Source organism: Chrysemys picta, chromosome 5 (genome assembly GCF_011386835.1).
Source record: "Chrysemys picta bellii isolate R12L10 chromosome 5, ASM1138683v2, whole genome shotgun sequence".
Classification (NCBI taxonomy): Eukaryota; Metazoa; Chordata; order Testudines; family Emydidae; genus Chrysemys; species Chrysemys picta.
Window position 1 is genome coordinate 123,655,221 of NC_088795.1, and position 50,773 is coordinate 123,705,993.

The 50,773-nt window shown below is 44.4% G+C and overlaps 1 long non-coding RNA gene across 1 annotated transcript; it reads left to right on the top strand.

Moving 5' to 3' along the window:
• The first annotated feature begins 10,847 nt into the window (after window positions 1-10,847).
• On the top strand, window positions 10,848-43,955 carry LOC103307014 (uncharacterized). Its single transcript, XR_509775.3, has 3 exons — window positions 10,848-11,025; window positions 37,285-37,495; window positions 39,464-43,955. It is a non-coding gene; the product is annotated as an uncharacterized LOC103307014 (long non-coding RNA).
• The last annotated feature ends 6,818 nt before the right edge of the window (window positions 43,956-50,773 follow it).

Here is a 50,773-nt window from a genome sequence, read left to right on the forward strand (position 1 = left end):
TTAAATGTGGAATGCACTGCTTAACTTGTGTGGCAACACCATTGTTTTTCCCTAGCATGACAGAAGCACCATCTGAAGTGAACATCACCATTTTCATCATGTCCAGCTTATTCACAGTGTAGAAATCTTTTATAGCAGCTGTAATAGCTTGAGCATTACAAGCATATAATTTAATAATTTCACCAAACACTGTCTTACGCACTGCAGATGCTGCAGCTCTGAATTTAAAGTAAATTATAAGCATCTTGTTAACGGAAATATCTGTTTTTTCATCAATTATAAGTGGATGATAGGAAGACAGGTGAATCTCCAACATGATTTCTGCATGGACAACACTGTTGATTGACTCCAAAAGCTCAAAAGCATAGTTTTTGCTACACCAGCTCGCTGGTACATGCAGATACTTTGCCATGTAATCATTTATATTTTGCACAGAGTTCATGGAGCTGTTCATTTGTACTGCAAGCAGAACATTGTCTATGAGAATTTTTATTTCTTCTGGCTTTGAACACATCAGTTCCAGTCTCTTCTGTCTAGCATTAGTGGTTTCTAATAGAATACTTTGCAAGTCAAATCCCAGTGGGCGAGAATTTATGCTTCTAAGAATATGTACAGCAGATTCATGACCTTTGCTTGATAAATGCCTCTTAATGTAGTCCAACTTCCATCCATCTTCCCGTTTCTTTCTTGTACAGAAGTCATTGGATATTCTAGCTTCAGCATAAATTTTGCAGATCGAGCCCACATCAGCAGTGTCCTGGAATATTTCCCTCAGTTGTACATGAATCTTGCCTCTAGATTGTTGAGATTCTGTTTCGACTATTTCAACCAGCCACTCTCCTTTGAATGTGAGGCAGCATTTCTTCTTAGGATTTGCCCCTTAGCTGGTCGAGGCTGTTTGCCTTCGTTTACACGTGGCTGTTAAAAGGAGCAGAAGGAGGTGATATATCCTGCTTTTTAGGAAAAAATCATGGAGCATGTATATAACTGATATTAAAAAGGCAACTGCTCCTGTTGCTTTGCCAAGGCTGAATCAGGAAAGTAGAGCTGAAGGTGAAGCCTGAACTGGCAGGGATTGGGATAGATGTTTTAAATTGTTTTCAGCTAATGGTTAAATGTTATTTAATGGGGTTTGAACACTTTTTGTTTGCAAAATTTAGGCAAATGAAACTAATGTGACCTGTGATTCTTAGCACTGTCTACTATTAAAATCGTTACTTTTTCTGCTCCAATTTGCCATGACAAACCAAGAAGCCTCATTATTATTTTGTATATATTTCTAAGGCAATCAGCACCACAACACAATTTTGTTTATAAACATGGCCAGTCCCTTGAGGAACCAAGTTCACAGTCTATCACACTCAATAATAAGGCTGCATATATTTAAACAGAAAAATAATCCAGTTGTGGCTTGCTTCCCAGGGCATGCAGCCATGGCTATTCCACAAATGATTTATGAGTCAGAAGAACACCATTAAAGAAATGAGTTTCAAATCATGCTCTAGATGAAGGCAGACTGGCTCAGCCCGATTTGCCTCTATTCAGCACACATACACACCCCTACTATTTTCTCTCTGTTTGCTGCTCTAAAATTGACAGCAAAGAAACAATGAACCCTATAACAGGGGGTTTGCTGCCGGGGGCTGGGGTGGGGGGAAAGAAACTCAGTTGTGTAGCTGGAATGTCTAGCCAGGCATTGTTGTTATCCTCCAGTTGTGGGTGAAAAGGGTGAGGTGGCCACCAAAGTTTTTAGGGGTGGTAGAGAATGGCATCAATATGGGTACCTGGTTCTCAAGTGTCCCATGAAAGTAACCCCTGGTTGGTGGATGGGGTTGAACATCTCTAATTGTGGTGGAGGAAGCTGTATATCTATGCTTTTGTATTCTCTGATGTTTGCATGGTGATTCATAAGGGCACCGGTGGTAGAACAGCTGAGGGAGAGGTTTTGGCTTGTACACCTGTTTGTGGTGTTTTTTTCTTCAGGCCAGGGTATAAATGCCCACGGCGTATAAAGACTCATCAGTCCTTTCACTGAATAGATTAGACTCATCAAAGGGCAAGTCCTTGATGGTATTCTGGACCTCCCTAGGGAACCCCAAGGAGTGAAGCCAAGATTCACGCCTCATCACTATAGCCAGAGCTATACCTCTAGCTGTGGTATCAGCCGTGTCCACTGCAGCTTGAAGAGAGGTGTTAGCTACCACTTTCCCTTCATTGATGAGGGCTTGGAATTTGGTCCTATCCTTCTGAGGGAGTTTGTCTTTGAACTCCAAGACTTTAGAGTACTTTGTGAAATCATATTTTGCTATCTGGGCCTGATAGTTAGCTATTCTGGAGGCTGGTGGAATAAAGTAGCTTCCTCCCTAGAACCTCCAGGCATTTAGGACCCTTGTCTGCAGGCACAGGCACTAACTCCCTGGGTGCACCGGGGCTGGGTGCTGAGCACCCATGGAAAAAAATAGTGGGTGCTCAGCACCCGCCAGCTGCAGCTGTTCGGCGGCACCACTGATCAGCTGTTTTGCAGCTGGGGGAGAGGTTTGGGAGAGGGTGGAGAGCAGCGAGCAGTGGGTGGGCAGGGGCCTTGGGGAGGGAGCGGAGTGGGGGTGGGAAGAGGCGGAGTGATGGCAAGGTCTTGGGGGAAAGGGTGGAGTGGGGGCGGGGCCTCAGGGCGCAGTGGGGGTGAAGCACCCCCCGGATAAAATAAAAAGCGCCTATGGAATTGCCTTAGGGGCTGTAGCCTGGATCCCTCAGTGGCTGCTTGCACTACTAGGGAGTCGGGGGCAGGGAATGCAAACAGTAACTCTGCTCCTTCAGCTGGTACAAAATAACATGCTCAGCCCTTTTCGGGGTGAAGATGCAGGAAGCAAGAATATGCCAAACTGCCCTGGCTGGTTGTACAATGGCCTCTTTTATTGGGAGGGCCACCTGGCTGGAACCAGAGGGCTGCAAGATGTCCAGGAGCCTCTGCTGTCTATCATAGACCTCCTCAAATGGAATCTGGAGCCCAGTCGCCATCGCCATCCTCTGCAGCTGCTTTTGATATTACCTGTAGTCAACAGGTAAGGATGGTAAGGATGGGGCAATTGCCTCATGGGGAAAGGAGAATGAAACACCCATCAGAACCAATGTTACTGGTGGATCTTGTTCAATTTATTCCCTCTCATACTCCAACAGAGCCATCTGGTGTTGGCTAGGAGGAGAGAGCACGTGGGATTCATGTACAAATCTGGGGTTCCTGGTGTAGGGATCCCATGGCCCCAATAGGACCACTATGAAGGGATGACCAGCTTGTGGGGGGGACCCCAAGGCATTGGATACTATCAGTCCCATAGAAGATACTCATATCTGGGTGGTGGAGGGAACCAAGGCCTCCTAGAGTTTCTGTGTGGACTAGCCTCCCTATGTGGAACTGATGGCTCATCTGGAACATCTGACTTGGCCAATGAGATGGTAGGTTCTGATTCCACCATCGGTGCTGGTGGATGAACTCTCCAGCTTGTGGACAGGATAGGAGAGTATCACCTTTTCCTTGAGGTGGTTTCTCTCTCTGGTGTTGAGATGTCCCTCCAGAGGATTGGACCCAAAAAGAGAGGAGATGAGGGTAAGGAAGGGTGAAAATATCGTCTGGAGAGGTATAGGTTTCAGACTGTCCTGGAGTGTGAGGAGTCCTGGTGGTCAGGACTAATTGATCCGACACATCCACAGTCATGGTGGTTGGTGGGCCCTTCCAGGGGCAAGACGATACCGTAGAAGAGGAGTCCAACCTGGAGCTCCCAGTCACTGCTGACTGGTGTCGATTCCAGGGCTGCCCAGAGGATTCAGGGGGCCCGGGGCAAAGCAATTTCGGGGCCCCTTCCATTAAAAAAAGTTGCAATACTATAGAATACTATATTCTCATGGGGGCCCCTGTGGGGCCTGGGGCAAATTGCCCCACTTGCCCCCCCCCCAGGCGGCCCTGGTCGATTCTTCAATTTATGAGCTGGAGCCATAGTTGGTACCAATGGATCCTTTCTCCTTCATGCCTTACCCGCATGACTGGGAGGTTTAGGTGGACCTAAGTCTTTAGGACCTGCATGCAAGGACTCACCCAACTTGGATGGAGTCGGGGAGGGATCCTTTCTTTTAGGAGCAGACCTGGAAGGAGATCTGTCCTTGTGTTTAGGAATGTGCCTCTTACTCTTGTGAGAGAGCCGAAGTAGAGATTCCTTGGGATTAGCAGCTCTGGCCTCTGCTGTTGAGCTTATGTGCTGGAGGGTGTTGCTTGTAGCTGCTGTACCAGGGGTCTCCCCTCTCTGGATCTGACTGGGTTCCCATGGCCATCTCCATGAGGTACTGCCTCAGTCAGAACTCATCCCTCACAGGTTCGGGGAGGGAAGGGGCAGCAGATGCTGCACTTAGTGGAAGCATGAGCCTCCTGAAAGCAGTAAAGGCAGCACTGGTGTTCGTCACTGACTGAGCAGGAGTAGGGGCAGGAGACACAGTTCTTAAACCCTAGGACTTTGGATAAAGTCCTACTTCACATGGAGAGGATCCAGAGGTGGGGAGAAATTAAACTATGCTAACTAAACTATAAAAACACTAAGAAAGACGATGTGAGGATAGCTTCAGGCATAGAGGATTCCAACTGAGACCATGTGGTGGTAAGGAGGTACTGGAGAGGCATCAGTCCACGCCAACAGTGTAAGGGGCAGTGCGGGCTGCAAGAGGAGCAATTACACAGGCATTGACCAAGGGACGCTACTTGCTACAAATCTCCAGTCTCAGGCACATGGAGCACACGCACACCAGGTCTGGAATACACACAGGGACCATCTCCTAAAGTAGAACATGGGCTTTCCTCATACATTAATTTCATATTACTGTAGTTGCTAATGTTTTAGCCATGGTGCCAGCTGCAGAGAAATATTATAAGAGTTACACAAGATAATGGACATCTTCAGAGGGAGATATGAAGACCCAAAGCAATAAGTTGGTCTGAAAGGGAACACCAACTTGTCTCTGCAAATGATCTTCATCAGCTTCAATTCAAACTGTATTTACTCAAAACAGAGGGAGTCAAAGGCATGGACATAAGGAAACTTAACATTAATTGTTTTTTTAGCTACTTTTTGTCCTCATTCTGCTGCTTGCCTGACACGTTGTACCAGGTACTACTAGATGCTGCCTCTACATTAATCCCTCCAGTTGCACTGATCTGACTGGTAGATACTACAGTATCCATTCCCCCCCCCCCCCCCCCACACCCCCGATTATGGGATCCAGCTGCAGGGTTTGGCGTCTGCACAGACGATAAACAGCCAGCAAGTGGCAGCACTAACTTATGTAGTGATGGTTTAACTCAGTGATGTGGAGTGTAGATTTACATGGCTTGCAAGAGGTTATGGAACATTTATTTGGAAGTAAAGAATATTGGCAGCTTTTTATCAGTCCCAACATTGTAGCAGCACCAGTTATCAGTGAAAGATGCAGTGAACATAATTAACCAAACTGAAAAATACCCACAACTGAAGTGTATTTTGATTATAGCCCATGTGTAAACCAATTGCATCATATAAGACTGCATATAACAAAACAAATGCACAAACCTCATCTTCTTAATGCCATGGCTATCCTGGATAGCGCAAGGAAGTAGCAGTGGCTAGGAGTTCAACATACTGGATTGGAGGGGAGGCTGGTAATCAGTGATAGGGCAGCAATTAAATATTTAATTGCTTATCATCAGTTCTGAACTGGAACTCAGAATCCAAACACCTCTGGGCTTTGGGTGCTTCTGGACCCAGGACACTGGATTCTAGATCCTGCTGCCAGGGTTCGGAAGTGGAGATTTAGGGAATGTCTACACTGCAATGTAAGCGTGAGCTCAGACTAGGGCTCAAGCCCTAAGCCCTCTTTTGTCTACATACAAATCTCTCAGCCTTGGGCTTGGACTCAAGGTTGTGAAGAGCACAACAGGCCACAGTAATATGGACAGCACTGATGACACTGGCATCCAAATGGGTTTGTAGACCCCCTCAATTTGTCAATCTGCCAAATGCACATTCAATCACCATTCTATACTTGCTGCGAGTCCATTTAAACCTTTTTTTGCCAGGCCCTCTACTATCAGGATATGGCTTCATAAGCTAAGGCAAAAGAGGGTACACGGGGTCCCCAAGAATAGCAGTGGGAACAGTAACTCCATTATGACAATGCCATTTGGTGGTGTCCCGGCCTGTCCTTGAATGTAGACTTCCAATCAGCAGAAAATCCTGGCATCATGAACTTTTTCAGTGCAACCCATGTTGATGTTCCTAAATTAGCCTCTGTAGTCCACGAGGTCCTGCATAATGATAGAATAGTTTTTGGTTTATGTACTCATATGTTCCATCAGGAGGGCACACTAATGGCACATGAGTCCTATCAATGGCCCCGGCACAGTTTCGAACCCTATTCTCTCAAAGCCATCAGTTACTGCCACTTTTGGATAAACTGCACACCTGATTGCCTCAGAAACCTCCACCACCACTTTACCCACTGTCGACTTTCCAACACCAACTGGTTGTCAGCGGACCTGCTACAGCCTGGAGTAGCCAGCTTCCATACAGTTATAGCAACCCGATTTGGGACCAGCACGGCCGCCCTCATGTGCATGTCTTAATGCTGGAGGGACAAGGCAAGCTGCTCACACAACTCCAGAAATGTAGCTTTCTTCATATGAAAGTTCTGGACCCACTGCTGGTCACCCCAGTTCTGTATGACTATGTGGTCCCACCACTCTGTGCCTGTGGCCCTGCTTAATTTGTGATGAAAGAGGCACCAGGGTTCGAACAAATTTTTTCCATTCATAACCGATGCAGCAAGCCCAGAGGTACCGGGGCTATGAACTGCCAAGCCTAGAGGTGTTGGGGCTCAGCCCTGGCAATCCCTGGTGCAAATTAAGCACTGCCTGTGGCCCTGCTCCAGAAGTGGCTATCGTGAGTGTCTGGTTCCTTAAGAGTGAAAGCACAAGCAAGAGTTCTTCAAATGGCGACGCCTCCATGTTTCTGGCTCCGGTCACTGGGAGCACACGGACCAAAATGATGGCTCAGCAGGATGTATTGGCAGGCAGCTCAAACGTTGTGTGTGGGTGGACAGTCAAATGTTCCCACACTGCACCGCAAACAAGGGGCTAGAGCAGTCACATTTTGGAAGGGCACTAGGAAGTCTGGGGTATGTTTGGTTGGACTTAGGCCTGTGTACTGCCGTGCATATGTTGGAGCCCCAGGTTGGGGCGTGGATTCAAAAATTCTCAACCTAGGGTCAGCAATCAGCGTAGATGCTCCAGCACTGGGTTCTCTACTGACTCGAGTTCCATTAACCCTGGGCTTACATTCCATTGCAGACACTCTAAGCTCTGCCTTGAGCTTACCCAGATCCTAGGCACTAAAATTCTTTCTGCTTCCAGGGCCTTGCCCTCATTTTTGAGAGTATGTTTACACTGCAATCAGAAGGTTTATTGCAGCATGTGCAGCCATGCCCAAGCTAGCTTTGAGCTAGCATTGAAGGCTCAGGTATGTACCCCATGTCCTAGGAGGCCAGGGCTAGCCCATAAAGCTGCCTGTACTGCCATGGCTTCACTGTTATTGTTACTAGATCAAAGCTAGCTCAGGTATCTTTACAAGTGCTGCAGTCACACCTCCTGACTGCAGTGTAGCCATACCCCTATTGCTCCCTTCTAGGGGCACAGTTGTTAAAAAGGCTAAGGAGACATAGATACATAAAGCTTTCCTGGGTCGGGTCTTTGTGGGTACATCTCCACTGTGCTAAAAAACCTGCAGTGCCGAGTCTCAGAGCCTATGTCAGCTGACTCGGGTTTGCGGGGCTTGAGCTGCAGGTCTAAAAATTGTAGTGTAGACGTTCGGGCTCAGGCTGGAGCCTGGGCTCTGCGACCCTCCCCCCTCGCGGGGCTGCTGATCCCAGTTTCCTGCCCGAGTCCAAACAACTGCAATGCAATTTTATAGTCCCACAGCCCATGCCCCAGGCCAGCTGCGGCTATGATGGGATCTTTTATTGCAGTGTAGATGTACCCAGTGCGTTTGTGTGTGTGTGTGTGTGTGTGTGCATGCATGTCCATGCAAGTTTCTCCATCTCTAAAAAAGCTGAGATATTTTCCAAATAGTGTTTGCTAGTGTGACAGTGAATAAACCCCACACTAGACAGTTAAGGGTGCAGGAACACCTCTGGGCCTGGAAAACCCTGCCCTGAAAAGCCTGCTGGGCATGCTCTACTTGGAGGAGGGACTTAAAAAGAGGTCTCTTCAGCACAGTAGGGTGGTGGGCAGAGAAAGGCAGACCTGCCCTTGCTGCTGCAAAGGGATTATGTAAGGAAGGCATCCCTAGGAGGAGATCTGCTGCACTGAGCTGGGACTCCCTACACTGCTGAGTCATATGCACCAGGTCCGGACATTTATAAATTCCCCCCAGATGCTATTTTTAACTCAAAAAAGCCAGACATGTCCAGGAGAATCCGGACGAATGGTAACCCTACTCACAACAGTCATATTGCTTGCTGGTGGTTCACGAAGAGCAGGCTGGTTGCATGACTTCCTTCTTTGTTTCCAGTTGCATAGGCACCTGGGCTCTTGCTTTCAATGAAGAGCCTGTAAAAGCCACTGGAAACAAGGAGGAGGAGTCAGGCTAGCTGCATCTATCCTTCACTGCTATGAAAGAAGAGGAGGAGAGGAATCAGAAGCCCATCAGGGTCTGGAGCCTTGAGTGGGGAGGCCACTGCTAGCTACCAGTGGGAAAGGAATGTCTATGGAAGCAGTAACTGTAGAACCCAGAGGGATGTTGCACAATTGTGAATGGCAAGGGAGATGGACCCCATACCAAAGGGCAAGAGAGGCGGGCTGTGTGACAATCCATTGGTCTGCAGTATGGATATGCTTGAGAACACCCATAACAATAGTTTGTGGTAACAACTCAAGTCGTTGTGACGATTCTTAACATTAATATAGCGCTCTCCGTTTTCAAAATGCTATACAAATACGAACTCATTAGTAAATGCTCAACACCCCTGTGAAGCAGGTAACTATTATTCTCTGCACCTTGTTGATGGTGGAACTGAAACACAGGGAGGTAAAGTGACTTGCTCAAAGCTAGACAACAAATCCGTGTCATAGCCAACAATAAAAATCAGAAGATCCTAGGCCCTATCTTCATATTCAGTCCACTGGATTACTCCATATCTTATTAATTATATATTTTAAGTACATTGAACCAATGGACTGCACTGGTTCTGCCACTGGCTTGTTTCATTGAATCTGTCTGCAGAATAGGAACACACAACAAATATTTAGCTGCCTCAGAGGGGTTGAGCATCTTAATCAGTTAATGTGTGTGAAGTTTTTTTGAGAGCCTGGGATGAAAGGTGTTGAAGCAGCAAAATAATATGATTACTACTAACATTAAGATATTCAATATGGCCAAAGGAACAAGCATGAAGAATAGAGAACTTAACACTGAGCAGATTAAAAGCGGAAGGAAATGGCCATAGGACTTTACAGAGTTGCTCACTTTAATGAACTACGCTGATAGGGCTGGAAACACCCCACATCCCCCTCTTCTCAATATATTTCTCTGGAAGATTTTAAACAACAAAAAATTCTTATCTGCTGTTCTGTCAGATTCTGATGTCAGATACATCAGTGCAATGGGCTATATTCTTCTCTCAGTTACCACTGATCTGACTCTGGGTTTGCACTGATGTATCTGGCATCAGAATCTGGCCAAATGCCTTGGACATCTTGTCAGGTGACACCATGAGTCAAACCAGATCAAGAAATATAACCCAGATGTCATGATTTTACTCCCCTTCAGCTGCAGTGGATGTCCTGCTGATGTCGCTGGGAAGGATGCACAAAAATCAAGAGTAGTTCTGTCTTTATGTAAAAAGAACAGGAGTACTTGTGGCACCTTAGAGACTAACAAAGCATAAGCTTTCGTGGGCTACAGCCCACTTCTTTGGATGCATATAGAATGGAACATATATTGAGGAGACAACTCCCACCTGTTCATGCTCTCTGTATGTGTGTATATATATCTCCTCAATATATGTTCCATTCTATATGCATCCGAAGAAGTGGACTGTAGCCCACGAAAGCTTATGCTCTAATAAATTTGTTAGTCTCTAAGGAGCCACAAGTACTCCTGTTCTTTTTGCGGATACAGACTAACACGGCTGCTACTCTGAAACCTGTCTTTATGTAGTAACTAAACTTATTATCATTATTATTTATTCTTGCTTTGGCACATTCTGCAGCACACAGCAAGTGCATGGGGGAGGGGAGCATGTTGGTAACACACGTGTAACCCCCTTTTCTTTTTTTCTGTTCTGCTGTTCTGAGTTGATAGGAAAACATTCCCAAACAAGGTGGCAGTATAGAGGCTTGAATGAATGCAAACAAGTAGTTGCTATTTCAACACACTCGGACTGCAGGAAGTTGACAATGCTCAGTAGCTTTGTTTTGAAGCTAGTTTGGAAAGCTTCATTAAGGGAAGACATTTCTGCATGTATACACATGCACACTAAGGGCACATTCCACGGCAGCGCTTTAACGTGGCTTGTGCAGTCGCGGCACAACGAGGGGAACAGCTACCAGCTGCACTGCCTACACTGGCACTTTACAGCGCTGAAACTCGCAGCGCTCAAGGAGGTATTTTTGCACGCCTCTGAGTGAGAAAGTTGCAGCACTGTAAAGTGACAGCGTAGACAAGCCCTTAGTTAGAGGCTGGAAGCTCCTAACCAACCAGTAGTGAGTTCTATAAGGCGTACAAAACTGGGAGCCATTGTTGAGCACCAGTCAGATCCAGCTCAGCCCTGCAGGGAGGACCTAAAGCTGCCAGTGTAGCCCAGACTGAATCTGTGGGTTGGATCTCAGGGCAGTTTCCTGTAAGCTTACAAAAATCAGCTGGATTTAGGCTGGGAAAACACCATAAAGGAAGAATTGTAGATTGGAAGCCAAATGTCTTCATGAGTTGTATTACATCATGGAACCAAAGACACCGTGTGAGCCTTACAACTATGCAATTGTCAGTTTGTCTTATTGTGTATGTGCTCCATATTGTGGATGCTGAAACAATTGGTTAGGTGGGACAACTAAAGGTGTTATCTAGTTGTCAATATAATACCCAGGGCCTATGTGAAAGCAGAAGATCTCCAATTGTCAGAAGTCCCAATCTATTTATTTTGTAAGATATAAATATATATAAGTTAAGGTTTAGGCCTTGAACTATCTTCTTCTTTTTAAAGTAAAATAACAAATCTCTAGTTAGTGATGTTAGTCTAGCAAGGAAGCATTGTAACTGAGTTGTAACGGTTTATTTTTGGAGTGTTATTCGCTAAAAAGAAATTTAAAACTGTTAATTATGCATGTGTGTGTGTGTGTGCGTAACTGTCTTACGGCAAAGACTGCCACTGAATGCTGAAGGAGAGAAAGAAAGTGAATCCTATTATAATTCCCACTTGTAGTATGTAGAGGGTGCCCATAGAAAATCTAGTCTCTCACAAGGATATGAACTCATGGTCTGTGCAATTGCTGTATATCAGATAGAGGAGTTCTGTAGCACAGAATTAATTGGTAAGTAAATTAAGTAAGTAAATTGACTTACCTCCCCTTTATGTAGGTTGCACAAGCGCTTTACCAGGGAGCTGCAGCGAGTGGGTGTTGGGGCTAGACATGGTGCAGAGGCACACAGCCTTTGCTTGGATGGCCCCGGTCTCCTACAGATCTCTGGAGTTTCTTGCACTCCTTGGGCATACATCAGATTTGAGAGGTGGTCCCTAAAACATTTTCTATAGACCCAACCTCAACTGGGGAGAGCTTTACAAGGGAATCCCTGCTGTGTCACGGTATGTGGGTTTGTCCTTGGGAAGACACAATCTGGGCCTGTATTATTTACCTCAGTTTGAGATGCAATTCGTATGAAAGACTGTGCAAAATATATTTGCATTAAATAGCAGGGACCATTAAATGCTGGTATTTTATGAATGGCATCTGAACATCAAATACTGTCATGGAGTTAAGACTTTCCCCCATAGACAGACTACCTTTTTGTGCTGGAGTAAATCAGGAGTAAGGCCTTTCAAGTCAATGGCAGTACACTGGTGGAAATCCAGTATCAGGGCTATTTTCCTTAGCTCTCCCTGGCCTTGTCCATTTTCAAACCCTCAGCTAGCCAAGATGACCTTTTTGTTTATATAGAATTGTAGGATTGGAAGGGACCTTAAGAGGTCATCTAGTCCAGTCCCTTGCACTCATGGCAGGGCTAAGTATTATCTAGACCATTATGTCAATTATATTCCCCTCTTGAGTAAGCCTGTCACCCAGGCTGGAAAAAGATTTGGGTTTTCCATTCCAATTAACCTTGGATTTAAAAAAAAAAAACATATCAGTATCCCCTGTGTTAGGGGGCTGGAGAGCCCCCATACAGGCTGCACCATTAGATACTCCTGTGTCCCCTGGATGAGGCACCTCTACCCTTCTTGTTTTTAATGTTTATCTTTTTAGTATGTGTTTCATGTTTTCCAGCAATAGGGGGAGGCATGGTTGGGCATGTCTGGACATGCTGTGTATGTGTATGTCACAGGGCACATATGTAGCCTAGGGTTGCCAACTTACTACTTGCACAAAACCGAACACCCCTGCTCCGCCCCTCCTATGAGGCCCCGCCCCTACCCCACCCCTTCTCTGAGGCCCTGCCCCCTCTCCCTACATCCCCCTCTCCCTCTGTTGCTCGCTCTCCCGACCCTCACTCACTCGCTCATTTTCACCGGGCTGGCGCAGGGGGTTGGGGTGCGGAAGGGGGTGAGGGTTTTGGCTGGGGGTGCAGGCTCTGGAGTGGGGCTGGGGATGAGGGGTTTGGGGTGGAGGAGGGTGCTCCGGGCTGGGACTGAAGGGTTTGGAGGGCAGGAGGGGGATCAGGGCTGGGGTAGGGGGTTGGAGCACAGGAGGGGGGTCAGGGTGCAGGCTCTGGGTGGGGCTTACATCAGGCAGCTCCCGGAAGCAGCAGCATATCCCCCCTCCGGCTCCTATGCAGAGCTGTGGCCAGGCGGCTCTGTGCGCTGTCCTGTCCGCAGGTGCCGTCCCCGCAGCTCCCATTGGCTGTGGTTCCTGGCCCATGGGAGCTGCAGAGCCGGTGCTTGGGGTGGAGGCAGCATGTGGAGACCCCTGGCTGCTTCCTTAGCCCTGCTGCGCTGTCGAGCGAACTTTTAATGGCCAGAGACGCCAGGGTCCCTTTTCGACTGGGCGTTCCAGTCAAAAACCGGACACCTGGCAACCTTAAGTGTAGCCTATGATATATATGAGTGTGTTAAGAGCTTCTCTGTGTGGTGTAGATGTGACAGACTCCTCTAGACAGAGGAAACGGTTCATCTGACCACGGGGAGTGATATTTTACTTGGTTGCTGTAATTGTAGATCCTATTGTAGATCCTATTGTAGTTTTCAATAAATAGTAAAACCACATGGTCTCTCTCGAACTTGACTGAATTGCTCTGGGGGAAGGGCAGTTCGTAACATCTGACTTGCAATAATTACACTGTGGTATCTCAGGGAAACACCTAACTCCTCTGTTCAGCTGCTGCTACAAATCACTATATAAATCACCTGCTATAAGGTGCTGTGGCATGAGATGAGCAGGCTTTCACCTTACCCCAGGAGGTAAAGCAGATACCACTTGTACAGAGGCCAGAATTTTATAGCCCATTTACACATCAAATTTGATGTTTGCAGGGTTTGTAGTTTAACATAATAGCTTCTCAACTGTCTTGCAACACAATTCTCTACCAGGATAAAAATCTGTTTAGAGGGCAGGGCCTAAAACCCTGTCTATACCGGAGAAAATGCTGTTCTCTGAAAACATTCCTGATTTTAGGCTTGGTCTACACTAGAAAAGTTATACTGGTATAACTATATGCAGTTAGTGGATTTTAACAGTATAGTTATATCAGTAAAAGCCCATGTGTGGATGCAGCTATTCTGGTATAAAGATGACTTATATGTTCCTATACAAGACAAAGCTATATATCCTGTGTGAGACGAAGCTATATCCACACTAAGTGAGGTTGTACTGCATTAACTATATAGGTATAGGTTTCAGAGTAGCAGCCGTGTTAGTCTGTATCTGCAAAAAGAACAGGAGTACTTGTGGCACCTTAGAGACTAACAAATTTATTAGAGCATAAGCTTTCGTGGGCTACTGCCCACTTCTTCGGATGCATATAGAGTGGAACATATATTGAGGAGATATATATACACACATACAGAGAGCATGAACAGGTGGGAGTTGTCTTACCAACTCTGAGAGGCCAATTAAGTAAGAGAAAATTTTTTTTTGAAGTGATAATCAAGATAGCCCAGTACAGACAGTTTGATAAGAAGTGTGAGAATATTTACAAGGGGAGATAGATTCAATGTTTGTAATGGCTCAGCCATTCCCAGTCCTTATTCAATCCTGAGTTGATTGTATCTAGTTTGCATATCAATTCCAGCTCAGCAGTCTCTCGTTGGAGTCTGTTTTCACTTCAAAAAATTTTTTTCTCTTACTTAATTGGCCTCTCAGAGTTGGTAAGACAACTCCCACCTGTTCATGCTCTCTGTATGTGTGTATATATATCTCCTCAATATATGTTCCACTCTATATGCATCCGAAGAAGTGGGCAGTAGCCCACGAAAGCTTATGCTCTAATAAATTTGTTAGTCTCTAAGGTGCCACAAGTACTCCTGTTCTTTTTATATAGGTATAGTTAAAACAGACAACTTGCTAGTGTAGACAAAATCTGAATAATGCTTTCAAGTAACAGCTTGCCAGCCAGCAGCAACAGAAAATAACATTTTTAAATGGCTGTTGGAAACCATTCTTGAGACTAAGGTAATCACAGTTTGATTAGTTATTGTTTCAACAGGCTAACTGCTCAGGTACTTCGGTGACAGTTGCAGATGAGAGAGAGATGCACTTTCCAGACAACTAAAAAGACAAAGTCTTTGCCCAAAGAGCATACTACTAGCTAACTAGACAAGAGTGGTTCGTGGCCTGTAAAAGCAGCAGAGTGGCTGAGTGGTGCAAGCATATATCTTGTCAGTTTTTTTTCCTGAAAGAGAATTATATTCTGCTCCTTTGTTAATGCTTCTGTTAAGAGGGGACTATAGTTTGAAGATCTTTTGGGAGAAATACACTTTAAGGATGGACTTGAAGGATAAAGTGGAGGCATAGCAGGGTGGGTCAGGCCTTGGTCTTAATCTACACGGCTATCAACAAGTGAGGGCACAGTTGTATCAGAGACCACTTCTCCATTCTTGATCCTCTGGAACAATGCAGCTAACAAGGCTGAGGCTGAAGCCCTTGAGTGCTACAGATAAAGCTAGCATTCAAGGGTGCTCAACTTTGCAACTACTGAAGGAGATATCACCAAGAGAAAGCCTGTCTTCAGAGGTTGCCACAAAGTATTCATGCCATATAGAAACCAAGCAAATACTAAAACATAGAAAGAAAAGAAAAATCCTTCCAGAATTGCTGGAACCTGTGAAAGGTGACAAGCAGTTTATAATGAGTTCAGTGCTTAGATATCCTGGGCCCTGTAGGGTTCTCTCTGAGAGAGAATGGCAACATTCTTTTAGAAGGATTGTCAATGGAATTCATGTCTTGTTCCTGGTGTCCACTGTGAATACCAGCTCCTATCCCTTCCTGATCATGTTATCTGAGGTTTACTTCTTGGTTGTGCATAGCACAAAATGTGGGAATACAGGGTACATATTATAAACAAATCGCTTTAAAAAGCTATCATGAACTTCATGGTTTTTTAAACTTTGGAGTTTATTTAATTCCTAATGAAACAACCCATTTCTGTTAAAATTTATTCTGATACAATTCACAGATAGCTATAGACATTACATTTCTAGGAAATCAAAAGGCATCAAAATAGCCAAAAATTAAGGCCTGGTAAATTTAGATTAGATAAGAGGGAGAATGGAAAAAGATAAGAGGGAAGGTCTTAAGCAATAATGACAGGGCTGGCCATTCTGGCTGATGAACTGAAATTGGGTTTTTTGATCCATTTCTAAAAATGTTTTTTGAGCACAGCACATTTTCCAGTGTGAATGGGGGTGTACAGCCTCTGCTGTTTAGTCAAAGTAGGGCTCATATGTAGGCTGTAAAAGACTGGGGTTTTCCTTGGTCATTCAACCTGGAAATGTCACCCTATTCATTTCCTACGCTCCCTTCCTCTGTAGAACCAGAAATCCCCTGAGGTGGGGCTAGAAGCCAGCCTTACCAAGCCAGGACAAGCTTTCATTGCCCTGTGGCATGGAATAAAATAAGAATAAATAATGAAAGATAATAGAGCAGTTCTATTTATTTTTCAGCGTACATCAAATGTCTGTTACAATGTTTCTGGGCACATGCACCATTTCTTACCATCAGAACTCAGAGTGCCAATTTTAACAGAAAAAATAAACAAACTTAACCCCTGAATATTTCTAGGTGTTTAAACCATGCTCACTACCATGGTGGATGAGCACAGTGCAAATACACAGAGAAAGCGGCTCCCACACCCTCAGACAAAGGCCTGAGAGAACAGGCGGGGCTGGCTTTTCAGACTGCACTTCTGTAGCTTGCATTGAGTCTGGCCTACCACTAGAGGGCAAGGGAAGCCCTGAAACCCTGCAAGGAGGATGCTCTTTTATACTTCATTATATTCTCTGATGCAAAGAACTGACCTATGGGCCCTGGGAAGCCTGGGACAGCCCCTCCCCCACCCAATAGGGGTCAGCTAGAAAGGTAAAATTAACACTGGCCTAGCCCTTTTTCTTGTAAAGAGCCTTGAATATATGAACGGGCATGAACTGATCACTAGGTTGAATGGAACAAGCAGCTGGGCCCCCGATTCGGCAGTAGGAGCCTGTGGGAACCCAGAGATCCCCTGACCCTCTAACACACACACTTTGTATCAAATGAGCCAATTTGATTTGGAGTGTAACCCACAGAAGAAGCTCACTAATCCTCCCAGAATCTCTGGCCACCCTTGTGCAGAGTGGTCTGACTATGGGGGTGGGAACTGCTTATATTTTGTTGGGAGGAGGGTGGCAAAAGATTATTCTATAGTCCTGAACAAAAATGGTATGGCCAGTTCTGCGGATCTGAGATGTGACAAGCGGAGGCACAGACAGGATTTATAGGATCTGGACAAAGGGTAGAAATAAGACTTCCCTTCCCCACCACAACCACAACCACACATTTGTTTCAACTCTCCCTTCCTTCATTTTATCAATCACTCCTTTTTTTCTTGACAGTGCAGAAACCAAAACAACAAAAACCCATAAAACAAGCAAACCCCCCCCCCCCATCTGAAATCACGTTTTCTTTTTTTCTGCCCTTTTAGAACTTAAAAAAGCACAGTAAAAGATTTCACATCACAAAATTGAGCGGCCAGTTTATACCAACTCACATTTTCTTTATCTGTTTGGGAGAAGGGCTGCCATGGGCTTCCCATGATCCATAGGCCAGCTCTGCGAATCAGAGTGGTTAATAAACAAAATATAAAAGGACTGTCTTGCACGCAGACAGTATTGCAGCACTTCACTTGCCTTCTCGTGTTAGCCCAGACTCAAAAAAACAAGACAGAGAATTGCAGTCTTACCAAGAAAAGCAAGCATGTGGGAACGGGGCTCTTGGTGTATTTATACTGTGCTCATGTATTGTAGAGGCTCAGGATCTGATAATGAAAAAAAAAATGTTATTGCTGTATTATTAAATCAGATTCTTGGTGGGAGATTAGAAACGGCATGATAGACAATGTCTTTTCTGCCTGCTAATTTTTTTTCAATCTTGATTTTTAAAAGCTTTTTATTTTTCTAAATATTTTGTCTATTATTTTCCTAAAATATATGTATACACACACACAATGACATGATTGTGTATATATATTTACATGATGGTTTCAGGCTGCTTCCTATTTACCAGGAAAGAACTGTCTCCTAGCTGACTAAGCTCAAAGGCCAACCACTGACGTGTTTACAACAAACACCCAGGCTAAAATATGAGGAATTTATTAACCTAGAATATGGTTATTGCTTAGTTAATACAAAGCACTTTGGGGCTATTCTTTTATTATATGGACATTTTAGTTAAAGAGAAGATAAAACCTACAAAACATCCTAAATAGGTTAGTAAAGTACTGAAATGGTAATGGATTTAAAAAAAAAATAAAATCTCTTTTGGCCTAGAAGCTGAATCACAGATCGCGGCTTCATTGTTCTAGGCCAGAGGTTCTCAAACTGTGGTTCCCTGGACCACCAGTGGTCCGCAAGCTCCATTCAGGAGATCCGCGGATAGTTCCCTCTAAGGTGCATGCCTGGCTTGGCCATACACGAGAGAACGAAGGGCCACCCACCTAATTAGTGGAGCTGTGCAGATGTGGGTCCACTAATTAGGTGCCTTGACCCTGGAGAAGACGCACATGTAAGGTTAGGTGGTGGCAGGGCCGGCTCCAGGATTTTTGCCGCCCCAAGCAGCAAAAAGAAAAAAAGGAAAAAAAAAAAAAAGCCGTGATCGTGATCTGCTCTACTGCCACCGCTTCAGTCTTCGGCGGCAATTCGGCGGCTGGTCCTTCGCTCTGAGAGGGAGTGAGGGAGCCGCCGCCGAATTGCCGCCGAAGAGCCGGACATGCCGCCCCTCTCCGTTGGCCGCCCCAAGCACCTGCTTGCTGGGCTGGTGCCTGGAGCTGGCCCTGGGTGGTGGCCTTGGAGGGAATATGGAGTAGGGAGGGAGGGGGCAGTGGGGTGGGGAGAATTTAGGATGTGCAGGGCTGCGGCGGCCAGAGAAAGTGGCGACTTTTCCCAGCTCCAGGGCTGCGGCTGCCAGGGAGAGATGGCCCTCCTTCCCAGCCTCAGCTTTGTGGCTGCTGTGGCGGGGGAGAGAACCCCCCTCCTTCCCAGCCCCTGCTTGGGGGCTGCCGCGGTGGGGGAGAGAGGGCACATCCATTGCACTAGAAAGGTTAAGACTACTGATATTAAAATATGAGTTGTGTGCTTTTATTTGTAGAACAAAAAAACTTTAATTATTATTGGTTTTTTTATATAGCTCTTTTATCCAAAGCACTTTACAATAGTTAGCTAATGGTACAAGCAACATTTGGAAAGATCATTAAGTGGTTCACCCATACCCCCAGCAATCAAGTGGTCCGCGAAAAAAAGAGTTTGAGAACCACTGTTCTAGGCACTTTATACAATCAAGTAAAACAGACAGCTTGCAATTTAGGATTATGACAAGACTCAATAGGCAAATTTAACAGACAGGAGGAAGACTGGAGGAGTCGGAGGATAAAGAAAGTAAAATGGGTTCATTTTGCATCACTCAGTAGTCTCTGAGGTCCCAGGTTGTCATCTGCCTAACTGAAAGGCAGTGAGAAGCGAAGGCAGTATTTTCATTGCTTGAATACAGCTTGAAAGTTCAGAGTATAGGAGCCGAACCAATCAGAGCAGAGGGATTATAGTAGCCTGGGTAGAGAGATTTGCAAACTCACAGTGCAGTTACTGAAAAATTATTCAAATCGCTGCACTCTGATTGACTAATAGTTGCTGTCAGTCAATCAAAGTACAGAGGTTTGCATACTGCATAGTTTTTGAGAAATAAACATGCCGTGTGTCACAGTTCAAGGAACTGCACTTGTATTCCCCCTCAGTGTTCCCTTGAGGCCACCCACTCTAGACTCCTGGCTCCTTAGCCATCACCAGTCTTGGCTAGAGACCCATGTTTCTCTCTCTCCTGATGGGATTTTTCCCAGTCTGCATAGTTCCCTGCCTGCACTGGGATATTCCCAGAAAGCAAGACTGCCTAAACAGGCCAGCATCTGCACTTGGCTTACTCTTCAAAGGCTATGAACAATGCCAGTTATGAGTTACCACACAGCTCTTTATAAGCAAGTAAATTTATTCTTAAGGTCCAAGCATTGCAGAGAAAAACATTAAAAACAATAGAAGTTCCTATACACATGGTGAACAGAGGTCACCCATCAATCTTATGGGATCTTGGTAGGCGAAAGTCCTTCCAACCCTTCCCAGGAAGCATTGGGGCCTCCCTTGGACAAGAGGCGCTGTCCATTTGCTAGATCAGAAAGAAGGCCCCAAGTCGATTTAAACTCAGGCTATTTATCAAAAAGTCCTTTGTTTGTATGTTGGTCTCTAGAGAACACAGTTTGAACTAGTATGTGCGAGCCTCTCTGGAAGTATTATAACCTGAGTGAATTTGCATAATCACACCCAGACCACCCCGTTCTTAGTTCCTGGAGAAGAATGCCATATAACCTCTGGTTCACAATAATTCATAAACCTAATACAGTAAGAGCTCCCAAAGATATGTGGGAGATTTCCATAGCTGTCACACAGTGATTTGGCAAAGCAGCTGCCCATAGCTAATCAGAGTACAGGGAATTGTGGTACTAATGAAAAACTGTGTAGTCAGTTACGCATCACTAATGATCCAACAACAACTTACTCTCTGGCTTTCAGAGTCACTTTCACATGCGTATAATCAAATATAGAAATGACTTATGTGATCATCATCACCGTGACCTATGGGCATACGGTACATTCAATGTACATAACACATTACTTTAAATTCCCCACAACAGAAAGTATGAAAAGCCCATGTCCCAGGACTATTCCACCATAAGGAAAAGCACTGTGATGATAATGAAAAGGCAGACCAAGGCTTGAGCACAAAGGTGTGCCTTGTACCATGCTCTGAAGCTCAGTAGGTTACCTGAGTTTAGGTTCATTCACTGAAACCACTTTGCTTCCAGTCCTTAGGTGTGCACATCTAGGGACTGTGACATTGCAGTAATTGTGTGGCCATGATGGTTTGATGCAGATGAATCCTAAACCATTTATAGATTAAAACCAACGTGAACTGTATCTAGAATCAGATAGGAAACCAGTGCAGTTTTTGGAACACAGGTGCAATACACCCCGCACTGAAGCACTGCACTAAGCAAGTAGGATATTGCATTCTGTATTAGCTGAAGCTTTGTAGAGCGCTTCCAGGATAGCCTCAAGTAGACCACATTGCAGTATTCCAGTCCGAAGGATGACTGTGGTGATGTCTATGTTGGCAAGGAAAGGCTACATCATCTTTACTAACCATGGAAGAAAAGAGACATATGGTATAGTATGAACTGCCTGGGATTCCAAATACAGCAAGAATCCAAAAATGTTTTGAGAAGGGTGTGTGTGTGTGTGTGGAACAGCCACAACTCCCATCAGGTGCCCCTACCAATATGCTTCACCTCCATCTTTATCAACAATGAGCCTCAGCCCATTTGTTGTCATCCAATTCCCTGTTTTGGCTAGACATAAGGAAAGCAAGGAAACTGCACCACTGACCTCAGCTATGAGCGTCAAGGCGAGAGATCTGATTTACCTGGTCAGCACTTAGGTACTGTTGTGGAGAGTGCTTAGGATAAACCTGATAGCTAAATACCATTTGTGAACAAAGATGACTCAGATTTTCAGTATTAATTTGTCGCTCAGTTGTATTACATTCCTCTGATCTACTTTTTTTACTGAAATTGATGGTGATGATGAGATATTGAGATTTTATTTATTTATTTAAATAACGTCACTTCTCCCTTGGCCTGTGGCATAATCTTGGTCAGCTTCTGAATTCTCGGAAGCCAGGGTCTTTCTCTTTGTTAAAAAATAAATTAATATTAAATTTTAATAGCCAGGAGGTTGGGTACTAAAGTTAGTAATAGCATCGAAGGGAAATGGCAGAGGACTGAAAATGAAAGAGTTAGAAGGATAGAAACAGAAAGCTGAGCAATTGTGAGAAAGGACATCATGTTCAGGGTGCGGGTAAGGTCTCTGCTGAGCAATAAATTTAGTTTCAATGGCTTTCCCATGGTAAGGTTATGTTAACTGGTTCTGACGTAGAGGTAATGCTTATTTGAAATGACCTGGGAAACGACATATGAGAGAGAGAACTGAACCTAGTGGCACACAGTTTGCCTCTTTCTCCAGCTTGAGGTTGGAAGTTTTTCTACAAAGGCAACATCACTGAAAATACATTAGACTTTACTGGTAATCAAGAAGGAAACTAAGAGGCAGTGTACAGAAATGTGCCATTTGTGATGGGAAACTGATGACACAAAAGAAACCTGCATGAGGGCACATTCTCCGTTTTATCAGTTTTGCATTTTTTCTTGATCTTGCTTTAATCTTCTTTCTAGAGAAAAACACATTAAATAGTGTGGAAAAATGTATGATCTCATCAGAACCGGCTATTGTCCTTACACTATTACTCAGCAAAGCTGGATTATCTCTCTTTACAGATAATAGCTATTATGGAGGACCTCAATTTTGATTCTCAAGTCCTTCCTTAGAGATGATCTGAACCAAAAGTTCAGATTCAAACATCTAAACTTTGATAAAATATTGAATTGAACCTAGATTGATCTTTTCAGCTTGTGCTCATCTCTGTTTAAAAACCACTGTTTTTGTGCTGATCTCGCTACAAATTTCCCCTTAATCACTCTGCTCCCCACAGTTTCCCTATCTATAAAATGAAGACGAGAACATTTACTCGCCTCGAAAAGCACTTTGGAGTCTAGCAATAAAAAGTGCTAAGAATTATTATTATTAATAATAAACACATTTATAAATTGCTATGTATGCCAATGGTGCCATGTAAACTATAACAAATGACTGTTATAATCTACAATCAATTATCAGGAAAAACAACAGTGTTTAAGAAGTCTAAAAGGAGGTTTGCAGACAGTTTACGTATAACATCTGTTTGATGTTAAGGGATCCAACTGTGAGGTGGATCTGCATTGTTTTAAGCAGCATTTTATTAAGCATAGTACTAAACACACTTGTTAAACAGACCACAGATATTTTTAAAATACATTAGAAAAATCTTCAGGGAATTTGGCCTTTCGCAAAGATTGGGCAAGTAGTTCTATTAGCAGTTTTAAGTGTGGGGTGTGATGCTAATGGACTTGGTAAATTCACTGCATGCACTTCCTTTTAATTTACTGAAAACTGAACATGTCATAGTCTCCTATTTAGATTAGCCAAAAGTACGAAAGTGAGACAGAGAGAAGGAACAATTAGTAATGGGGAAATGTTTACAAACTTTACTGTAAAAGATGATTTGGTCCCTCTTGCATTCAGAATTTGTTTGATTTTTGTTTCTTTTTTTTGTAGTTCAGAGAAAAGCCTAAAGATTAAAATGACAGTTCATTGAAAGCCTAAAGATTTCCAGGATTTTATCATTTCCATTTCTTCAAGTACCTGGAGTATTTTCTGTCACTGATTTCAGAGTGGTAGCCGTGTTAGTCTGTATCAACAAAAACAATGAGGAGCCCTTGTGGCACCTTAGAGACTAACAAATGTATTTGGGCATAAGCTTTCATGCGCTAGAACCCATTTGATCAGATGCATGGAGTGGAAAATACAGTCTAACGGGACAATTCAATTAACAGTAGAATACCAAGGGAGGAAAAATCACTTTTGTAGTGGTAATGAGGGTGGCCCATTTCAACGTGAACTGCAGAACGGGAATTAATTTGCAAACTGGACATCATCAAATTATGCCTGAATAAAGACTGGGAGTGGATGGGTCATTACAAAAACTAATTTTACCATATTAATTCCCCCTACTGTTATTCACACCTTCTTGTCAACTGTTTGAAATGGGCCAACCTCATTATCACTACAAAAGTAATTTTACCTCCCTTGGTATTCTACTGTTAATTGAATTGTCTCGTTAGACTGACCCCCCCCACTTGGTAAGGCAACTTTCATCTTTTCATGTATATGTATATATACAGTAGCAGGTATATGTATATATATATATATATATATATTCCACTCCATGCATCCGATGAAGTGGGCGGTAGCCCACAAAAGCTTATGCCCAAATAAATTTGTTAGTCTCTAAGATGCCACAAGGACTCCTTGTTGTTTTTTTCTGTCACTGAGAATCATGTAATGGAAAACAATTCTAAATGCTGTTGTAAATAACAAAAACCTTTTGATGCAAGTAAATAGCAAAAGCCAGGTTTCCTGTTTGTGAATAATTTATTTGGAATTGTCTCTCCCTGCTCATATCTCTTCTGGTAACCCGTACTATAATCTTCCTGCCTTTTGTGTCTTCTGAGGCAACTTGCCATGAGGAATAGGCTTAAAACTGCCCCATGCTCTTCCAAAACTGTATTTAGCAATGCTTGCTCCTGGTACCTAGCTCTCTGAGGGCAGGGACCATCTTTTTATTATGTTTATACTACACCCAGGACAATCAAGCTCTGATCCTTGATTAAACTGATTAGTGTGCCTAGACATTACTGGAATACAAATAATAACAGGAAGCTTCCACCTTCAGTTTCCTGCACTGAAGCTTTTTAAGGCAGGTTAGTGTAGGGGACTAGTAATGAGATCCAGAATCTTTAATCTCTGAACACTAGTTCAAATCCAGCCCAGGTTGATAACAGGTAGACTAAAAGATGTTGCCATGTATTGACCGGAGGCGGCTTATATGAAATGAGTTTGGTGGTCTCAGTTCAGTTACCAGTTGTGATGAGGTGTACAAATCCCACACTGAGGAACAGGGTGTTAAGGAGCAGCTCTGGTCACAGGAGGCTACACCCAGCCTTCGGGGTGTGCTCTCAGTGGAGGTGGAGCTTAGAAGGGTGCAGAAGCGAAAGGAGACATAGCTATACCACATTAGCCTCCTAAAGGCCTGGAGGGATCAGAAAGTCTGCTTATAATACCATATCCACCTGAGCCAGAGCAAGACCCCAAGTTATCATATCTCCAGGCCCAGACCCGATTCAAATGGGGGAAGAGCTCTGACCTGAACAACAGTCACAAATGCAACAACTGGTCTAGACCAGGGGTGGCCAACCTGAGCCTGAGAAGGAGCCAGAATTTATCGATGTGCGTTGCCAAAGAGCCACAGTAATATGTCAGCAGTCCCCCATCAGCTCCTCCCACCCTCCCAGTTCCAGCACCTCCAGCCCACCGGCAGCCCCGCCGATCAGCGCCTCCCCCTCCCTCCCCATACCTCCCGATCAGTTGTTTCATGACGTGCAGGAGGCTCTGGGGGATGAGGGCGAGGAGCGAGGGCATGGCAGGCTCAGGGGAGGGGGCGGGAAGGGGTGGAGCGGGGGCAGGGCCTGTGGCAGAGTTAGGGGTTGAGCAGTGAGCATCCCCTGGCATATTGGAAAGTTGGCGCCTGTAGCTCCAGCCCCCGAGTTGGTGTCTATACAAGGAGCCGCATATTAACTTCTGAAGAGCTGCATGTGGCTCCGGAGCCACAGGTTGGTAACCTCTGGTCTAGATGTTTTCTTCTGGTTCTCAACCCAGCCAGGATGGACACATTTGATCTAACATCATATCACGACAGAAAGTCCATGAGATCCACAAGCCTTTGCCAAGAAGCGTGTTGGAAGTGGTACACAGAGAGCTGCTGGCTGTGCTAGACCTAGGAGTCATCAAGGAGTCCCACAGTGGATGGAGGAGCTCTATTGTGCTGGTGCCAAAAATGAATGGGTCAACTCGATTTTGCATAGATTTTAGGAAAGTCCACAGAATATCCAGGTTTGACATGTATCCAGTGCTCCAAATGGAGGAGCTTCTGGAGATGCCGAGGACTGCTCAACACATCTCCACCTTAGACATGATGAAGGGATACTGGCATAGCCACTGTCGGCAGAGTTGCATGAAAAAATGGCCTTCCATACTCCATTCAGCAGCTACCAATTTGTAACCTTGGGCTCTGTGGAATCACAGCCACCTTTCAGCGGCAAATGGGTCAGGTACTGTGACGACACAACCAGGACGCAGCTGCCTGTATTGATGACATAGTCCTCTATAGTTGCAACTGGGAGGACTATGTGACGCTCATCACCACTGTCATTTGGGCCCTTGAGAAGCCAGAGCTCACAACAAATCTGACCAAGTGTCAGTCAGGAAAATGTGAAGTGACGCACCTCATGTACACTGTGGGGAAAGGCTGGCTGTACCCACTGACTGACAAAGTTTAGGCACTAGCAAAATGCCCAGTACTGCTGACCAAGAAGGAAGTACGATAGTTCCTGGACTTGGCTGGCTATTACAAGTGGTTTGTACCAGACTTTGCCACAATTGCAGACTTGGTAAAGGACAGTAGCCCCCAGAAACGTCAAATGGACAGAAGCTTGCGACAGTGCATGCAAAGACTTGAAGAACTATCTAACCCACAAGCCTGCCCTTTTCCATCCTGACTTCTTGAAACAGTTCATCCTACAGACAGACTCTTTGGATATGGACCTTGAGGCAGTGCTATCCCAGAACGCTGATGGCAAAGCACACACAGTCCTCTACAAGAGTAGAAAGCTGTTCCCTCGGGAAGTAACCTACTCAACCATCAAAAAGGAAGTCCTGGGTATGAAGTGGGTCATAGATTAGCTACATTAATATTTACTGGGGAGCCCCATCCTACTAGTCAAGGACCAGGCCCCTCTCCATTGGCTGAATTCCATGAAGGATACCAATGCCCAGATCTTGAGGGGCTACCTTTCCCTACAACCCTATGATTTCATGGCATTCCATCATCCAGGGAAGACACACTAGAATAAAAATTTCTTTTCTCAAGATGGAGGGGAATGGAGGGCAGATGACAGTCCCGCACGTCTCAGACTGATGGGGAGGGTGTGTGATGGCATGTACAAACCCCACATTAGGAAACAGGGGATTAAAGAGCAGCTCTGGCCACAGGAGGCTCCGCCCAGCCATGCCTGCTGAGCATGCTGTCAATGGAGGTGGAGCTGAAGGGGTGCAATACAGCTGAGTCAGGGTGGTCAATGCAAGGGAGCAGATTTGTACTGATAACTGCTGCAGAAATCCAGAAGGTGCCCCACATCATCCTGAAGCAGACGTCAACTCAGAGCAGCAAGCCACCACAGAAGAGACAGAAGAATGTCTGCTTGTGAGTGGGGAGGGAAACCTTCTGACCCCTTCTTGTGGGCCGTTAGCCAGGCAGGGCATGGACACAGTAGGCAGTAACCCAGGGAGTAGGCTGGGTGATATCCTGATTCTGGTCACACACCTGAACTACTTGCCCAAGGGCCCTGGCTTGGAACCTAGAGGAATGGAAGGGCTGGGTTCCCTTACTGCCAACCCTTGCATTTGAACCCAATAGGCACTACCGCCAGCCTTCAGTCTTAACCCCACGAGGTGCTACTATCAACCACAGGCTTGACCACTAGGTGGTATGGCTAGCCAGTGCTCTGACCACTAGGGGAGTCATGGTCTAGGGAGATGGTCTGCCATCACCATGAGACACAAAAAACACCACCCCAATACAACTCTAATTGGTACTCCTAGAAGAGAGATAAAAGACTGAATCTACCATATAGACGGAACTTTCTATCACAGAGGCGGTTCTGTCCATTCAGATTTGACATATATTTGCAGAGCTGTATGGGGAAGCTTACGTTGCCACTATTCTGTGGCTAAATGTAAGCGGTCCCCAAGACTGTTCATCTGGAGTCCTTCACAAACACTAAATTAACACAAAATGTTTTGTAATCAAACATAGTTAAAAGTGAATCATATAGGAATGGAGGGCTGGACAGGACCTCATGAGTTCATCTAGTCCATCCTCCTGTGCTCTGGCAGGATTAAGTACAGTATACCTAGACTATTCCTGACAGGTGTTTGTCTAACCTGTTTTTAAAAACCTCCAATAACAGGGATTCCACAACCTCCCTAGTAGAGGTTTGTTTCTAGTATGGTCACATCACTATTTTAACAAACTCTTACAACTGTAACTTACTTTTTTTGGAAGAAATCTATAATGTTGAAATCTAACTTTCATTCATCTCCTAGTATTTTATTTTTAATGCTATCTTTGACCCTTGTTTGCTCTGACTCACTGTAAAGAATCATTAATTGTTTCAGTCTTACTACGAACCTGGATTTTTCTGCCATCATCACCTGAATGTGAGTAAACAAGAGCTGTTCTAAAGTTCAGTGTCAGCAGCCTAGTTCAGAATGGTGATCACATGATCGCACAGTCATGCATAAGAGGGGAAAGTACTTCTGCTCTGCAGTGATATACAAATGGGAAATGCTGAGCATCCTGTTAATTTTCAAATGTCTATGACTAAGAATCAATTTCAGACTCACATTCCTTGCTCATAATGAAGTTTCTCTGAAACTAGGATTGCTCTAGCACTGGTGGAGCCCCAACAGTGCTAGCAATGGTGAGAGAATTTCAGGCATCCTGAGTGCAGAGAACACCTTGGAAAATAGTGTTCAGAACAAATAAGTTCAATTGAGAGACCAGATGCCACAATGTAGAAATATATTGTCCTCTATTTTCAGATTAATGTGCAGGTGTCTAGGTACATGATTAACTCCCAATAGGTGTTAAGGGGGAATTGTGCACGGGGGGAGGGATAGCTCAGTGGTTTGAGCATTGGCCTGCCAAACCCAGGGTTCTCAGTTCAATCCTTAAGGGGGCCACTTAGGGATCTGGGGCAAAATCAGTACTTAGTCCTGCTAGTGAAGACAGGGGGCTGGCCTCAATGACCTTTCAGGGTCCCTTCTAGTTCTATGAGATAGGTATAAGCCACAAAAGAAAAGAGATTCCTTTGAGTCCTAAACTGAACTGCAGGTTTAAGCTATAAGTCTGTGCAGCAATTTAGAGAGTGTTTTTAAAGTGGTGGGGGAAGCCCTTGGGCATGGGTACTCAAGTCTCAGACAGGACCCAGTAGTGTTGGTGGAAAGAAACACAAGATGAGGCAGCAATAGGCCTTGGTTCTATTTCCGGTTCTTCCATAGACTTTCTGCCTGACTTGATGCAAGTCACTCTTCTCTGGCTAAAGTAGGGATAACAGCACCTATCTCATTACTTCACAGGAGTTCAGTGAGATTAATTCCTTAATGTTTGTCAAATGCTACAGGAGAGAAAAATATAGCATGGTGGCCTTTCCTTCTAGTTTATAACAAGTGCACAGGAAAAAGTTTTCTGTTCAGAAGGCTTGGAGATGTTCCTTCTGCATGACTGGTGGTTTGTGGTCTGTTAGGTGGGAGTCATTCTCAGTCAGAGGAAAACAGGATAAATACCAGCTGTTCATAGATTCGTAGATTTTAAGGTCAGAAGGGTCCATTATCATCTAGTCTGACCTCCTGCGCAGCACAGGCCATAGAACCTCACCAATAATTTCAAACCTAAAACTTCTGTTTGAGCTATAGTATCTCTGTTAGAAAGATAGCCAGTCTTGATTTAAAGACTGCAAGTGATAGAGAACCCATCAAATCCATAAGTATGTTGTTCCAATGGTTAATTACCCTCACTGTTAATTTGTGCAGTATTTCTAGTCTGAATTTGTCTAGCTTCAGCATCCAGCTATTGGTCTGGTTAGTAACCCATGTAAAACTAGGCCTTGGTTTACACTACAGACCTATATCGGTATAACGACGTTGCTCTGGGGTGTGTAAAATCCACATTTCTGAGCGATGTAGTTATCATAGAATCATTCAATCATAGGACTGGAAGGGACCTTGAGATGTCATCTAGTCCTGTCCCCTGCACTCATGGCAGGACTAAGTATTACCTAGACCAGGGGTTCCCAAACTTGGTTCGCGGCTTGTTCGGGGTAAACCCCTGGTGGGCCGTGAGACGCTTTGTTTACCTGAGCGTCCGCAGGTATAGTCACTTGCACCTCCCAGTGGCCGCGGTTCGCCATTCGTGGCCAATGGGAGTTGCGGGAAGTGGCATGGACCAGGCCACCGCTTCCAGCAGCTCCCATTGGCAGGGAATGGTGAACCACGACCACTGGGAGCTGCGAGCGGCCGTACCTGTGGACGCTCAGGTAAACAAAGCGTCTCGTGGCCCGCCAGGGGCTTACGCTGAACAAGCCGCGAACCAAGTTTGGGAACCCCTGATCTAGACCATCTCTGACAGGTGTTTGTCTAACCTGCTCTTAAAAATCTCCAGTGATGAAGATTCCACACAACCTCTCTAGGCAATTTATTCCAGTGCTTAACCACCCTGACAGTTAGGAAGTTTTTCCTAATGTCCCACCTAAACTACCCTTGCTGCAATTTAAGCCCATTGCTCCTTGTCCTATCCTCAGAGGTTAAGGAGAACAATTTTTCTCTCACCTCCCTGTAACACACTTTTATGTACTTGAAAACTCTCTCAATCTTCTCTTTTCCACACTAAACAAACTAAATTTTTCCAATCTTCCCTCAGAGGTCATGCTTTCTAGACCTTTAATCATTGTTGTTACTTGTCTCTGGACTTTCTCAAATTTGTCCACATCTGTCCTAAAATGTGACGCCCAGAACTGGACACAATACTTCAGCTGAGGCCTTACTAATGTAGAGTAGAACGGAAGAATTACTTCTACTAGCTTGCTTACAACACTCCTGCTAATACATCCCAGAATTATGTTTGCTTTTTTTGCAACAGTATTACAATGTTGACTCATTTTAGCTTGTGGTCCACTATGTCCCCGCAGATCCCTTTCTGCAGTACTTCTTTCTAGGCAGCCATTTCCCATTTTGTATGTGTGCAACTGATTGTTCCTTCCTAAGTTGAGTACTTTGCATTTGTCCTTATTGAATTTCATCCTATTAACTTCAGACCATTTCTCCAGTTTGTCCAGATCATTTTGAATTTTAATCCTATCCTCCAAAACACTTGCAACACCTCCCAGCTTGGAATCGTCTGTAAACTTTATAAGTGTACTCTCTATGCCATTATCTAAATAATTGATGAAGATATTGAATAGAAGCAGACCCAGAACTGATCCCTGTAGGACACCACTCAATATGCCCTTCAAGCTTGACTGTGAACCACTGATAACTACTCTCTGGGAATGGTTTTCCAACCAGTTATGCACCCAACTTGTAGTAACTCCATTTAGGTAGTATTTCCCTAGTTTGTTTATGAGAAGGTCATGCGAGATAGTATCAAAAGACTTACTGAAGTCAAGATATACCATATCTACTGTTTCCCCCATCCACAAGGCTTGCTACCCTGTCAAAGAAAGCTATTAGGTTGGTTTGACACGATTTGTTCTTGACAAATCCATACTGACTTGTTACTTATCACCTTATTATCTCCATTATCGTTCTGGGTACTGAAGTTAAGCTGACTTGTCTGTAATTCCCCTGGTTGTCCTTATTTCCCTTTTTATAGATTGGCACTATATTTGCCCTTTTCCAGTCCTCTGGAATCTCTCCCGTCTTCCATGACTTTTTGAAGATAATCGCTAATGGCTCAGATATCTCCTCAGTCAGCTCATTGAGTATTCTAGGTATTTCATCAGTTCCTGGTGCTTGAAGACATCTAACTTCTCTAAATAATTTTTAACTTGTTCTTTCCCTATTTTAGTCTCTGATCCTTCTTCATTTTCACTGCCCAATTGCTACTAAACTTCTTGGTGAAAACTGAAACAAAAAAGTCCTTTATCACTTCTGCCATTTCCACATTTTTTGTTATTGTTCCTCCTACACCTTGAGTAAAGGGCCTACCTTGCCCTTGGTCCTCCTCTTGCTTCTTTAATGTATTTGTAGCATGTTTTCTGGTTATCCTTTATGTCTCTAGTTAGTTTAATTTTGTTTTGTGCCTTGACTTTTCTAATTTTGTTCCTACATATTTGTGTTATTTATTTATATTATCCTTTGTAATTTGACCTGGTTTCCACTTTGTTTAGAACTCTTTTTTGCATTTCAAATAATTAAAGATCTCCTGTTTAAGCCAGTGGTGGCCTCTTGCCATATTTCCTATATTTCCTATGCAATGGGATAGTTTGCTCTTGTGCCTTTAATAATGTTTCCGTGAAAAACTGCCAACACTCTTGAACTGTTCTTCCCCGTTAGACTTGCTTCCCATGGGATCTTACCTACCAATCAGGGACGGCCTTAGTGAAAATGGTGCCCTGGGTGAACTTGTATTTTGGTGCCTCCTCTTCCCCCTCCCACCATCACCCCGGCTCTTACAGGCTCCCTGTCCTCCACCCGACCCCCTTGCTCCCCCGCTATCACCTCCGGGCCATTACCTATACTTCATATGGAAAGTCCACAGGAAAGTCCATTCAATGGGCGTCTTCCATGATCCATTGTGAGTTAAGTGTCCCTTGATGAGCCACTTACTTTGACTAGTCCCTTCAAGATGTGCTGGCTAACTACCTGGGGTGTTACCCTAGGAGCAAACAGGTAGAGAGCCAATACTCATAACTTCAAATACAAAAAAGATACATGTACACAAATAGCATAAACTTATTCAGAAATCATAACCTTTTCATAGACATCTTACATGCCACATTTTGTACAAGATTTGTTGCAAATATATAGCAGTAGTTGCAACAATGATTTACGTGATCATGTTTTAATCATAGAATCATAGAATATCAGGGTTGGAAGGGACCTCAGGAGGTCATCTAGTCCAACCCCCTGCTCAAAGCAGGACCAATCCCCAGACAGATTTTTACCCCAGTTCCCGAAGTGGCCTGCTCAAGGATTGAACTCAGAACCCTGGGTTTAGCAGGCCAATGCTCAAACCACTGATATATAATGTCACAATGAGTAACTGCTACAACTAGCAAATTCCTAGGCCACTGTCAGCAGAAGCAAGGGTGTCATGGTATATGGTGTATTACCTCACTTGCTTCTGTGCGGCTCAAGGCAGGCTTTGCGCTGTCACATGGGGGCTGTTTGTGTATGTTAGGGAAGTTTGAGAGACAGTGCGCGCACTGTCACTTTAAGTCCCCCCTCCCTCCCCCGCCCCCCCGCTTAGCCTGGCTCCCCACCCCCACATCCCCACTCACATGGAAGTTTCTCTCCTCCTGACCCTGTCCCTGCTGGCCCCCGCCAAAGACCGAATGGCGCAGGACCGCAGGCAGGGAGGGATTTGGCTCTGCTCTGGGCAGCAGGCAGTGGGCCGTGCCGCTCTGACCTCCCCAGGGCTGGGGCAGAGCTGAAGCCCTCAGCCGGCCAGCTGAGGAGTGAGGGAGGGAGGGGCCAGGGGGTCGGGGAGAGGCCCGCTGGCCCAGCGCTGGAAAGGGGCCAAAGAAGAGAAGAGCCCCTTGTGGCATCCCCCTGGCTATGGTGCCCTGGGCGTGGGCCCCGTTTACCCAGCCCTGAGTTTGCTAAAGTCTGTCTTCTTGAAATCCATTATCATTATTGTGCTGTTTTCCTTCCTACCATTCCTTAGAAACATGAACTCTACCATTTCATGATCACTTTCACCTAAGCTGCCTTCCACTTTCAAATTCTCAACCAGTTCCTCCCTATTTGTCAAAATCAAATATAGAACAGCCTGTACCCTAGTAGCTTTCTCCATCTTCTGAATTAAAAAATTGTCTCCAATACACTCCAAGAACTTGTTGGAACTTATACCGACCTAACCCCTCTTGTAGACAGCACTATGTTGGCAGGAGGGCTCCTCCGGCCAACATAACTACCGCCTCTCAGGGAGGTGGATTAACTACATCGACGGGAGAGCTCTCTCCTGTCAGCATAGAGCATCTTCATTAAAGCACTACAGCAGTGCAGCTGCATCAGTGCCGATACAGTGTTTTAAATGTAGACTTGCCCTAGGTCCCTGGCCATTACCATCAAGTAGTCTCCAGCTCCAGATTACAAACAGTTCAATATTAACCTATCCGGATGGGACATGGGGTAGGTAGCAGCTGTCAAATATTTGGGCAGCGTTACAGACAGTGCTGGTGGATGCTTGAAAGACATGGGCAATCACTTAGCAGCAGCTGGTGCCATGTTTTGAGCCCTTCAGTGGCCTGTATAGGGATTTCATGACATCAAATTTGCTATGAAGTTGCAGGTCTATAGAACCATAGTTATACCAACTCTATCATATGGAAGTCAAATGAAGGCATTGAGGAAGGCTGAAGAACACAGGATTGATGTTTTCAATTCTTGTTGTCTTCGTCAGCTGCTCTATATCAAGTGGCAGGATAATATCAGAAATGAGGATATTCAAAGCCAAACCCAGCAACTGCCTCCATCAGCATTGGTTTGATTTCGGCAATTTTCTTGGTATGGACATATTAGAATGGAGGACTACTGAATTCCAAGGGTGTGTACCTAGAAATGCCACTACGTGGCCATTGATCACGTGGGCCTCAAAAGCTTTAGTGGCACAACAAGATTGCAAAAGGGAAACAGATATCTGACATTTTGGTCCTGGGCTTTATCAAGGGTGCTTTTCCTTTTGATGAACCTGAGAATGGTATATTGGGACTCAGAGACAGTACAAGTTAAACACAAATGTTATGGTTAAGATGTAGCCACAAACACACATTTGGCTGCTTGTGGGCCTGTCTTATTGTTACTAACTTTAATATCTGCTCACCCACATGCCTCAGTTCAACGTCTGTTCCACTTTTTCCCATGGTGAGTTCAGTCCTGAACACATATGCTGTGTCTTCAAGGTCTAACGAATTACAGCAATAATACAATGATTGGGCTCCATAATAATACTACTTTGCACTTGTGTCTTGCCTTCCACTTGGTTTCAAAGTGCTTTGCAAACTTTAGTGTGCACAAGGAAATCCTGCAGCCCTAGACTACCACCATGGAAGAGCCAAGAGATCCTTTTTCTCCTTCACCACAGTGACCATTAAGACCAGAAGAACTGAAAACCACTGAAACTAGGCTGAAAACCACTTTGTTACCCAGAAATTTTCCACTCAGTTTCAGTATATAGCACCTCTCGTGGGAAAGAATTACCAGCCTCGTTCTCAGAAAATATCCCTTGAATTTAGGATGGCCCATTTGGCTCCCAGGAATGGCTCGCTGTGCAAATGACATACCTTTCTAAAAATCTGACATGTTCACACAACAGCAAGTCCCACAAGCATTGAACATTATTCAAGCCACCATTTGCAACCCTGAACCATGTGATTCCTGGCTGGTGATATACAGTAAAGAGCGCATACTCTCTCTGTTAACAGTGATTGTCAACACTTCCTTTGGGTACATCCAGACGACCCGCCGTATCGGCGAGTAGCGATCAATTTATCGGGGATCGATATATCACGTCTCGTTAAGACGTGATATATCGATCCCCGAACGCGCTCCCCGTCAACTCCAGAACTCCACCGGAGCGAGCGGCAGTAGCGGAGTTGACGGGGGAGCTGCAGCTGTTGATCCCGCGCCGTGAGGACCCAAGGTAAATCGATGTAAGATACTTTGAGTTCAGCTACGCTATTCATGTAGCTGAAGTTGCATATCTTAGACTGATCCCCCCCAGTGTAGACCAGCCCTTTGAAAAGAACAGTCTATACCCTACCCTAACACACACAACAATCCAGCCATAACTCAACAATCATCACCTGACCCAAATGATCTTGCTAACTATTGCCTAGTGTCTGACTCCCATTTTGGGGCAAAGTAATTGAGAAGCTGGTGAAGTGCCATTTACAGCTACCCTTGGCCTCTGCCAAGTTATTGGACCCTTTCTAGGAAGGCTTTAGACTTGGATATGTCACACAGATAGTGATGAGTAATATTTTCTTCTCGGGTATGGACAAGGGGCAAATATCCATATGTTTATGACCAGATCTCTGCAGAATTGGACATGCAGTCATGAGAGGCTACTGATTCACCTTTAAGACTTGGCAGAGGTAAGCAGAAGAGTGTTGAGAAAGGCTCTGATCCTTTCTCTGGAGAGGTTCATGATGGGCAACTGCACCTCTCACCTGAACAGTTGTGCAAGGACTGATCTGGTTCCCAAGTATTTATGTAAAAACTGGGAGTAGAGACTTTGATTTGTCTTTGTATATGGAAGAACATAAGATGGACCTACTCTGACTTTATCTATTGTGGAGGAACAGGGCTCTTTATTCCTGATGAACATTCTAGAGTTTTTTTCTCTAATTTAATTCCTTTTTAGAATAAAACTAAGCATGAGGTTTTTGTTGTGTTGAGTAAATCCTATTAAAATGGTTACAATTCTTAAGCTGTAGTACTTGAAGGAAATGTTTCAGACTTTGCTGTTTATATGATTTATTGAACATATTTCACAAAGCATTGATGAAGAAGTAGTGTTAGTTAGTTAACCAGAATTATCTCCTAGGTCACATGTGGTTTCTCAATTCCTACAGTATTATTCATGAACATAAATGAAATGCAATTTTGTATACCATGGTATCCTAACCTGAATTCAGGCTGCTGAGTATAGAGAGGTTAATACCAAACAATTTACGGAGGCCAACATACCTTAACAAAACTTCTCAAGCCTGACCACGTTGTTTTGACTAGCCCCATTTTCAGATATTATTAAGTAAACTCTCGGAACTTAGCATCTGGCAAAGAAGCATTTTGCTATTATTTACCCTGTCCTCTTATCCCTGGTTGTTCTTTTCTGATTTTTGAAAACCCTGTTTTTTCTGCTAGTCAGAATTGGTAAAGGCCTTCTGAACTATGTGAAGTATATACAACTGTTTCATATATTTGAGTTTCCTGCCACAGACTTTTTGTTTGCTTTTTATAGATCAAGTATTGCGTCTTCTCAGTTGAAGACCCCTTTGTAAAAAGTTCAGATTCGAAACATGTGCAACATTAGTTTTGATTACTGTGATTATTACATTCTGCCTTGGGCAAATCATTTCACCTCTCTGTATCACAGTTTTCCATCATAAAATGGGGTAATAATGCTTGCTTACTTTTGTAAAGTGCTTTGAGATCTACAGCTGACAAGTGCTGTTACTGCTACCAATTATTCATTTGTATTGTTTTCTTACTTCCCCTTCCCTGCTAGCACCCACTCCCTCCTGGAATCATACTCTTTGCCGTCCACTGACATGGCACTTCTGAAAATCAATAATTCTCAAAACACACTTCCCTTTTCAAGCCAAATCAACCATTTGGGTACTCACACCACAGCAAGAGTGAACTTCCACACTGAACTTCCTTTGGGTTTACAGGAAACATATCGTTTTGAAACCTTTTGGGGGTTGCCCACAAAAGTGAGCAATGAACTGAGACCTGTGGTGATTATTTGTCACATTCACAGCTGTTTTTTCAAGCTGAGACACTTCTTGGACAGTTCACAGGAACTGAAAGATGGCAGGAAGATTCTGTTTCATTTTCTAAAAATACTGCGCTGGTCAATGGCCATCCACATGGTTTAAAATGAAAGATAAAACATCTTCCTGAAATAGAATGTATTTCACCCAGTAAGTCAGAGTGTGTATAATCTTGTTAAATCAGAGTTTCAACAACATAAACTAAAAGCATGTCTCAATATTTCAGTCAACCTGCAGAGAAACCAGCATCTCCTCTGAGTAGAACACAAAGAAACTATGACATGTGCACACTCCTTACAAAAACTACAATAATCGTATTATGCCTGATTCTGCAACTACGTGCAAGGATGACAGTGCATCTCATTGACTTTAATAGGAGTTCCATATGATGCAGTTACAGAATGGGACCCATTCAAGACCCATTCCCACAGAAACTAGTAAGTATAATTGTCACAGGTTCCCACTGAATTCCCCCTCTTGGCTATTCACTAAACTCTGTGAGGGAACTCAGCTGCTGATGTTGTCAGATGCCACATGTATGGTGCTCTGCTCTGTTCAATGTTGATAACAGTCGGCTGCATGCGTGTGTTCCCTCTGTGTGCTGCCGGCTCTACAGATCGCTGGCACAGCAGACCCCGAGAGAACCCCCAATGACCACAGACTCCGATAAGATACAAAGGCACCCAGCCGGGTTTATTGTCAAACGAAGCACAGTAATACACCTCTACCCCGATATAACGCTGTCCTCAGGAGCCAAAAAATCTTACTGCATTATAGGTGAAACCGCGTTATATCGAACTTGCTTTGATCCACCGGAGTGCGCAGTACCGCCTCCCCGGAGCACTGCTTTCCCATGTTATATCTGAATTTGTGTTATATCGAGTTGCATTATATCGGGGTAGAGGTGTAGTTTCCAGCAGACTCTACAGGACATACTACGAATATGTGCCCCCTGACAATGGACACAGCTCAGTCAGTGGCGGGACACTCCACTGCTCCCCAGACAAAGACACCACCCCAGAGGTGCATTCTTATACACAGGTACAAACAAGTTACACATCACTCCTGACGTATTGAGGTGCAACCCCTCTATGTAGCAAGGTGCCGCCTCTCACCTTGTACATGTTGGTTCGAACAAAACAACTCTATCCATCATATTACCCTTTTGCCCCATCTTTAGGATGGGTCAGCTTGTTCCTTGTTATGTGTGTGGAATGTGCAAGTATTGGAGTGTTCTGATATCTAGTCTCCAGTACCTTTTAGGTATATATCTTTATGCAGCATCAGCCCTTTCCTTGCCAGCTTCTGTGAGCAGGGCCTGCCTCTGGCTCACAGCTTAACTTTGCTTTACGTTAGCAAAATCTTGACCATTACTTTAGTTCAGGCCTTAGGCCTCATACCGGGCCTCTGATATAAGGGATTATGTTTCAGGGCCTCATCTTACTACATTCCCCCACTTTTTGTCTTTTTATGGGGAGAATGTTTATCCATCATCCCGGAAAAGCATAATGCATGGACTAAAGATAACCCAGTGGGCTAAATACTGTTATGTGGTTATCTTATTTTATCATCCATACATTCATGCCCCATCTGCCTTTTAGTCTGCACATTCCCATGTACGAGTGATAGACAGATTTTATTATCCAATTATTTTTTAGTCTCTTATGGCAGGCCTGGGAATGTTAGGCCTGGGACCATGACTGAGGAATGTAGTATTATGATTGAGCCTTAGAGGTACTCCCAAATAATTAATATATATATATAGATATGGCATATATATTTGTAGTGTATATGGGCATATATGTATAGTATGTATGTATACATATAACAGCACTTTATATCCAAGCATAACAATTCTTTTCCAATCTGTTGTTGTAGTTTGGCCCTTGTGGTACTGCAGATAGCAACCCTTTCCCCCGCCTCTCCTCACTTCGGCTCTCTCTCTTTGTTTTAAAAGTTAAAAGTTCTAGTTTTTACAAAAACCTCCAAAAGATAAAGTAATTGAAAACAGAACAAAACAAGAAACAAAAAGAAAACAAGGTAAAAACTTTAAATAAATCCAGTAAATTTATTATTTTAACCCTTCTGGAATGGAACAGCTGGAATTATTCCTAACTTTCTTGAAAATATGGTTGCCAAGCAACAGAAATGCACACTCTGCTTCTAATCCTAACCACTCACTAATATTTGAAACATGGGCTTTTCTTATTTCCATATAGCAGAGTTTTAATATAATGTTAAATAGAAAGTAATGCAAAATTCCTTGTGACCAAATTAATACAATAAATTTGGCAAATATTAATATCTTTTTTTTATCAATTTATGTTAAAAGCTTTAAATAAGGTAATAACTTGTTTATTCAAATGTTTAACCCTTTTTATTTTTGTTTTCCTTATTTTGTACAGTTACGGCAATCACGTGTGGGAGTCAAAAGCTTCAGTTGCACCCTATGATTGCCAGTGATGGAATAAACAGAATATATGACCAGCCACCTTATGCACCTTGCCAGAGGGCAAGCCAGCTTATGCTATATGGGCAAAGAAGCTATGCCCCTCTGGAATTTGCTATGATGAAGATGATGAGTTGTTTTCCACGTTTCCGAGAGTTTCAATCATGATGGGGCTTTTAATTGCTTAATTCTTCCACTCAGGGCATTTTTTTTAGTTTCTTTTTACTCCTGTACCATGTAACGTTCAATGATCACTCACTGCTTAGAGGGCTTGCAAGAGATCTGCTTTATTCAGTATCCAGTTTTAAATGGCTATACATAACTATAACAGCTTCAAAGCATCCCACCCAGCCTCTCTGTCTAGGAAGCTCACCCCTTAAAGACACTTTCCCCAATACCTCTCACACAGCTCCAACATTCCCAAGCTTCAGATTCTTAAAAAGGGTGACACTTTTGTCTGACACATTAATGACTTGAACTCGAAACTCTCCACTGGAACTTGCTGGTACTAATATATTACTTATAGAACCCTTTTTGGTGGGGTTTCCGCTGCAAAGAGGCCCGGAAAGCTGGAATGCTTCTTATCTCCAAAGTGGGACTGGTGTCAGGTTTCTTTCCTGCACTAAAACTGGGCATTGAATCAAGGCTCTACATGATTTTTGCTCCTGCTCTTGCAGGGGAAGGGTGTGGGCAGGGCCGGCGCAACCCATTAGGCGACCTAGGCGGTCACCTAGGGCTCTACAATTTGGGACGCGGCGATCACGGCGGTATTTCGGCGGCGGGACCTTCCGCCGCCTCTGTGGGGGGCAGCATTTCAGGGCAGGACCTTCCGCCGCCTAGGGCGGCAGAAAAGCTGGTGGCGCTCCTGGGTGTGGGTGCTGACTAGAAAGTGTTGCCAATTATTCCAGTTTTTTGCTCCATTTATCTAATTCCTACCAATACTCCTGCAAGAGCCACATTTCCAACAACTATTTCATCATCTAGTACCAGATGGAGTCATAGAGTTTAAGGTCAGAAGGGACCATTATGATCTTCTAATCTGACCTCCTGCACAATGCAGGCCACAGAATCTCACCCACCCACTCCTGCAACAAACCCCTAACCTATGTCTGAGCCATTGAAGTCCTCAAATCATGGTTTAAAGTCTTCAAGGTGCAGAGAATCCTCCAGCAAGTGCCTTGTGCCCCACGCTGCAGAGGAAGGCGAAAAACCCCCAGGGCGTCTGCCAATCTGCCTTGGAGGAAAATTCCTTCCCGACCCCAAATATGGCGATCAGCTAGACCCTGAGCATGTGGGCAAGACTCACCAGCCAGACACCCAGGAAAGAATTCTCTGTAGTAACTCAGATCCCACCCCATCTAACATCCCATCACAGGCCATTGGGCATATTTACCGCCAATAGTCAAAGATCAATTAATTGCCAAAATTAGGCTATCCCATCATACCATCCCTCCCATAAACTTATCAAGCTTAGTCTTGAAGCCAGATATGTCTTTTGCTCCCACTGTTCCCCATGGAAGGCTGTTCCAGAACTTCACTCCTCTGATGGTTAGAAACCTTTGTCTAATTTCAAATCTAAACTTCCTGATGGCCAGTTTATATCTATGGTTGCTTGCTACACCCCAATTTGTGGTTTACATGCAGAAAGTTTATTCCAAACATTGTTTCTCCAGAAATGCCTGGTTTGCCCAGGAAATCCATTTTGTAGTCAATCTTCTAAATCATAGGGTCAATTGCATTTTTCTGAGTACTTCTACAGGTCTCTATTTGATGGCTAGAAGTCAGAGTAGTCATTTGTAAATTAGTTTCCTTCAAGTCAAGGAGATGAATACAAACTCCACTTCATTTTTTTTTTCCTCACTAGACTTACAATTTTTGTGTCTTAATTGTTCGGGGCACAAATTTTAATTCAGGTTTATTACCAATTGTGTAAATTGAATACCAGGCCAAAGAAGGAGTGTTCAGGTCAAAAGCAGAACGTACACCGGGGGGCGGGGAGATGGAACGTAGAAACACATAAGAAAGATGAGCTCATCAGGTTCCAGTAACCCTGCATGACCACAAACTGATCTCTGAAAGTGTTCCACGTTTCAGTTGTAAGAAAACTATTTGACTATCTGATCTAGCCATTTATAAAATTATTGGAATACTGGTGACTATCTCCTTCCTCAGTCATTAAACATGTGTCTGGTTATGGCCACTCGAAGCTTATAATTAATGTGGGTAATGGGACAAGTTTATGATGCCGTTGTTCAACATTAAAAGCACACTGTCGCGTTAAATGTGCAATTCTGTTTTGAAAAGTGGCACCTTCTGAACTCAACAGATCTGATCCCTGTCGGTATTCAGTCATAAGTACTGACTTCAGTGATAAAAACAAGATTTTACTGCTTTTTACTCCTGGTTGCATTGCAGAGCCAACAGCTAAAGGGAGTTTAAGCTGGAGTTCATTCTTCATGGCATAGGGTCAACAGGATTGCTTACTACATTCCACCAGTTACACCTGTGCAAATCAAAGCAAGGCAATGAAGTTGTACAAGTATCAATGAGGGCATAATTTGGCCTGTAGAACATTTATTACTGATGATGATAAGCAGCACAGAAAGAATCCAGCTTCACTTTCTGAACTCAGGTTGAATTTGTAGGTTTTGTAGTTAGAAAAACATTTTGTATTTGCAAATAGAGCATATTTGATATGCAATCCTGATCACACATGGAACTCCACATCGCCATTTTTACAGTCACAATTCAGGAAATAAACGCACTTTAAAAATCATGGGCCTTATTCTAACGTCACGTACATTGGGGTTACACAGACGTGACCGACTTAAGTGGAATTATTCCTGATTTACACAAGTGCGAAATTAGAATCTATTCACAATATATTTCCAAAATATTCTTTGCCTAATCTACAGATAATACCTTAGATTATTAAAAGATTAAAAATATCAGTTTACATACTATGCTATTTAGTTTTCCCATTTTCCAGTTAAAATAAACTAGGTAGTATCACTTCTGTTTCTAGTCAATCACTTTCTATTTTTCATGTATTATGACACTGCTGCACTATTTGGGTGGCAAACATTGCAGGGGAACGTTTATGATTTAAAAATAACTTTTATTTGATCTTTTAATTTCATGGTAACATTTCCATTGGTCAGATTTTGAAAATAATTGGGTTTTTTACAAAACCTATATTTGGGCTAAATTTGACTGTGTCCCTTTGACACCTGCTGCACACGGTAGTCATCACAAAGGTGTATAGTGATCTCTAGTTCAGATTTTGAGTTGAGGCTAAAAAGACATGGCCAGATTAGAAAGTTATTTACCGTATGATAACTGGAGATTCTTTGAGATGCATGGTTGTGACAGAATATACCCCTGGGTTCACACTCTCCACACTATTGTAATAATGTTTGTACAAGGTATGCCTTTTGAGGTATCATTTCAAAACATATAATTTGATGATCAATACTATCATGGCAAAATGCACATAGCAGTGTTATATGTGACGTTATAAACATAAGATGAGATCATGACTAAAATTATGTTTTGTTGGTAAGTCTGGGGACTGGCCAAACCGGTTCCTCAGAGACAAAGGGCAGGCTGATCCCTCAGCCAGGTGTAAAAAATGCTGATGGACCATTACTTGCTAAGTGGCCATTCTTTGGCAGGAAAGGGGGCAAGGGCAAAAAGTCTACATCTTAGGCTATGTCTACAGTGTAAACCTTACAGAAGCACGGCTGATCTGCTGCAACGGTGCTGTTGTAAGGTGTGCTATGTAGCCGCTCTGTATCGCCGGGAGAGATCTCTTCCAGAGACAAAATAAAACCACCTCCAACGAGGGGGCGGTAGCTTCGTCATCGGGAGTGCGGCTCCTGTTGCCGAAGCGCTGTCCACAGCAGTGCTTTTCATCATGAAACTTTTGTCGTTCAGGGGGGTGTTTTTTCACACCCCTGAGTGACAAAAGTTTTAACAATGAAAGTGCCAGTGTAAACAAAGCCTTACTACAGAAACAGGGTAGAGTTTCCTTCCACACAGACTGCCTGGCGCCTTTCTCCCAGCTGAAAATGCTTCTCAAAGGGGGGACAGGACTATAAAAAGAAGGGGCAGACATCCCAAGACACCCCTCCTCTCTCTCCCTGTCTGTCTCTGGCATCGCACCTAAGCAGACACAGGAAAACTGCCATTGGATTTGGGAGTAGGGGATCCTGATCTGAGAGTGTGGTCAGTAATCTGCTGAAAGCATGTGGTGAGAAAACTTTGCTTTTAATCTAATATAATTTGTTAAGTTAGGTTGCTCGTGCCTATTTTATTTTTCTTGTAATCATTTCTGACTTTTATGTCTCATTATTTGCATTCACTTAAAATTTCTCTCTTTGTAGTTAATAAACCTGTTTTATTGTTTCATCTAATTCAGTGTATTTAAGTTGAAGTGTCTGGATAACAATTTTTAAAAAATAAGATGGCATATTATTCCCTTAAAGGAATAACAGACTTAATATATTTGTATTTTCCAGAAGTGGGCTGGGCAGTATGGGACATACATTTCTGCGGGGAAATCTGGGACTGGGGCTATGTTGGGGTCACTCTGCAGTATAACCAAGGCTGGTGAGAGCCAAGGTGTGGCTGGCTGGCTGGTTGTAGCACACACACACCCAACATAGCTGGGAGTGACTTACATGCTGGAGGCTGTTTGTGAGCAGTCCAGGTTGGAGGCTACAGCAGCAAGGCATTGTAATGGGCACTCCAGGTTATTGGGCAGAGGTGACACCACTACTCATTATTCTGGATTGTGCCCAGTAGTCCCTATCTGTACTCCACTGTGGATACACAGGCACCCCATTTGCCCAGAGTTGGAGCATTCTTGACAGCAATATCTGTTGGTCCACACATGCACCCTCACCCTCCTCATGCTTCCAACATAAAGGGTGGAGCAGATGGACCACCTCTCCAGTTCTTTTCTACTGCAAATCCAGGTAAGATCTGAAGCAGAGGGGAAGGAAGGAAGGTATATAATGACCACATATCTCGAAGAACTTCCAATTGCCATGAGGTAAGTAACTTTCTCTTCCTCTTCAAGTGCTGGGGTCTATGTGTATTCCACTGTGGGTGACTGACGAGCAGTACTCAAGTAGGAGGAGGGTGCAAGGATGCAGGCAGCTGGGCTGCTCGAAGGACCATTGTCCAAAAGGATGCATCAGTAGAGGAATCCAGCACTAAAGCATAATATCTTGCAGATGTATGGACAGAACTTCATGTAGCTGCTTTGCAAATGTCAAGTAGGGGTACTTCTTGAAGCGATGCCATGAAGTAACTTGTGGTCTTGTGGAATGAGCCTTCACTCCAGGAGGGGAGAAAGATGTGCCAGTTGATAGCAGAATAGGATACAATTCAACATCCATGTAGAGATTCTCTGGGATTATATAGCCTGACCTTGGACTCTTTCTGCTATAGCGATAAATAATCTGGTAATTTTCTGATTGGCTTTGTCCTTTGCAGGTGAAAGGCTAAGACTATTCACATGTTGAGGGACTGAAGTCTCCTCTCCTCTTCAGATGCATTTAGTTGCAGAAAAAATATAGGTAAATGCATTACTGGTTCAGGTAAAACTCCAAAACTACTTTGGGGGTGAACTTCGGACGTAAACGTAAGGAGACTTGTCTTTACTGAATATGGTGTAAGGCAGATCCTCAATCAGTGTTCTGAGCTCATTTAACCTTCTAGCTGAAGTGATGGCCACAAGAAATGCAACTTTCATAAATAGGAGAGACATGGAATGTGTAACTAGTAGTTCAAAGGGAAGCTTAGTGAGTTCCGAAAGAACAAGATTTAAGTCCAGTTGAGGAATAGGTTTCCTTACTGGCAGAAACCGCTACTCAGTGGATAAGCAAAAATTGGAGTATTGATGTGAAGGTGGGTGGTAAACACTGATTGCTGCCAGGTGGACCCCTAAAGAGTTGATAGAGAAACCAGCCGTTTTGAGAGAGAGAAGATGGTCTAAGATAAGAGGAATATCTACTGACTCTGGGAATGCAAGTTTTGCTGTGCCTAGATGGAGAAATGCTTCTCCTTGGCTAAATAGCATTTCCTGATTAAATCTTTTCTGCTATTAGTGAGGACGTTTTGTACGGCTTCAGAGCATGAACATTCTAGATGTGATGCCTTCCAAAAAAGAAGCCTTGAGATGGAGTGTTTGGTGGTTGGGATCCTTGATTCTGCACTTCTCCTGGCTTAGGAGGTTGTGAAAAGACTGAAAGTTGATCATCAATTCCATAGGGTGACCGCTTATTCACACAAGGGAATAGATCATGCTCCTCCCTGTTTGGTGTAATAGATGGTTGTCATATTGTCCAACATTATGAGTACCTGGTGACATTGGATGAATGGAAGAAAGACTTTTCAAGCTTCTTGGGCTGCCTGTAATTCCAGAATGTTGATTTACACCCTGGCCTCTCAGGGTGTCCAACTGCCTTGTGCCATGTGGTTGTCCATGTGGATTCCACAGCTTAGGAGGGAGGCATCTATAATGATTGCCCTGACTGATGAGGGGCAAAGGAAGGGAATGCCCACACATACGTAAAGGGGATTTTTCCACTGCAGTAGAGATAATGTTACCTTGATAGGAACTGTTACTATGGTGTTCATGGACTGTTTGTTTGGTGAGTGTGACGGGTTGGATCACAGAAACCCGCTTGGGAGCTGCCACCCGATGTGCAAAGACTAACCCTGCTTCTGTTTTCCCTGCCAGCTCAGGACTCCAGCACCCTGTCTTGCTGAGCTAGCCACTCCTGTCTGGCTCTAACACAGATCCAGGGTCTGAATCACTTGCCCCAAAGCTGCAAGTTTACCTGAAAACAGCTCATAGAAGTCTGCTTGTCTTTAGCACTCAGATGCCCAACTCCCAATGGGGTCTAAACCCAGATAAATCCGTTTTACCCTGCATAAAGCTTATGCAGGGCAAACTCATAAATTGTTCGCCCTCTATAACACTGATAGAGAGATATGCACAGTTGTTTGCTCCCTCAGGTATTAATACATACTCTGAGTAAATTACTAAATAAAAAGTGATTTTATTAAATACAGGCAGTAGGATTTAAGTGGTTCAAAGTAGTAACAGACAGAACAAAGTAAGTCACCAAGCAAAATAAAATAAAATGCGCAAATCTATGCCTAATCAAACTGAATACAGATAATTTCCTCACCAGTTCCAGAATGCTCCCTTTTACAGGCTAATCTCCTTTTAGCCTGGGTCCAGCAATCACTCACACCCCCTGTAGTTACTGTCCTTTGTTTCAGTCTCCTTCAAGTATCCTGGGGTGTGTGTGGAGAGGCTCCTTCTTTAGCCAGCTGAAGGCAAAATGGAGGGGTCTCCCACGGGTTTAAATAGACTCTCTCTTGTGGGTGGAGACCCCCCCCTCCTCCCTCCTATGCAAAGTCCAGGTCCAAGATGGAGTTCTGGGGTCACCTGGGCAAGTCACATGTCCCTGCATGACTCAGTCTTTATATGCATCCAAAGAAGTGGGCTGTAGTCCACGAAAGCTTATGCTCTAATGAATGTGTTAGTCTCTAAGGTGCCACAAGTACTCCTGTTCTTTTTGCGGATACAGACTAACACGGCTGCTACTCTGAAACCTGTCTTTACAGGCTGAAGCCATTGTCCACATGGTATCTTGCATGTCTCCAGGAAGACTTCTCATGTGGATTGGAGCATTCCAAGATGCATTGTTCCCCAAGTGTTTCCTGATCAGGTACTTAACCTGGCGAATTCCTTCCTAAAGAAGCTGACCAAATGCCTCACAGAGCTTACTTAGAAACCAAGCCAGAATACAGCCCATATTCTTAACCTCAAGTAGAAAATGATATATATGTATAAATAGGATGAATAGATATAGTAGACCATAACCTTTATGGAGATATGTTACATGGCACAGGCAGCACAAAACATATTCCAGCTATGTCATCCATACATTTATAAGCACCCCCTCCCCATAAAGCCTTATGGGGTACACTGTCACCGTGAGTACACTGTTTGAAGCCATGCTTGCAGGCAATGAAGGTGGAGTCTGGTGAACAGCATAACATAAATGCATGAAGCCATATGTCCAAGAAGAAAAAGACATACTCTCATTGGTGTTCAAGGGCTGCACATAACCTGATTTATGAGGTTGTTTGTTGCTTGGAATCTGTCCATCCAGGGCCGATGCAACCACTAGGCCAACTAGGCAGTGGCCTAGGGCAGCAAGTGGTTGGGTGTGCCTGGGGCCGTCCTCAGACATAGGCAGCTGGGTAGGGTACCTGAAAATTTGGGGCAGCACTGGCTCTTAGTGTCCATCCCACTGGTTTTCCTATCCCTGTTCTGACCCTTCCTGCAGGCTCTGAGGCCTTGGCTACACTGGCGCTGTACAGCGCTGCAACTTGCTGCGCTCAGGGGTGTGAAAACGCCCCCCTCCCCGAGTGCAGCGCTGTAAAGAGCCAGTGTAATCAGAGCCTGCAGCACTGCACGCTCGCTCACAGCGCTGCAAGCTACTCCCCTTGAAGAGGTGGAGTACATACAGCACTGCGAGAGCTCTCTCGCAGCGCTGGCGGCGCGACTACACTAGCGCTTCACAGCACTAGCGCTGTGAATTCCCTAGTGTAGCCAAGGCCTGAGTCTTCCTGGGAAGGGAATCTAGTAGTTAAAAGAGAAACAGTCTCCAGCCTGCCAGAACTATTAGCACAACACTGAAACTGTTAAAGAGCCATTCAAAGGGTAATGAAGACATTTAACAGGCATTTGCCAATCCCCAGGTATCTACTGTCAGTTTCTGAATGTACTGACAAAAACAGTTGTGCATGACTGTAAACTGAGGGGTGAAAACATTATTTACTCAGAATATGTCAGTCTACAGGACCTTAGTTTAAAATTTGCTTTAAAAATATTTCATTAGTGAGTTGGTGAAGATTATAAAATCACATCTCTAAAAAATCCTTGCATAGATTTTTAGATGCACAATCATCTTTAGCCTTAAATGCTTGGATCTTCAGACATGGTTTTTTAAATAAATTCTTCAAAAGACCACCCTTATCTAAAATACACATTTTAATTACTATAGTAAAAAAACTTACTTCCAAAGTCTTCCTGTCCTTTCGGTCCATCCATTTCTCCCTTCACCCCCTCTCCTCCCCCCACCCCCACTGAAGGAAGCAACAGCCCTTTGCTTCCAGATAGCTGGACAGAGTTTCCCTTTCTTTACTTCTGACTATCTGATGAACTAGTTTAAAGCAAAATCAGTACCTTAATAAGATATAAAATCCTTTGTTATGCCTAAAATCTTTGGAAACATATTTTTTAAAGTTGGTGAAATTTCATAAACATGTGTATTGTTATGGAGATCACACACAGTAAATTAGTGTTCCCTTTTTCTAAAAGCAATGAACACTGTTATGAATACACTAAACCTCTGTGACTGATTAATTTAAAATAATGTCTGTTTCAGTGAGTTAAATATGTAGTAATCTGGAATGATTACTTTATGAAGGCTTAAGAGTACATTTAAAATATAAAATCAGCTTAGAAATACTGATTAAGAAAATGTAAAACAGAGAAGAGCTGCATCATGTATTCCATAATATTTAATATTGTATTCAGCAAGACAGCTGACTCATCCTTACTACAAGGTTTTTGCAAATAAATGTCTGACAAACTTCAGGTCATATCAAAAAACCTGTGACTGACATTTTTTATTCCCAAGTTTAGTGCTTTTAATTAAGTACTGTGACAGACCCAGACCAGTGGGGTACATGCGTCTGGTAGAGGGCAAATATACTGGTCACTGGATGAGTAGTTTTCTGTTCCCTGAGTGACCAGAGAAGGGGCTGTACTACAGTAATCAGGAACCTGCTAGAACCAGTTAAGGCAGGCAGGCTAATTAGGACACCTGGAGCCAATTAAGAAGAAGCTGCTTGAATCAATTAAGGCAGGCTAATCAGGGCACCTGGGTTTTAAAAAGGAGCTCACTTCAGTTTGTGGTGCAAGTGTGAGGAGCTGGGAGCAAGAGGTGCAAGGAGCTGAGAGTGAGAGGGTGAGGGTGTGCTGCTGGAGAACTGAGGAGCACAAGTGTTATCAGACACCAGGAGGAAGGTCCTGTGGTGAGAATAAGGAAGGTGTTTGGAGGAGGCCATGGGGAAGTAGCCCAGGGAGTTGTAGCTGTCATGCAGCTGTTACAGGAGGCACTATAGACAGCTGCAGTCCACAGGGCCCTGGGCTGGAACCCGGAGTAGAGGGCGGGCCTGGGTTCCCCCCAAACCTCCCAATTGACCTGGACTGTGGGTTCTTCCAGAGGGGAAGGTCTCTAGGCTGTTCCCCAACCCACATGGTGAATCTCTGAGGCAAGAAAATCCGCCAATAAGCGCAGGACCCACCAAGATAGAGGAGGAACTTTGTCACAGTACCTTCTTGCCCTCACGCAGAATTGACATGCAGGGTACAGGGGTCTCTGCAGGGAACTGTGACTCTCCGCCACTGTGAGGCGGGCTAGGTGTCTTGTTGTTCTTTCTGCTTTGTCCCTCCGCCGGACTGCAAGCTCAGGCTGCTGTCGGGCATAGGGGCACCAGTTTAATAATACTGCATAGGGCTTGTGGGGGCAGTGAGCCCCAGCCACGGAGGAGCCAGTGCATCGCAGGGGGGCAGGAGCCCTGCAAAGGCAGCAGCACCGCTAGCGGGGAGCAGCTGCGCCCCTGGCCCCTCCTACCCAGGCTGTGGCCTGGCCCCCCCGCTGGGGGGCACCTGCAGACTGCAGCAGATGCATGCGGGCAGAGGCCCCCGTGTGCCCCCCCCCAACTGCCCCCTCACCACGCTCGGGCTCTGTGGCTCCCAGGCATGTGAGCAGCTGCTGGGGCGCGGGGCCCTGAGACTGCTCCGGGAGGGAGAGGGGCGGTGGCGGCTCACGCTCCTGGGAGCCACAGAGCCCGAGCATGGCAATGAGAGAGTTGGGGGGGGTGCACGGGGGCCTCTGCCCACATGCATCTGCTGCAGGAGCCCCCAGAAGGCAGCTCCTCCCTGCCGAGCTGCTGCAGTGGCCCGAGCCCAGCAAAGCCAGTGAGTGGACTCGGGGTGGGGGCCACCGGGGTGGGATGGGGAGGGCTCGCGGAGGGGGCTGTGCACCCTCCAGGGGAGTTCAGGGGGCGGGGAGGGGGGAACCTGTTCTGGGGAGCAGACCCGGGGCACGGCTGGCCCTTGGGGTCTATAAAGGCTCGTTGGGATTTGCCCCTCAATGAACCGATG